Below are 71130 nucleotides of genomic sequence, written 5' to 3'. Positions count from 1 at the left end.
GCCCCTGGCCCCGGCCCCGCCCCCCGACGACGGCCCGTCCACGTCCATCGCCTGGGCGCTCTTGGCCCCGCCCTCCCCGGCTCCTGACCCCGCCCCCGCAGGGCGGAGGGGGGAACGGCCGGGAGACTCATCGCCGCGGCAACCGCCGGTTTGGGAAAGCTCGGACCGCCAGTGGTGCCAGAGGAAGAAGACGTGTCGTCTGTCACGGGAGGAAAAAAAAAAACAACAAAAATTACATTTCGAAAAAAAAATGGGGGGGCGGAGTCAAAATGTCACCGTGGTAACCTCACTCATGACAACCCCACAGAAATCACAACTTCCACCCCGGGTTTGCCCCTTTTCTGAACTGTGACAGAGGGGAGATTTTAAAACAGCAGGGGAGAATTTAAATGGCTATAGATCAATGGAAGGATGAAAAAGCAACAGAAAGCCCTCAGCTGGCCTCTGTCCTCGCCCGTCCCGGAGCTGACTCACCGGTGACACCACAGCGTCTCGTGTCCCGGGTACGACTCTATCAGGTCGGTGCAGAGCTCGATCTCCTCCTCGAACAGCTTCTGCACGTCGGCCCTCTGCCGGTCCTCGGCGGCGGTCCCGCTGCCGGTCCCGTTGCCGTTGGGCGCGGCGACCTCGCCGTTGGGCTGGTGGGCGCGGCGCGGGTCGGCGGAGGGGCGGGGCGACGCCCAGTCCGCCGCCTGGCTCAGCTCCCCCACCAGGGCCTTGAGCAGGAACTGGCGGTAGTGGAAGCCGCTGTGGTCCGACACGTGCATGGACACCCAGAGCTTCATGGAGGACAGCTCGTCATGCAGGACCTGCGGGGGGGGGGGGGGGGGGGGGGGGGGATCCCGCGTTTACACCTCAAACAACTCCATGCGTCGGTGTACATACTCTAAAGTGCGTGTGTCTGTGTGCACACGTGTACGTGTGTGTGTGTCTGTGTGCGAGTACGTGTGTACTGGCGCGTGTGTGTATACATGTGTATTGTGTGTGTGTGGGATCATGCATGTACATAAATATACATGTGTTTGTGTGTGAGAGCATGTGTGTATGAGCATGTGCATGTGTATATTATGTTACATTTATTTGGCAGACGCTTTTATCCAAAGTGACGTGCAATAAGTGCATACCAAAGGTCATTGGAACAACTACAAAACACAGGTCTGATAAAAAAAATGTACATATGTGTTTGTGTACGTGTGTGAGCCTGTGTATATGAGAGTGTGTGTGTGCGTGTATGAGTGAGCATGCGTGTGTGTGTGTGTGTGTGTGTATGTATGAGTGAGTGAGCATGCGTGTGTGTGTGTGTGTATGTATGAGTGAGTGAGCATGCGTGTGTGTGTGTGTGTGTGTGTGTGTATGTATGAGTGAGTGAGCATGCGTGTGTGTGTGTGTGTATGTGTGAGTGTGAGCCTCTGTACACGTGTGTGTATTCAGCAGCAGTACCTTCAGGTTGCCCTGGGCCATGTTCTGCAGGACCCATATGCGGTGGGACCAGGCGTTGTAGTTGCTGGGGTAACGGCCGGCGGCCTCCCCGCAGACCTTCATCTCCTCCTGCAGCGCCCTCTGCAGGCGCTCCGCCCGGGGCGTGGCCTCGGCCTCCGCCCCGCCCCCAGCCTCGCCCAGCCCCTTCCTGGCCCCGCCCTGAGGAAAGCACTCACGCAGGACCTGCTGCAGGACCCAGCGCCTGGAGAGACAGCACCCCCGGCCCTGTTAGAGCGCCCACTGGTGGAGGACGCAGGTATGGCATACATCCATTATGGATTTAACTACTGTGGCAACATTAAAAGTTATTTTTCCCAAATAAGAAAAAGAATAATAATAAGTCACAACATGACACTGACAAGCAAATAGTTTAAATGTATGATTCAGCACTACTGTGGTCAGAATTTTGTCATGTTCACTTATTCGCTACAAAGTCTAAGGTAATGAACCATGACACACTTCTTTTTTTAAAACTTATGGTCAAAACTGCAGTGCATTCTCGTACAATCTGATATCTATGGTTAGAACTGCAGGGCATTCCGTTTTTCTAGCATGACATCTATGATCAAAATTTCAGCAATGGCATCTTGTGCATTCTAACATCAGGACCACAGCACATTGTCTTGTGCAGTACTTATTTATTTATTCAGTCATTTCAACTCGCAAAACAAGCAGCAAGTTCATCGGGTGGGTTTCACGGTGGGACTTGTCCAGAACCTGTCCGCGCCAGAGCGTTAATGACAGCAGAAAACCAGGGTGTGAAGACCCGGCGCGTTAAATGGGGCAAATGAAAGAGAACGGTTTAAAAACAACACAATAAAACTGGACATGATGATGGTGATGACTGCAGTTCCAGCAGGAGACAGGAGGGGGCAGTAACGCGGAAAAAGCATTTTAAAAAAACGGCTTCAGGGCACGGAAAGGAGGGAAGAAGATAAATATAAATAACAACATGAATGAATAAGTTATGAAAAGGGGTTTTCATGAATAACCAATGAGCAGTTAACAGAGAAAAAGAAAAAAAAATGCTGAGTGGCAAGTCTGCCTACCCAGCTCAGCACCCCCACCCCCCCCGCCACGAACCCCCCTGCTCCTGAGAAGGGAAACTAAAGCCTGTTTAAAAAACAATTACTTCAGCCAACAGAGCAGGATTCACAAACAGGCCGGCAACACCATGCCCACGCCAGAGAGAGAGCGAGAGGGAGGGAAAACGAGAGCGAGAGCGAGAGAGAGAGAGAGAGAGACAGAGAGAGGGAGCGAGAGAGAGAGAAAGAGAGTGAGGGAGAGAAGGAGACAGAAAGAGACAGACAGAGAGCGAGAGAGACAGAGAGAGAGCGAGAAGGAAGGAAAACGAGAGAGAGAGTGAGAGAGAGAGACAGAGAGAGAGCGAGCGAGAGAGACAGAGAGAGCGAGGGAGAGAAGGAGACAGAAAGAGACAGACAGAGAGCGAGAGACAGAGAGAGAGCAAGAGGGAAGGGAAACGAGAGAGAGAATGAGAGAGAGAGACAGACAGAGAGAGAGAGACAGAGAGAGACAGAGAGAGCGAGGGAGAGAAGGAGACAGAAAGAGACAGACAGAGAGCGAGAGACAGAGAGAGAGCAAGAGGGAAGGGAAACGAGAGAGAGAATGAGAGAGAGAGACAGACAGAGAGAGAGAGCGAGAGAGAGACAGAGAGAGCGAGGGAGAGAAGGAGACAGAAAGAGAGAGATCCACGTCACCCACTTCAACCAAAAATGGAACGACGCCACCCTCGAACATCCTCTGAAGGGCGAAAGAGGGAGAGGAGGAGAAAAAAAAAAAAAACTCTCCCAACTCCACTCCACCTAGTTAATCTTCAAATCACCCAACTTCATTTCATCATGAATATTTCAGGCGCACTTCCAGCCGGCCTGAATGTAAATGCCAGTGCACTGGCACACAAAGCCGTGGCGGAGAGCACTTTAGAGAGCGTTTACAGCAGCAGCTGAGCTGAAGGCTCCGTTTCACCCGCCCGTACAGGACAGCCCGCAGCCAGGAGGCAGCGGCAACACGGCGCTGCTCTTCCGCATTTAAATCACGTTTCTGGGTGCGTTAGGGCTTTCCGACAAGCGGGTGAAAAATGACCTAGCAGCGGCAGGAAATGGTGAAAGGGTGACAACCTCAAACATCTCTCTTTCAGCACACACTCACACTCACACTTGCGCACATGCACACGCACACACAGAGACACACCTGTGGATCCACGTCTCCGGGCTTTTGGGAAACTTGGTGAGGGCAAGCTTTCCCAAATACAAATCCCTCTCTGGGTTCAGCACTCCGCATTGGACCAGCTCTTTCCTAACGGGAGACACGAAAAGAGGAAACTACAGTTTATTCCCATACTTCAGACAGAAGACGCCAGTTTATCCCACACTTTGAGAAACAGACAGACAGGAGGCCGCAATTTATCCCACACATCCCAAACAGACAGACAGAAGGACCAACTGCATCACTCCCAGACAGACCGACAGGCAGACAGACAGACAGACAGACAGACAGACAGACAGAAACAGACAGACAGACAGACAGACAGACACACACACACACAGACAGACAGACAGACATACAGGCAGGCAGGCAGACAGACATACAGACACACACACAGACAGACAGACATACAGGCAGACACAGACAGACAGGCAGGCAGACAGACAGGTCCAAGCGAGCTCTACAGCCAGGTCACTATCTGCCCTACAGAGACCCCGCTGCAGTCTCATGTTTTGGTCCAGGGACCCAGTGTCAGGCACAGACTGTGGGAATACGACCCCCATCAACGGCCGGCATACACGTGTACCATGGTAACCGGAAAACACTCGATACTTGTTTGTACAAAACAGGCCCAGCCTGCATCAAAGGGAACAGCGTTACATCAGCTAGACCCGAACTAGAAACACCACAACACTGTCAGGCACTTCCTCTACTTAACATCCAAGCCTGCTTTAAACACAAGTAACTTTCACAGCCCACAGTAATGACTGATGATCTACGGACTAGAGGAACAGGACCATAAAAGATGGCTATTAAACAAAGCCCTCCAGGAAAATGTGAAAGCGAACGAAAGGGGAAGTCACGTTTTCTCCCGGAACATCACCTTTAATACACGTGAAACGGCGCTCAGGTGGAGGAGCAGGAGCAGGTTTATAATACCCTACCGCTACGCAGACGACACAAGAGCGTCGGGAAAAGGGGGCGAAGTGGAATTATATTTAGCTTCCGTTTATTAGACCAAAGAGAAAATGTGCAGTGACAATCTGACGACGCTCTGCGTGCGGCACGCGGACGCAGATCGAGCCGCGGCGGCGCGCTAAAGATAGCATCAAAAAAGCCCTCTCACGAAAAGCAAGACAAAAGCGATCACGTCTCATCACCCATTTCGGCTAGGTGTTAAGATATCGGAGAAATAAAACCCTAAAATACACACGTGCCTACACGTGTATGTGCGAGCACGCAACGCAAACTACACGCAATACCGTTAGCTTTTTGGCAGGCTTTGTGGACAGCCGTGTCGTACCTAATGAACTGTGACTGCGGCACGTGTAACTGTGTGTAACTGTTAGCGCCCGAGGCGGACGTAGCCGCGGTTTCGCGCCGATGTCAGGAAGCCATTTTGTTTTACAGTCGCGTGTGCGTGTGTGGAACAGCCTGCCAGGACGAGCGGCAGAGGGAGGAACCCCAGGGGAATTCAAGCCCAGGCTTGATGCAGTGCGGGGGACTCTGTAGAGTATAGGTAACTGATGAGCCTGGATGGGCTGAATGTTCAGTTTGTGTCACTATGTGCACACTTCACGCTCAGCTTTAACACTGCACTACCGTCCTTCGCGTCCAGATCTTCCATTGATGATAGCCCCGTAAGAATTCTCACATTTCCCCAAGTTTCCACACGGCCTTTTGGACGTTTGCTACAGTTCCGAAAATTGTTAGAACATTCATATAGTTCCCATGTGGTAATTATTGCTTTTAATCAAACACCTCTTTTATGCAAAACTTAAATGGTTCCAGTAACGTTTTCCAGAAGCAGAACGCTTCCCTCCAGTGTGAATGGTTCTGTCTCGTACCTGACGTTCCAAGCGGTGGTGAAGTCCGGGTTCAACAGGAGCAGAGTGCAGGTGATATCCACCAGAGCTGAGAGACGGAGAGAGGCATCAATACAGACTGATTAACATCCCATTTCATATACTATATCAGCATTTACCAACACGGAAAATGGCTGAACATATATATCATAAAGGATTCGGTTACAACCCTGTGTTGAAGGGAACTGTAATTCTTCATCTTTGTGGGCAAACTTCTCTGTGATTCTAATAGGATCTGAGATCCCTTCTCTGTAAAGTTTGCCCACTTGGGCTGGACTCCAATCAGATTCACGCACAGCACAGAAACCCTCCTTAAATGCTAGATTTCGTTCCCCTCCTCCCCCCTCAATCCCACCATCATCGCTGAGAATTAGAGACAACCGAATGACTGTGAGATGACCCACTTTCACACGCTGCTATTAAACCACCGTCACAGAAACGGAAAAAGGAACGAAAGAGACGGGCACCGTGGCGGAAGACGAGGAACAAGGGCCTAAATCCCAGAAGCCCTTGGGGGGGGGGGGGTCTTGAGGACTGAAGCCGGGCTAACTCATCCAGTTCCCCAGGAGAGCAGTACAGGAACATAACTGCCCATAAAGCGCCGCTCTGCCTCCCCGGTCATCTCGTCTCGTCCCTCGTTCCCTGGCAGCCGTCCCGCCCCGGGCTGCGCCTCCTCAGACTGGAGTTATAAAAACACAGAGCGGCGGCTTCCTGTACGGCAGTAACGCGACACGAAAAGCACCGAGGGGCAGCGCCAGCACGGTGATATTTAGCCTGGCTTTGCTTCCCCAAGTCACAGGACATGGCCCTTTTACTTTAAAATCAGAGCCCGTGGCACCGCTGTAGTACGTCTTGAAGGGTGGAACGCTGACAGGTTCCCGCCCTTTCACACTGTCCACCAGTAGAATCGCGCATCCTCGCCCCGTCGACCAATAGAATCGCACTGGGTCATTCTCAGTGTCAAACACACTGCAGAAAAGGAAATAACAGGGCTGTTTATGATTGTGGCCATTTGCTGACAGCAAGAATGCTAGAAAGCAGCGTCGCCACGGAGACGTTGCTGGGACGTCTCCACGTGGACCAGAGGGAGCACAGTTCAGTGCTCTGCTCTCTGAGCTCAAACCCTCGTCTTCTCCTGACACAGGTGCATGCTCTTTTTGGTGGCTGTGGATTTCAGCTGATCGCTGTGACCTCTGTGGCGGCCTCTTCTGTCTGAAACGAGCATCTGCTCACACACACACACACCCACGCCGCCGCCGCCCCAGCCCCCCGCTCAGTGGCAAGCATACACTTCAGACAGCAGAAACCTGCACTGCAACAACACAACGCCACAGTATAATCTTCTGCCCATGGCAGGTCCTTGCCCTTAAAATGACAGGCTAGAGTTTACACCCGTTGGACGCCGCTCTCTCCCAACAGCGGACGAGCGGCTCGAGGACGGGCGTGGACGCGTGCGATGCGAGCGGGAGGGAACCGCCACAGAACACAGTCTGTCGTCCGTCAAAAACCCGCCTCGCTCCTCTCCTCCACAGTCCAGCCCTCCTCCGTCTATTTCTGTCTCTGCAACCACCCCCCCTCTCCTCACACCACCCCACCCCACCCCACCCATCCACGTCTCTCTTGATCTGTCCCATTTCAGTCTGTTTGTTCAGATGTAATTTTATACCCTCCAGAGCGCAGGATTAATAAGGAAAGCGGTCTCTCTCTCTCTCTCACCCTCCCTGTCCAGCCACTGCTTGCGCTGGCGGTAGAGCAGAAGCTTGTTGTGGACGTAGGGCAGCAGGAACTTCACGCACCAGCTCTCCACCCCGAGGCTGTTCTCCACCAGGACGATGGGGCTGCGGTTGTACCGGGCCTCCGGGCAGGGGATCAGCCCGATCTCGTCGCTGCGGGACACACACACACACACACACACACAGCGGGCACGGTTACGTTCGAGAACGCGTCCGGTGGACCCTCTCACCCGGGGGCCACTCGCACAGGTTACGCCAGGCGGGGTGACCTTGCTCGAGTGTACCCCACCTGAGAATTAAACCCGCAACTTCAGTCACAAGTCCATTTCCCTAATCTCTTCACTGCACATTATGCGCCACAGAAAACCGAGCAGGACTGTCCGATGGCTACTGCAGCTGCTAGCCCTAACACTTCCCCCCCTCCCCATTTAAGTAAGGCACCAAGCAAGATAGAGAACAGCACTCTTTGTGCTTCTGACATTCAAAAAAAACAAAACAAACTGAAGACATGTATAAATACCAGTGAACCACGAGACAGCACGCCTGGCTTGCTCTTGTGGTGAAAACGACACCAACTCACACCTCTGGCAAGCAGAGACCGCCAGAACTGGTTTGTGTTCATTCTGCACTCGCATAAAGTCTCATTTATTTCTCCTTGACCTCTTTGGCAGAACTGAGCACCAACAACACAAAAAGACTTTTGAGGTGCAACACTGACTCTGCAACAACCACAAGACCTCCAGGGTTAAAACTGACAGAACAAACTGAAAAGAGGGTAATAACTCATTGTGGATATATGCTGTCTCTTTGATGTCACAACGCAAAAAAATAAATAAATAAATAAAAATTGAGACTGAAAACACAGTCCCTTTCCAGAGTATAAGCAATCCCGCAAAAGGATTTCATAAGTGGGTAGGGCAGTACAGCAGGACCACCTCGGTCCCAAATTAATTATTGAACCAGACCGGCGCGTGGCTACTGCGTTATTCTGGCGCACTTGAACAGCGTTTAATGGATCGCAAGTAACAGGGGACAAGGCGGTCTGCCCGTTTCAACAAACATACAATGCCCTTATTCTCTATACCCTGGAGTACTCATCTAGACTTTCTCTCGCATCAAGGCGCAAAACACGTCTGCAACCTGAGATTAACTGAAGAATAGCAATGGCTGCGAACACCACAGTAGAACGCTGTCAAACTAGCTCGTCCAGAAGGGGGCTTGGCTAGAAAAAAATGTAGACTGCAGAAGACACTCATCAATAACGTTATAATTTTTACTGATCCAGGGTATTCTGACCAAAGATCAACACAAGAAAGTAGTTTATATCCGAATACTAAAAGCAGAAATGGGTGTAATTACCAATTCTAGTCGCAGTTAGCTTTGCCAACTAGCAAACGTTAGCTACCCATCCATGACAGAACAACCAAAGCTACACTTACCATTAAGAGTAATAATATTAAACATTCCAAACAGGACAGGACAGTCATTCTGTATCGCAACAAAGGTCAGCTAACCGGCTTACATCAATAAGCAAGTGCTCGACTAGCTGGTATTTTGAGTCCAACTAAAGAAACAGCTAGTCATCTACTTCAGATCCCTTTGGGAAACAAAATTAGTTTAGCGGCTTACAAGCACACAGGACGCGGACACTCCTGGCTACGGAGCTCACGCTAGCTAACCCGCTCACTAACGTTTAACGTTTTCCTCCAATGCCGGCAAATTTTTAATTTTTATTACATAGGTAAAGAATGAGCGGGCTGCTAAAAATCTAGCAAGCAGCCTATTCATCTTGCAAAAAGTTGTTTTAACTTTCGATTGATGCGTCCCTATAAAGATGTCTTCGCTAACGTTAGCATTAGCAAGCTATCGTTGATTTGATGTGCTCCGGCTTGTAACCAGCAAGCCCAGGTACCTATAACTCCAAAGCACCACTTATTTGGGTGATGTTCTCAATAAACATGCGTATTTGTCGGTTTAGACTGATACTTACATGTTGGGGTTTTTCTTGAACGCGTTGTTGATGTCTTTCACAACTCTCTGAACCAAGACGTCCACCTCCTCCTCCGATTCTGCCATTTTTCAGAGCGCCAATGACGTGACAACGGTGCATCACATCTGCATCCGGGTAATGTCGAGGAACCGTAACCCCGCCCATTAAAGTGAGCAAGCAGTTCTCCACCAATCAACACACTGGAGGTTGGAGGCCCGTCAAGAGGAAGGAGCCTGTTCTGGCAGAGGGCTGTTTACCCACGAGAAAGAACAGCATCATGTTCAGATCTAGCTCCGAACTGGAATAGTTAATATTGCACGTATGGATTAAATGTTGAATGAATCTGATAAAACGAATAATAGTAGCATATTTATGCATTTATTGATTTATCTTTTGATTGATTATTTTTCATTATTGTGATGGTTATATCTTTGAATTGAGAGAGAGACAGATGAAAATGAATCTCATTCACACGTGCACATTTCCACTAGGCCATTAAATAAGGGGTGGAGGGGGTGTTAATAATTATAATAAACATAACAATAAAAATATTGTTATACATTTTGTGGAAATTTTCCGTATAGACTTCTCATTTTCCCCAAAAAATATCCGTGACACCCCTTTTTATTCGGCTTAGGCCTATATTAATCAGCATGTAACCGCTAACATTACATTTAAAACGGACAGGATAAAGTGAACGGCCTTGTGTATCCTCACCATAGTAACAGTCGGGTTCCAGCAACCTAGTGCAGGTTTTAAGTGTCGCAGTTGTCAGGGCCAACGAGCAAGATGGTCAGTAGCGTTATTTAGGCTACGCAACTTCGGCTGAATAGATAAAAGAAACCTTTTATGCTTTTATAAAACTAGCATTTCAAATCCGCCATTCGCTCCGTCCATAGTTCACAAAGAGGTTTTGGTAAGTGGAGACAAGGAAAGCCAAGATCTGGAACTAAAAGAAGGTGGAGTAGGCTAGTCTAAATTAATTGCATTAAATAACGGATTAATTCACAAGCTTCCTACATGCCTTACGGAAATGCTACACTTGTTTCGGACTGGTAAGCATTTGCACTACATTTGTATAGGCTACACACAATTGTCGACATGTATTCGTCCTCTCAGTAAGCAAGAGCAATTCCCTCTGTCAAATTCACTTACATTCGCATTCTATTTGTAATTCATTCAAAAAGGCACAAATACAGAGAAGCCGAGCCGAAAGATTATGACTTCAGTGCGTTGCCGGAGGGAAAAAAATCATTACACAAGTCTACCTACAGACATTTTGGAACCAGTGGTAATACCGTGAGTCGGCTATATTGTCTTCCTTTCAAACAGATACAGAGAATAAGTAATTCACGTAGCAGCGCTGCGTGTGTGTGTGTGTGTGTGTGTGTGTATGTTTTTGTAGCGATTTAATTTTGGTTTATTGTCCAAAGTGGAACAGGAGTAATTATAAGCACATATTCATATCAAAAGGTAGTTATATATTATTGTCACCGGTGGATGCGAATCATCCAGAATCCCCTGGGGCAGTGTATGGCATAATCAGCCAATTTTCAAGAGTAAGGAACACGGACAGTCTCTGACTGCAGATTTGGACCACTACGACGGGAGAGCAGTTGTCACAGTGCCTTCTGAAAAAACAGCAAGAGGTCGAGGGCACCCGCATGTCGATGTTGCGGGCGGATCTTTTCCACTCCGCTGTCTTGGACAGGTAGGCACATAATGTCCCGACCTGGACAATACCGCGTAACTACGCGATCACGAAATGGAGAGTAGCTTCAGGCTATGCCTCTGTCTTAGTTCCCGTGTGAACACAATGTGTCTTTGTCGTTTTTGTCTTTATAATAACAATAATAATAATAATAATTATTGTAACAATTATAATAATGATGATAACTGCAATAATAACAACAATAATAATACGACTACTATAATAATAATTATAATTATAATTTTATTTTATTGTTATGATTTTTTATTGTTATACTTCCAAAGGGATTCCACATAAGTTCAGAATCAATCACATTTACATAACGTAATGCACATGGAGATATGACAGTAGTTGCAAGGCCCGCATGACAGAGAAAAGACTGACTAAGACTAAAGGGATTAGGGATGAGGCTATTTTTCAAGATCTGTCTCTCACAGAGAGCTAGCCTCATGCTAACCCATTATCCCTGACCGTCTGCAGGGAGACGAATCATCTGAAAGCAGGCCACAATGCCGTCTTGCCGCGTCACCAGCTGGGACATAACCGAATGTAAGGCATGTTCTTTTTAACCTCTGGACAGGCTTAGCGCAGATGTCAGTGCCTGCAGTTTATTAAACCGCTGTTATCGCAAAAGAGTGTTATCTCTCTCTCTCTTCCTCTCTCTCTCTCTCTCTCTCTCTCAAAGACACACATACAGACTCACGATTGTTTAGCGGCAGCACTGAATCGAATGTAAACTGATGGTCTCATCTAATGTCAGCATGTTATTTTTTTTTGGATTAATACCACGCACTGTAATGATGATTGTCGGGTGAATGGCTCATCCCTCTGGTCTGTCCTGAATATGGTCTGTTATAGATTAAAGACCACAAAGAGAGAGAGAAATGTCTCATGAACATGCAGGCCACACCTTAGAAAAAAAACTCATCTGATACTGACAAGTAGGCCTGCAGTTCTCTGTCCCTACCTCAGAGACTGGTACCCCGGGCTTATGACCTCCCCCCCTGTTCATGTTGACCATAGAGTGCCTGTGGTGTGAAATTACAGCTGGCCAATCATTTTCCCCTGACCTTGTGTGCCAGGGGCTGAAGCCAGAAATGGCCCGTCGCTTCAATTATAGCCGGAATCCCACAGAGCCGCCCCGCAGTAGTAATGGGCCTGCAGAGTTCACTCCTCCGACCCCAGGACAGAGAGAGAGAGAGAGAGAGAGAGAGGGAGAGAGAGAGGGGGAGGGAGGAAGAGAGAGAAAGAGGGAGGGAGGAAGAGAGAGAGAGGGAGAGACATATTGCACATACTGTAAACACATACTGTACTGTATTTTAATTTAGAGTATTCTATAAGAGCTGATTTTTCAGTGAGCATTATGCTTTGACTATAGTCATTTTCCAAATTTTTCATTTTCTGTGATTTGCACAAACTCATTTTTTTTAATGAGTATTGCCCCCATAAATATGCAAATATAAATGATTCATGTGCAGCCTTTGTGAGTCACTGTACATAAAGACACTTAGGGAATTAATAAATACAACCTACAGCAACATTTCTTTGTGCAAAACATTCTTGCCTTGTTCAGGTGGCTCAGAAAAGTTATTGGTTTTCAAAATGGGTCTGACGTTGTGCAGGCAACAGTGACAAAGTGCCTAACATTAGTGGGACTGCAGTTATTTTAATAATGTAATTTTTCCTAGAAATTACATATGATGGGTTCTCTGAGTAGGTGATCTTTCAATGTATGTCCAGGTGGGGGCGCTGCTGAGTCACTGAGCACTGTCAGGCTCAGTCCTCCGTTTCTAAACCACTTTGGCCAGGAGGAGATGGTCCAGCGCTCATTTTAGTTTTATAAAGTGGCTTGATTGGTACACATTAAATATTAATTATTAATGACTGAGCATTGTTCAGCGCCCACACAGACTTGTTAAAATGATTCGATTTTTCATTCATAGTTTAAACAAACGGTCGCAAAACAGACAAGTACTTGTTCTATTATTACATCTGCTCTATTTAGTCATATGCCCATGTTTATTTTAAATGCATTACCACTGCATGATGTAGTTGTGAGAATGTACTTTATAATTCCTAGACATTGTGTAGCCTATGTGCTGCTGTAGACGAAGTTATTTAAAGTTCTATGTTATTCCATTCTGCAATCATCTGAAACCAAGTAGATTAAGTGAATAGCTGAGGTCAGTTGTGGAGACTGGCCCCAAACTTTAAGTACAGCACTTTAATTTAATTTGAGATTCTGTTAAGAGAAGCAGGCTTGGAAGCAGAATATTGCAGCATCAGACCCAAAGTGTACACCTATGAGCAATGCCCTAAACATCAACAGCTACACAGTTAGGTAAACGTCACACTGCAAGTTATATAGGATGTGAATAATAAGAAACAACAACAACAAATAATAATAAATCGAATATAGGGTCTACGCTATGGTTGATGAGAAGGGAAAACAGGCCAGGCCATTTTTGGATGTAGGCCCTATTGTTTATTTTTTTGCTCACAGACATTACGAGTTTCTTCATGAAAAGCACTGGCTTTTCTGAAGCGGCCTTAAAACCGTGGTTGCATAACATGGAGCGGCCGTGTGGAAAAAGTGAGGTGCTTTTTTCCCCCGCTGGATTTTCAGGAGCCTGTATGCGCTGCGCCGGCAGTGCGCGCGAGGCAAGCTTACCGTTTCCTGCCACAAACACCGTCTGGGTGCAGCCAGACGTCGCGGACGCTGGCAGCGCATTTTACAGCCACCTCGCATTAACCGCGTTGACCGCCGGCGTTTCACATCGTCGGTCCCAGCCCACAGCCCCCGTCTCCCCTCCTGACCTACCGGAAAAGAGCTTTGAGAGCGATAGTGAGAACTCCGCCAACCTGTCCGTGCATCGCCGGTGGTTATTCGTGCCTCACCCGCTTCCACTGATCATGCAGCGGGAAGCGCTTTGGGGTCTCTGAACAGTTTTGATTCGGTTTCCGTAGCGATTCCTTGAAGGACACTCACTCGCAGGACATATGGAAAATCGATTGCTGGAACCTCTTCCATGGTAGTGATGCTCACAGCACCATCAAAATCAATCAAACTGTACGTTCAAGTATTTTTTTATTTTGACAAAAAGTCTTTTTTTTTAATAATCCCAAAGGTTGTCAGAGAGGGCAAGTGACCACATGAATGAACCAAATTACCTACATTTTCCCCTGTGCTTGCGTTCCTATGGTTACCTCCCCTTTCCTGGCCCTTATTAGTCTGTCTCTTCCAGGGATGCCTCTGACACTGTTAGGTAATACATATGTTTGTTTTTTTTTTTTTACTTTATTATAACCCAGCCCGGACTGAATGACCTACAATTTGTGTGTAGATTTTAGCAAGGAATGCTAAAATCAACCAACTCTCACAACTGGTGCACCATGGGTAAGAACTGGGGCTCATTATATTTTTGAATTCTGTGAACTTTGTGAAGTTCTAGAATCACAGTTTTAAACTGGGGGCCCTCCAGACTCATAAGGGGCTCCATGAAGAACATGAAAGAGGTTCTGAGAAAAGAAGAAAAAATCAGTGGAAATCATATTAATCACTGTTACAGTATTTGGCCCAACTTGTCACTGAAGTCTCTGATGGTATCATATCACGAAGAGGACGAAATTGGTTAACTGTTTGTTTACGTATGTGTACTTCTGCAGTGTGTATCGTACAGTCCCAAGTTCAGCCCTGGGCCTAAAGACAAAAAAAAAACATTCCCAAGGGAGTTTGTTTTTACTGGGTATGTCTTTCATTTCAGTGACTTGAAGACCACATATGTGCAGGATTACCTGCCCCCTTACACTCACGACAAACAGGAAACTGTAAGTTACAAAATCAAGCACATTGTAATTATGAGCGCTTCTCATTATTTAGAGAACATAGAAAAGTGCAGAATTAGCTGTGCAAATATATTATTTGGATACTTGCATGACTGCTTATAGAATATGGTCATGATGTATTATGCCACAATATACAGTATATATACATACAAACGTACAAAAGTTTAACTTTTGTAAAAAAAAATGTCTTTGATACAAATTGGATCCTATATCTTGATTCTGCCTATGAACGCTGTTATTTTATAGCCAACAGAGTTGACCAAAAATAGAGAGAGATGTGTGTATACGTTCTACACAAATATATTTGGCGGGTCTGTTTTAGTAAGTGTGAATGGAGGACTCTGAAGGTAAAATATCAACTGTGTGTGCTGTCTGGCTTAGAACCATAGCCAACTGGCTGCTATTTTGGTGGGATGTTGAAACTAGAGAGGCAAATGGGCGTTTCAGGCAGATCCCTGCATCACTTCTGTTTGAATGATAAGGTTTGTTTTAGAGGACTGAGAATTTGCCTGGCAACACAGTATGTTGATATTCAGAACGCGTGAGTAATATTCGGAAGCAAGTCACGCAATGCAAGTGTGCTTTTCTCTTTTGTTAAATATCTATCCTTATTTTTTCCAATTATTCATTTTTTGCTGTTGTTGTCGTCGTTGTTGTTTTTTTTTTTTTTTCAGAAGGTGACACCTGACCAACCGGGGGATTCCAGCATGTTCAGGAAGCGGATTTCCCAGTTCACCGACGCGGCGGACTACCGTCGGTTGGGCCGGAACACTTGGCAAGACGAAAGGGTGGAATGCAGAACTGAAGCGCTCAAACCCACCGATCCCACGGGCCTGTAGATTTAACCGCCTCACTAGCACCCCCCGGTGGATCAGCGCACACCTGCAGGGAGGAGTGGAACTCTGACATCCGAACCTTGGATGTATCAACCCAGAGGATTTGTGGTTGCAGTGGGTATTTTATCATTTACACTCTCCCAGTCCTGTTTGGACTCATGCCATAAAGAATGCTATTATTCCAAATGCAATAGTCTAATTTATTGTGCAAGATTCTTTCAGCGTACTGGTCCGACTCACACCTGGATAAATGGAGCCTCCTGGTCCTGAGGAACGTTATCCATCCTGGTTTCACAGGAAGCTCAGACAATGATTCTCCCAGAGAAACCAAATCTACATTCAAAGAAAAGTTTAGCAAAAACCTCTGTGATATACGGACTGCAAGTAGCTTCATAGTACTGCCCCAGAGAGAGTTGAAATTCAACACCGCATCTTATTAGTCTTTTCCTGAAATTTCACATATTTTTTTTTCTCTCAAAGTCATGACTCTAATCACAGGTGCATTGTGGGCAGACATTAATAAGTAACAATCAAAAGGCCAGACAATCCATCATGCATGGGAATCCAAACCCATGCGTTTGTTTTTCGTCAGCAGAGCAGAGAGAGAATGAGCTCATAGAGAGGCGTCCAGGTGCAGCGAATCTGAGACCAGGAGGAAGAGCTCTGCCTTGTTAATCTTGTGCCTCAGAAAAAAACCTCACTGTTATGATGTGGGTCTTTCAGATAATTTGCTCTGGCGCTAGAAAGCCTGGCGCTGAATCTCCGCACTCTATAGGCCCGAGTCTGGGCACACACAGACTTACTCCTGTCAAGCCGGGGAAAAAAACTACACACACTGAACAAATACCGGGATTCATTTTTTTAAAACATGGTCACAGCTTTAAGTCTGCTTTAGATGAAAGTAAGTCCGATGCCTAAGAATGTTTTTAAAAAAAACATTCTAGTGTTACGGTGGGAATGTTCAAAAACCCTCCTTGCATTATAATGGTTCAAAGAAGAGTCAACGATACCAGGGCAATTTCAACCGTCTTTCCGAGTGACATAATTTTAGAGAGCCTGTTCATGGGATACATTTTTTTTTGAAGAATGTCAGCACATAGGACATGACGGCACATCTGTCCACAGCAGCTACGCATAGCTCTTAGGGCCTATTACTCTCCTAAGAAAAATGACAGGCTCCTTTCTGAAACTCTGGAAGCTATTAGCAGCGTTCAGCATCATATATCTTATTTCTTTCCCATGACCAACACTTTGTTCCATGTTTTTAGCCCTTAGTAACTGTGTAGTCCACCAGCACAGGAACTGCACTGCTCAGCAGTTTGACTGCAGAGTGACAAAGAGTTAAGAAGTACAATAAATTGTTGTATCACCCAAGGAGTGGTGATGGTCATTAGGAATATTTTCCATGTAGTTTTTGCCGTTTAAAAGCTAAAACAACAAACATTAATCACCATGTTGCAACAATGATACAAGAGAAACAAGACTCAACTTGTGCGTGTGTGTGAAAGACAAAGTATGTGGAAAGGTGTCTTTGAGATGGTCTCCACATGGGTTCATAGAAGGTTCGTGACAAAAACCAAGGAGTTAGTTGGATTAGGCTGGATTATGCCACTGCTATCCGTCAGAAGAAGAACATTCTGGAAGATAAAACCAAACACTTAATTGATATCCGCAACATGAAACTGAATGAAACGTAAAGACTTCAAAGCATCTTAATGCACATCTTCGACAGTGATTTGCAGTGTGGTAACACAAGGGGGAGGGCTACCATCCAACATCCAGCGACTGACCCCTGCCCCCCCCCCCCCCAAGACAGAAATACCAAAACACCAACAGCCTGCCACTCCAGCCGCAGTGAAGACCACACCCTTCAAAAGCGCGCGGAGCGAAACAGCTGTGCCGCCGCCGCCGCCACCGACAGCCTCCCGCCGCTAGCGAAACGGAGACAGAAGGAACAGGAGGAGAAGTGAGATGGCGGGCCGCTGCTGTTTAATCCATCATGCGATGTGTGGCGGAGCTCCGGGGGAACCGGCAGGGCTGTGCACACGCGATTCGGGGGCCCACAGGAACGGCAGAACGGCCTGTGACTGGACCCGCTCTTGCTTTGGGAAGTGATCCCCCAGCCTAACAGCCCCGTATCAGTGGAGCTCGGAAAGACAATAAATCATCCCTCTGTCTTTCTCTCTCTCTCGCTCGCTCACTCTCTCCCCCTCCAGATCACTTTTTCCTCTCTTTTTCCACATGAAACTGTCAGATAAGTATACATTTTTTCTCAGAAGCATTATTCCCTGTCTTCACACTCACTCAGAAACAGGAGAAGCCCCGTAGGAAACCTGTGGAGTGATCTTACAGTCGTCCAAAAAGTTGAGTGTCCCATTTAACCTCTTCCACACACGTACACACGCATATACACACACACACACACTCGTATTCAAACACAGAACACAAACGCAGGCGCACACAATGCAAAACCAAACGCATCCAAATAACATACGATGCAACACCCACACACACAGACAGAAATACAAAGATACACTTAACCACCCGCCATCCTTAGATACCTGTGCGCGCGCACACACACACACACAAGCTGTGAAAAGTGTTTCAGCAGCACTGTCTGTGAGAAATGCAGTGCTGAACCAGCTGTCAGCAGAGGGGCAAAGGACAGAAATCTCACCCTGTTCCTCTCCCTAAATCCCACAGAAAGGGGGTCTGCACTTTCCCCAAGTGTAGACCATGAGCAGACCCCCTGCCCACACACACACACACACACACGTTTGCATTACACACAATACTAAAGTCACATTACTCCGCTAACTGCGGTATAGCCAGCAAACTCGTGCGAGAAACGCCAAAAGTCTGGAGTCGTGTGTGAGCCCAGAAGGAGGTCAAATTTTATGCAGAATTCCGGTTTAAAAGGGGAAAAAGGGGACACTGAATTTCTTTCCAAACAGTTTTCGAAATAATTTTCGGAATAATTCAGCACAGAATATATTAACAGAAGAGACAAAGCTTTTCTTTAAAAGGAAGAGACAAGGCGGGGCTGGAGAAGACTTTAATGACCAAGGGAAGAGCGTTGCGTTTTTATCCAGTGTTCTATAAAGTGGATGGAGAGACTGAGAACACTAACCCCAAACTACGCTTTTAAAAGAGGAAAAACAAAAAACAGATCACCCCCCCCCCCCGCCCTCCCCAAAAAAACACCAGGTTCTCTTACTTTGTTTTTACACACTACAAAGGAACAAAGCCACTGCAGTATCTGTGTCATAATGCGAGGGTAGCGTTTAAAGCAGTACAGCTCGGGCGCTAACAGCATGTCCACGTCAAACGGGAGATTTGCTCAGTTATACTTATTCTGAGGCAGCAACAACCGCGCTGCGGTGTACACCATCACAAAGACGCGCCCGCTGGTCATGTGACGGCACGCGGCCATCCACGGCAAAGCGCAGTCCGGATTACAGCGCATTAGAGACGGTACTGTTAAAAACTCAGAACCCGGCGCTGCCTTGTAATTTCACACAAAGGAAAAATCCCATTTAAAATTACAGCACGGCACACGAGAAACACAGAGACAGACCAGTGGGAGGGGTGGAGGGAAGCCCAAAGAGAATCCAGAAGATTCTCTGACAGACTCAAGACAGAAGCGAGCTCTATGAGAGATCGTCGTGACATACTGATGCTGCCTATTTGCGTACCCCTGGAGTGAGTTGGCAGTTAGGAGTTATGCTGATGTTCCAGTGGGGGGGAAGGTTTTAGAGAGCGCACGAAGAAGAGCCGCATTGTGCTTCTACTTCTGTGCAACACTAATAAACATCGAGTTACAGATTGGCTCGTGGGTTGTTTTTTTAAAATAGTTCTACTGAAACACAAGCAGGACTGGCCGTTCCAAACTGCATTTGGAGCAGCAACAGAGCGATAATTTTCAGGTCCTCTCTTCTGAAGGGACAGTGGGGGAGGAGGAGGGTCCTCATTATGACTCACTGAGTGTCAGTTAAACCAAAAACTGACGGCAGCACCACCCCACACGGCGCCAATGCAGTTTCCTGCACACACGCATGAACACACACACACACACACACACACACACACACAGATGCTACAACCCACAGGGAGAGAGACAAACAGAGATGCCAGAAATATACCCATGCAGGGAATCAAATGGAAATGACATCACAGTGCGTGTGCTGCCACGGAAACCCTGCTGAAGCCCCCCCCCCGGTCACAGTGACCCAGAGAGGGAGATGACTAATGGGTGTGAAAGATGCAGTGGTGTGAGCGGTGGAGGAGGCAAAGGAGACTGATTTTACCAGGATTAACACCATATGTAAAAGGCCCTGACCTCATCCTCTCATCCTCTCTATCCTTTCTTGTCATCTTTTTCCTTCTTTCCCTCCTTCTCCACTCCTCTGCCGGTCCTTCGTTTTGTCGCGTACACTCCGGTGGTTTGGTTTGTTGGGCTCAAACAGCTGCTGGCCTTAATGTGGCTGTCAGGTCCTTCTTTACCATAACTGTCCCTAATACTAGTTAAAGTGCACTGTTACAGCAGAGCTAGGAAGAGTGTAACTACAGTTTACGCATAACCTGATGGTTACAGTTATAAAATCCATATCACAACATTTGGCCTAATTGGCTATAGCATCACCCAATTAGGGAGGGATATCAGGCAGTGGAATGTCCTTGTTTCATGGTATAACACTGCACCCCCCCCCCCCCCCCAGACCATGAGAAAATAGGCATGCAATCTCTTTTTAAAGTCATATCTTATAGTGTGTACCCCTCAGTATCCAAGAATCACCAGAGACCCTCTCTGTGCGTCTGTTTCCAGTGTACGTTTCTGTTTCTCCGACAGTTTGTTTCAATTTTGTTGCATTTTGCGTTGTTTGCATTTGTTTGACGCAGGTATTCCGACGTTGCTGGAAACTGACCGGACTGAACAAAAGAGGTCTTTCATTTCATTGGCTGGGCTGTGGGCCAATAAGTGCCCCTGAGCAAGGTCCCAATCACAGAGGAAGCAGATAAACAAACACCGCGACAACAGCAACAAACCACAACAGCAACTGGGCCGTCTGGGTAACTACTTTCTGTGGGTAACCACAGCAACCAGTGAAGGAAGGCTTGAAACTCACAGCCCGCTCTTCACTGTGTATAAAACCGTGCTGCAATGAATCATATAGAGAAGTGAGCCGTATGGCGTACTGTCCTTAACCATGGTGTACAGGCACGTGCCATACTGACCTACGCATTGCCGACCCATGCTTGAATATAGTGCCACGCCAAGTCACGCTAGAATGACTCATTTTGTACTGAACCATGCAGAAGAGACATAGGACACAGACTCTGCGTCCTTGTGCTAAACGTTCTGTTGTGTTTTTACACATTCACAGTTCCACCATCAATTCTGCTCTCTCTTATTGTCCCAATAAGCATTTCAAGTTTCAGCAAGAAGTGCAGGAAGGGAAGGAGAAATGGGATGTTTTAAAATATGACAAAATAATTGTTCCTTTTTTTTGGGGTGGGGCGGGGGTGGTTAATTTCAAGATTACAAAACCGTTGCCTGACACAGTTGCCAGACTAAGAACTGATTTAATTGTTTAAAACACTTAAAACCCTTCAATAACACACCCTCCTTAGGAACTGACTATATTATGGATCCTGATGAAGTAGTATAGAGTATATGGATTTGTAAATAAGACAATGCATCAAGAAAGTGTGTCTTTTGAATGTGAGACCTATTACAGTTCATATGTTAATTATCTCAAAAAAAAAATCTATATTTTTTGAACCATATATACCATGAACCATACCAAGCTACAAACACCCTCCAGCCCTGACAAAAAACAGGTTGTAGTCATTCGCAGTGCATTGTGGGATTGTCTGTGCTGGGGGCTCTCACTGAGCATGTGCAGAGAAAAGCTCAGAGGTACAGCACTTCCAGCAGGATCACCGTGTACAGCTGCCACATCTGAAAGACATTCGGTATTAAGTCACAACTGCTGCAGTTGCACCAGTATGCGCTGCATATGTGTATGTATACTGAGAAACAGCTGTGTAACCAACACGTATGATCGTCATACTTATTTTACAGCACAGTCATATGTAATATCAATAATGCTGCATTTAAATGATTAAAAAATATAAATGTTGAAAGATATCACAAACCCTACTGTCTCTCTCTTACTCAACTCAATATGTTTTATTGGCATGACATACATACAGTAAATATAGCAAATTCCGGAGCATCATATACAAACAGTCTCTCTCTCTCCCACCACATCAGAGTGAATTTTACAGACATAATAAACAGACATAACGGACAGCTCGGAGGCTTTTAGATACATGGGGTGCATTGAAGAGGTACTGAGTTCTGTCCAGGGAGACGTTTTTTTAATTCGTTTGCATGTCTCTATATGTATTTATTTACATTTTCATTTAGTATGTCTTAGGTAAGATGACCTATTTACTGCAGTGGTGGTTGTTTTTGGCTTTATTTGTGCATTTTCCTTGGGTTTTCTTGCAATGGTTTCAGTTTATTTTTTGCGATTTCATTTTATATGATTTTATTTTATTCTACTTTATTTTGTTTTTCTGGGTGTGTGAGAGTGGATAACTTAGTAAAGCTTGTGTAGGCCTCACTTTCTTAAAAAAAAAAAATCTGTGCAATAAAGGAGACCTAGTAAAACCTCTCTCTCTCTCTTAGAAACTCTCTCATATCTTTTCAAAATGTTAACACTGCTTAAGAACCCTGACAAATCTTATCTGAGTACAAAAATCCTCTATAAACTCTCTCATATGACATTCATGACATAACAGTTCTATAAACCCTTGCTAATTTCATCCGAATGTACTGCAAAACATCCTTATTGACTCTTCATAAGCCCACTCATACCTTGGCAGGTCCTTCAGTCCATCTTGTGAACCGCAGCTCCTGCAAGGTCTTACGTCAGGGCAAGAAAAGGCAAAAACGGTAAACAAGTCCAGTGGGTCTGAACATAATGGGAACATTTCGGACCGTTAGGCAGGAGTCAGCACTTTAATGGGATATGTCTGTCCAGCAAAGCCAGTGGTACAGGAAGTGAGCATGCCTCGCCACTTCCTGTGGTTTGGTTGCCATAGTGCTGTAGAGTAATGGAAAGTGACTGCTACAGTTTACATGGTAGCAAAAGGACATTTATTAACATTTCCTACTCAGACAGGCTCAAACGCTAGACTTGGCCTGGAGCTGCTTAGATGGTGAGCCTGACGCTAAGCTGCTAAACCTCCTGCAGCTGTGTTCCAGTCATGAACCTCATACACACACACACACACATCATGCTCATACTCATACACACCACAGTCATACACACCCACACAGACGCACTACACTCATACACACACACACACACACACACACACTCACAGAGAAAGAGAACCATTGGTTTTATGGTCCCCTGAGGCCAGCAAAAGCTCTGTGATCACAGCGGAGTCTATACCACAGACAGTGCAGGCATTACATCACTTCCATACTATGAGTCTGCACATGGATCAGTGAGCCTCACTGTCAGCAGTCCTCCGCGCCCCTATCACACTTCAAAGCTCTAAAACGGGCATGGGTGTGCCGTGCACTTGGAGAATCCATCAACGACACATTTGGGGGGCGGGGTGGGGGCACAGTGTGTGTAGGGCAACAAGTCCTGCAGGGCTACTCAGACCCTGGTCCTGTAGGGCAACAGGGCCTCACAGGGCTACTCAATCCTTAGTCCTGTAGGGCAACAAGTCCTGCAGGGCTACTCAAACCCTGGTCCTGTAGGGCTATAGGGCTACTCAGACCCTGGTCCTGTAGGACTATAGGCCTCGCAGAACTACTGAAACCCTGGTCCTGTAGGGCTATAGGGCTACTCAAACCCTGGTACTGTAGGGCTATAGGGCCTCACAGGGCTACTCAAAACCTGGTCCTGTAGGACTATTGGGCCCCACAGGGCTACTCAAACCCTGGTCCTCTAGGGCACAGTACCTGTGAAGCTATTCGACTGTCCTTCCTGTCCTAGAGCCTCCATGCCTCTTAGCCTCAGGTCTGGAACGTGCCATACCGCTGTTCCCCCAACCCTAACCCTAACCCCTTCAAGCCCTGCTGGTGTTTTCCGCACTGGTGTCACTGATCTGCCTCACTCTGAGGGAGGCTGAGGCGGTTGGAAAGATGGAAAGGCCGCCACACAGGGGAGATAATGAGGTCCCAGCTCATATAAACTCTGCCCCCAAGGAGGCGTGGCCACCTTGGGGCAGGATCCCCATTGGCCGGAAGCATCTATGCTGAGTTTGTTATGCCGGAGGGGGCTGGGGGCCCGGAGGGGGTAAGGCAGCAGGACTGAGGGGTCATTAGACCTGACCTTTCAAGCTCATCACATCAAAGCTGCCTGTGGCTCTTGGCCAGAGAGGGGCCCCTGCAGCACAGTTTGCATTCTGAGCTCAGCGCAGAAACACAAGGAGAGCCGTCGCCTTTAAATCCGTCCCTCCTCCCGTCCCGGGGAAGCACACGCAGTCCCAGGAAAATACAGGCGCTGCGTTTCACCTTGGCAGTGACCTCTGACCTTGAGAGTGATCTTAGCAGATGTGCATAGCTGCCCCCTCAGTGCCCCTCCCCCTCAGGTCAGGCTTCCCCAATATTCTCTCAGTGCTGGGGGGGGGGGGGGTGGTGTAGAACCCACACCCCTCCTGCACCAAGTACAGCTGCAGACACAGAATGAGAAACAGTTTTGAGAGGGAGTGTCTTCTTCACCAGGAGGCGCCTTAATTACCCAAACTCTGGCTTGGTGGCTGCAGCTTTAACGGGCTCATTAAAGGACCAGAGCCGCGAACGCCATCATTAAGACTGACTCACTCACAATCTTTCAGCCACACCTTCCCCCCTTCAGGCTGAGGAACAGCTCCATTACAATTCAGTCAATTTACCAAATGAAATCAGCTCGTGAATTTACAAATATGGCCACAAAAATTCACTGATTGAATTTTAAATTCATCTCCCAAATTTGCTGAACTGAAGTGGAATTGAGCCTCCCCCCTCCACTAAACTCTGAGTCCTGTACAGCTGAATCGCTGGAATGACACAGGGTGGAAATGGTGGGCCGAGTTCCACCAGGCACTCAAACACAGAATGGGACGTCCTCACTGTGCCACTACACTGGACAGCTGCCCCCAAAGGTGGGAGGGTAGGGGGGGAAGAACCAAATGCAGACCCCACCCCCCAGACATTTCCTAGAAATCAGAACAGTTTCCAGGGAGACGCTCATGCTGAGGCTGTGAACAGAGACAGCATAACTCTTTCCATCTAAGGTAATGTTTTCAGAGACTATCTGAGCCCATCTTTAAAAAAATAAAAAAAGAACAAAGACTCAAACCAAAAACAAAGAGCATCTCCATCTCTGCAGCTAAAGGAGAGAGAGACAGACACAGAGAGAGTGAGAGTGAGAGAGAGAGAGGGAGAGAGAGAGAGAGAGAGAGAAAGTGAGAGATTGAGAGAGAGAGAGAGAGAGAGAGAGACGGAGGGAGAGAGAGAAAGAGAGAGAGAGAAAGTGAGAGATTGAGAGAGAGAGAGAGAGAGAGAGAGAGAGGGAGGGAGAGAGAGAGAGAGAGAGAGAAAGTGAGAGATTGAGAGAGAGAGAGAGAGAGGAACAGCTCTCAGAGTCTACGGTCTGGAAGGCCGCTTCAAGAATAAATATTTACACCGGGACAAGAAAATGGGCTTTACACTTTTCAGAGGAAGAAACCAGGAAGCACTGTGTTTGGCGGGAACCAGTACCTGCCTCGATCGGCATAACCAGGTGAAAGCCGTCACCGAAGCATTTCAGTCAGCCACAGAATCTTCTGCTCTAATCCTACAGGACCTTTCCACAGCCAGATGCCTCTCTGATGGGCCTTCTTCTCTCTTCTTCTCAATGAATTGCTAGAGCCTATATTGGTGGTGACATGTCTCCCTGCCTCCCCCTAAACATACGCGTCTGTCTGAATAAGACAAAATACCAAACTGAAAAGGAGCACAAAACATTATTTTTTTTCCTGTTGTTTTCTTTCTCCCCCAGCATTTTTCTCCATTTTAGGCTTTTTTTTTTTTTTTTTAAAGCTTTGGTGTGCTTGACTAGCTGAATGATGGCCGCGGCGGGGAGCCGGCAGCCTTGAGTGCTCGTTTTATCTCAAGTGCGCTACTTCCCAAACAAGACGTCGCAATGTTTTTTTCTTCTCCGCCCAGGCCACTTGATGAACACGCTGAGCCCACCTTTCAGCAACCCTAATCCCCTCTGTCCCCGGTGACCAAGACGCTCGCTCTGCACCAATAAAACAAGACTGTTTTTTTATGCTGTTCCATGACCTCATTCACTGCTTCTCACACAGATAGACTGGGGGGGGGGGGGGGGGGGGGGGGGGGGGGGGGTATGGCAACAAAGTGGAGAGAGTGTTTAATACCACACATGCACACACACATACTCTCGTGCTGCAAACTCACACACACACTTTACGCTCACTACTGCACACAGTCTCCCTCTCAGACACATTCATACTGCACACAGGCTCACACAACACGTACTGCACACTCACAACTGCACACACCGTTGTTCTCACAAACACACACTCACACCACACACACTTTCTCTCACAAACACACAGGGACACACTCACACTTGCACTCTCCCAGACGCACACAGAGCTGGACACAGTGCTACACAGTGTTCATCTAAGAGAAAATTAGCACATCATTTATGAAATAAATGCATAAATAAATAAGCAGAGGTAAATTAATGGATGAAAATAACCAGGCCAATGGCATCATTTATTCCTGGGGAAGTACCAACGGCTCAGCGGGCAAGTCATCGGAAACATGGTTCCAGTTTAAAAACCAGAATGAGCCATTACTTGGGTAATACCTCGACTGCCCTAGCTTTAATGCTGACACAGTTGTACTGCATATTATGCACATTTAAAAGCTGTATTAGAGCAATAACCATGTTATTCACACTATTGTGGTATTTTTATTGTTTTACCCTTTTTTTTTTTTGCACGGCTTGTTATGGAAACGATCTCTGTGTATTCAGAATCCGTATCATTTATGGTTTATGGTTTGGTTAGCATAGTTAACTTGCATTTATGATGTCACATGTACACAGACCAGTCTGGGAATGTTGTTTGCCAGGTCTGGCAATGATGATCATATTGCTCGGGAGAATTCACGTGTGTTCTCTTGCTTTGCATGAGGACATCTGCTAAATGCATGCAATATGATGTAATGCAACAAAATCAAATTCAGACACTATGTACAGACATGGTATGCATGTATCAATATCAAAGGTGACATGCATCGGGCTAAAAATTGTGCATTACTAAATGTTTAATAAGAAATTCAGATCAAGCATCCTGCTTGCAGAAAACGAGGGGGGGGGGGGGGGGGGGTGTTTAAATGGCTACATGACATGTTGATTTATAGCTACACGCCTGTTCCAATAACCACTGCTGCCCACACATTCTCCTCAGCTGGAGTTTGCAGGATCAAGTCCGTGGCAAGGCGCTGTAAATATCACATAGTACAAATGGACAATATGTCAAATCCAAACTGTGTACATTGGTCTGGGAGAGGAAGACTGCCAAGAGCATAAATATAAATAATATTCGTACCCTCCTGGACTTTGCAAGAACGCATATCACTGCCTGCAGTCTTAGGCTACGCTGACAAAACACGTTGTGTTTAAAATACTAATCCTGGAGCAATGACTAACCGAGAAATACTGTTGTTGCATACACATATTTTAAATTGATATATGCACCTTTTAAAAAGTGACCTTAATGCCAATGTCCTCATACTTGTATTAATGAAATGAAGGGAAGCATATTTGAGCAGAAATCAGTATTGGCCCTCACTTATGTGAAAGTCCCCAACCAACACACACGCACAATATTGGTACATTAACCCAAATATTAAAATTTTTTACCAGCCAAGTGTTATTTATTAAACTGGGGAAAAGTGGTAAATATATATAGGCTAAAATGTGAGAAATAGGTGCTACTACAGTAGTCCCCCAACAAATCCCCCCCCCCCCCCAGCGAAATGAGTGGGCGCTTTCCACATCGCGGAGTGTCCGCTAAAAAAAATCTGGAACGCATTAGTTACCGCCTCCCCGGTCTCCTCCGCTCTCTCGCGGCGTGCAGAACGAGGCTAGCGCCTGAAATTAAACAATGTAACTTCAACGTGACAACTTGGGAGTGGAATACCATCCCTCTGAGGGCAGATAACTGACTCCGCTCGACAAACGCGTATTTTTGGCGTCTGTCTTGTCTTCGCATTCACTTTTAATTAGGAGACGCGCAAAGCTCCGGACGACCCATCCTCCTTTCACACACCGGCGGGTGCCCAGCGCGGCTTTACAATGGTACTCTGGTTTGTCATCGGTGTGCAGGGTAAGTCGTCTAAATTGACACTTTCTACATTCTAGGTATTTATTTTCTCTTTACATTATGAAAACTCACTTGCGTTTGTCATTTCTTACTAAATATCAGCGAACTTTTGCGTTGTAACTGTTAGATAAGCGTCTTTGCATGAAGTGGTTGAATTATGAGTTTTTATTTTTTGCGTTGCACAGTTTGAATGAACACTTTACGCGCTGACAAGTAGATGTTCACCACATTCTGCACGACATTAGCTGTCTTTACTTCAGCATTAATAGCGCTTTGTTCTCATCCAATTCTTTCCATTCGAGCAGTCTTGTTGACTGTCAGAGGGCAGCCTCTACTGCAAGGATCCTGCAGTTTCGAACAGAGTACATGTGGATATTCATCCGATCCTGCCTACGAAAAATGGACCATAAACGAAGAAGGTAAGGGAAATGTCCGTTTGGCCGAGTGGCAGCCGGTGATAGAGCTATTTTTGTCGGCGGAGTGGGCATAGAATTGTCTCACCTAGCACTGTTTGAATTTGGTTCATTGCATTTCTACTCGCGCGCTCAATTATGTAAGCTGCTAACTCAGCTTTCAAGAGACATGTAGCCAACGAGACATGTTTAAAAATATTCTTGAAAAATAAAGCCTATTTGTTAGAAAATAAGTCTTAAATGGATGGAAGTCCACTGTCTTTCTCGATAAAAAAAATCTGGTAGCAACTAGAGAGAATGTCAAAAGTAACGAAATAAAAGATCAGACAAAGTTTGTTCCTCCAGTGAGGAATTCTACTGTTTGAGTCCTGTGCCCAGCAGGAGTCTCGGCTCCGAAAGAAATAGCAGTTGGAACAATAGATGCTTGTGTGAGTCCCAGTCATCGTAAATGCACAACCCACTAATCCTCTAGAGCTTTGCTTCAGCTTCAGTTTTAAAAGTAAAAAAAAATAGCCTATAGGTTTGGCCTTGATTATTAGTAATATTTATGACCCATGCTAGATTAATTACAAGAAGCATCCCCCTTTGTGTAAGCTGGACATGTGGTAACGACAGGTGGTGCAGACCATACCGCTTGATACAGAAACTGAGTAACAAGAAACCGCTACGAAATCCTCCCTGCCATACGGGTAGGAGACAGACATATCCCAGGGAAGTTCCCCACAACGTCTTTATCATCCGGAAGCATAGTAATACTTCCCATAATTTAAAACAGAACTCGGCAAAGTTATGCACAGAGAGTGCAAGAGCGCAGAATGTCCATTGGCATTCAGCTGACTAAGAGGAAAGAAAAAATATATTATATAATATATTTGATTTTCATATTTAAACGTGTCAGATTAAGTTATGCACAGAGAGTGCAAGACCGCAGAATGTCCATTGGCATTCAGCTGACTAAGAGGAAAGAAAAAATATATTATATAATATATTTGATTTTCATATTTAAACGTGTCAGATTAAGTTTTAATAATGGCCAAGATCGCAGAGAATTTCCTTGCGCGTTAAGTGGGTCATGGGCACTGAAAGTTTGAGCTCCTCTGATGTGTACGCACCAAATGTGCGCCGGGAGAATGCTGGTTAAACCCACAGGAAGGGTAAAAAAAAACGTTAATTTGGAAAATGGCATCAGGGCCAATACCTCTGTCTGGCGCTCGGGGGAACGGACAAGGGAGGGCGGGGTTGCGAGCCTGTCTGGGTTACTTTTACACTGGATGACCAAGGTCAAGTGAGCCTCAGTCTCACGGGGAACTTTTACCGCCTATCCCACCACCTTTGGCATGCTTGGAATGGTTGTGGTTCTCGTCCGTGTGTAGGTTTCAGTAACAGGGATTGGGGGAGGGGCAAGGTTGCCGTTATTGGTTCTCTGAACGGTACACGGGTGGCGCTCTTGGGCCGTGGTCATGTGACAGAAGGTAAGGTAAGGACAGCGCGTCGGCCGGTGAAGACGAGAGTGGAGTTGTCATACCAACGCATACACACACATACAAAGAAAAAAAAATGGACCAGCAAGCACTGAGACTGTTCAGCAGCTGGAGCGAGGACTTCGCCAGATGTCTTCGCCTTTTTCCCGCGTATTTTATTTTGCCAGATCTGGCTACAAGGAGTGAGCGAGTGACATTCCTGTTATGGAAGAAGTGGCCAAATTTTCCCTCACAAGGCGTTTTTCCACATTTAGCCGCAGTCTCCTTTGATAAGTAACAACAAAATATACACATTTTTGCTAGCAGACTTATTGGCAAAGCTCCATAGAGAACGAGAAAGAACCAGATGGTGTTGTATGGCTTTAGCCACAGGTAATATAGATACAGACATTACATCCTGTATCTATATTAGACATAAACCTCCAGGCCAGCAGAGGTCCATAATCTATGTTCATAAAACTGTACCAGCATCACAAGCCCCTGGTGACCCTGCCTTTAGACAGCTGATTGGTGGGTTTTAGCAGAGCAGTTATGTCTCTGTGCTTTGATCTTGCTGATTGATTATTGGCTCTTGTTGATGTGACTGTTTTATACCCTACAGGCCACACACAGTACTACAGGAGAACCAGTGACTATTACCCTACAGACCGCACACAGAACTACAAAAGAGCCAGTGACTATTTTACAGCCAACAGGCCACACACAGTGCTACAGGGGTGCCAGTGACTATTTTATACTCTAGAGACCATACAGCACTACAGGCGAGACAGCGACTGTTTTACACCCTACAGGCCACACACAGTACTACAGGAGAGTCAGTAACCATTTGACATTCAGCCCATGCAGCAGTGGCACTACTCTGTTTCTGTGTATGGGTTGTGTAGTAGTGTTGCAGGGACCCGAGCACATACCCAGGAGGTTACGGGTTTGAATCTGAAATCTGAAAAAGGCGATAATAACGAGGAAAAACAAGCTAGGTAAGCCACTCAGGATGGGGCATTAGGCCAGGAAATGCATGTGCCCCACTTTACTAGAGTTTATGTACCAAACCTCCCAGCCTGCTTATTTGAGGTAATCCTTCAGCTAGCGTTTGACATTAGCCGCAGCCGAACCAATAACAGAGATGTGTTTCATCATCAGCCTCTGGAGTTTATATTATCCTCTAAAAATAAGTGTGGCTATTGTAAAGACTCTCTACTGAGGGAAATGTGCCAAACTCTGCAACTAACAGCACAGTAGCTCTATCTAACATCATCCCTGTTGGTCGAAACAAAGAACCAGAGAAGAAAAAGGAAGATTTGAAAAACTTTGGAAAAGTAGAAGTGCCAGCACAGCAGCCCCTATGACACAACTTTGCGGGTGTAAAAAGATTAGTTGTACAAGCCTTGACGAGCTGCTGATAAATCAAGTATTTTGAGAGAAAAAAAACAGGACAGAACCCAGACGGTGTTTTCTTTTTAGTTTCCCGGGCAACGCAGGGTTGTTTAGGCACAAAAAGAACTTTGCGGTGGAGACACAGATGACAACCTAAGCTAACGGTTATTTTAGTGAGAGAAAGACATGGAAGCACCAGCAAAAAAAAAAAAAAAATAGTGGGTAGCTTTTTTAAATAAAAAAAAGAAGAAGTCTCTTGTATCCTGTGGTCCAGAGCCTGCTAAAGATGTGCCGTTTCTTGTTGAAGATTGCGCTCGTATACCTCCCTGGGCTGGCTTTTGCATGCTAAAGCCTGGATTGTTCACATTGAGACAGATATTCTCCTCGGGGCTGTCGCTGGACAGTTTCAGCCTTGTCACACATACTGCGGACAGCCAGGCCTGGGGAGGGTCAGGATGGGGGAGTTCACATTGTCAGGGATTCTTTTTCACAAAAGGCGTCTTGGGTCATGTCCCCCCCACCCCCCCAGATTCTGTGTGTCCTTTTCAGAGGAGCTGCAGAAATGGCTGGCGAGCATTTCCTGGACATAAACCTGTCCTCCTGCTCTCTGTCCTTAGGAGGGAGCTGAGAGAAGCACTTATTTTTGTCAGCTTGGCTTAATAAAGGAGGGCTATGCCGGAGGCCTCTGTAGCTGCTCCAAATCTCCAAGTCATTTCTAAACGTGCCTCTCAAATTAGCACCATGGCCGCCACGCCCAGGTGCATAGGATCCTCCCCTGCAACCCACTGAATTTAAGGAGAATAGTATTACTCGCTAATGTACTACAGGAGCTACCGCCAATTAGAGGAGGGCTGCATCATTCGCTAATGTGCTACAGCAGCTAGCGCTGATTAGAGGAGAGGTGTGTCACTCACCAATCACACAGTGCTACCAGTGGGCACCTGAGGAAATTGGCAGGGGACCCTGTGCAGTGTTACCTGGAGGAACCCAGGCTCACCGAGACCTACTCCACACCTGGTGGACCAAAGCCAGCTGCCCTCCTGCTCCTGCAGACTCCTGAAAACACACAGTAGCAGAGGCTCAGACTCAGTGACCGTGTGTTAAACTGGAACATTAGCATGCACACAGACACACCCGCCGAGGGTATACGCAATGTAAGGCTTATAAACCGCGGAATCCGAGGAGGCAACAAATCCTGCCTGGCTAATTGAGTAAGTGGTCCCTTGGGGGCAGGTTTTAATGAAATTTGGAGTCCTCTTTGAGCTGTGACTGAGGCCTCTGATCCCCCGTGGCATTGGGACCGGGGGAGGAGGGGGGGGGGGGGGGGGGGGGGGGGGGGGGGGGCAGCTGTCTGTGACCAGCGCGGCTGTATGTACCCCGTTCATCCCACTCAGGACAGCAAAGGATCATGGTCTTACACATCCCCATTAGGCTGGCATGGCTGGCAAGTCGCCATCAGAGGGGGGAGAGAGAGAGAGAGAGACCTTTTTTATTTTTTTTTATTGTACTTTTAACCAGTCCTTTATCGGCACAGCCTTTGCAGTTATAAATCTAAATATCCAAGACATTTAAAAAAATAGATGAAACGACAACCCCCACTGTACGTGCAGTATATGCAAGCCTCACCCTGCCAAACACACACATTCTTTCCCATTCAGTGTACCTGTCATGCATGTGCTGTCGACTGACAGAGAGAGAAGGAGAGAGAGGGAGGGGGAGAGAGAGAGAGAGAGAGGGAGAGGGAGAGAGAGAGGGAGGGAGAGGGGGTGAAACCAGATGTGTGACTATTCTGCCCTGTGGTGGAAGAGGCTCTGCTGACCCGTGTGAAACACAAATAAATACGCACTAATAAACAGGCACTTCCCACTGAGTCAGCGCTGGATAAACAAGCGGGCCTCAGGTTCAGCTGGGCCTCCGCTCCTCCCTGTGATGGTTTCCTACATCTCAGGGTTCGGCAGTAAAGTCCAGAAATTTGACCACAAATAAACAAATTAAACGAAACCGAAAACAAAGCGGTTTTTTTTGTGAATCGCATGATGCCACTGTCACTCTGTACCATGTTGGCAGTATTAGGACTGCTCACATTTCAATTTATTAATGAAAAATTCACATTGATTCTGCAATGACGTTGATTGTGTGACATCATCACATTAATGCCTGTGCTGAGGATTATTTTAGTGTCCACTGTAAAATGATGAATCTTTAATCAGTCCCATTGTCCTGCTGTACAATGGCATCATCATTTCAATGGCACCTAAGGAATACTTATTGACAAATGATCAATACTGGACCCAACCACCAGCCACATAACCAGTGGCACATGTCTGCCGAAATATTAAGTAAAGCAACAGAAAACTCGCTTTTTAGGATTTAACCATGACACAGAGCAGCTTAAACGTAAAACAAATCCTCAGGGGAATTACTCTACCGAGAAAGGAAATGTTTTCAGGATTTAATTCATAATGATTCATGAATTTCGTAGGCTCAGTTATGAAACCTGTTGTTCAGGGTCACGCAGTTAGAAGGCGGATGAAACATTTATCAAGGCTGTCCTTTGAAGACAAACATTTTAACGGCAGGGAGGTTTTTTTTAACGGCAGGGAGGTTTCGCACGCCAGAGTTCCGGGTTTTTGAAACCTTTTTTTGCATCCGGTTCTTTCGTCTGAAAACTGGACGGCGGCCTGTCGTGTGTGACGGGGGCTTTTCCCGTGGTGAGGAAGCATTCGCTCTTTAGCGGGATCCAGGTCTAACGAGCCCAGAAAGAGTAGCGCTAACCGCAGCGGCTGCAGGGATTTGTTATTGTTTCAAGAAGAAGAAGAAGAAGAAGAAGAAGAGGAGGGAAAAGGTCCAAAAAGGTGGCATCTGGAATGAATGATTTTACACAATCGGGCTTCGTCTGCAGGAGGCGAAGAGGTCGCTGAAGTGAAGAGTGATGAAATTAAATGACTATACGCTTACAAAATGAAAACAACGGCAGCGCTGGCGTTTCTTCGTCGGTTATCACACAGCTCTGTTTAATCTAACCCCATTAAGCAATGTCAGACGCATTAACGGTCTCTTAAACAGTGAACTCTGGAAGGGCTCTTCTCATTTTTTCCACTGTTTTTTTTTTTTTTTTTTCTGCCACGGCCAGGGTCAGGAGGGAAGAAGGGAGGGAGATGGATTTTTCTCTCCTGCAGTCGCCAGTCGCTCGTTCCCTCCAGAAACGTCGCTGCCCGTGGAGACCGCGAGAAAGTAGGCCGGGCCTACCTGCGCCTGTAGCACAGAATCTGGGTTTTTAGAACCCTCTACTTCAGGGGGAGCAAACTTGACTGGACTGAAAGGTGTAAGGGGGTCCGTTCTGGCATTCCGTCCTGTCCCGTCCCATCCCACTGATGGTTACCAGGCCGGTTTTTTCGGGCGCTAAAGGGGCCCAGATTCGTGAGCCCTTGCAAACACCAGGCGCCAGTCCACCGTTGGCGATGCTAATAGAGGCCGGAGCTCTTCGCCTTTTGAAGTTGACTGTGATGTTATTTCAGGTTCAGCACAGCGGCAAGGGGCTCACTGCATGAAGGTCCCAGCTCTGCAGATGCTGGGGCCTGGAGAACTGACTCACTCTTTAACTGCAGGGTTGTGCATCTACCACCTCCCGCACTGATGCAGGAAAGAACACACGGCCTGCTGTTCCCTGGTGCCTGCTGCAGTTATAACGGTCTGCTGTGGTTATGACTGTCCGCTGTGGTTATGACTGTCCGCTGTGGTTATGACTGTCTGCTGCGATTATAACTGTCTGCTCGTTTAATGATGATGTATTGTATGTTGTCATGGTGACATGGGCTGTGCCAAGGCATGGTCCACTGGGCAAGGTACTTCAGAATTTCTCCTGTATATAGATACCCTAATGTTCCCCTCCCCCCCCCCCCCCCCCCCCCCCCCAGGTCGCTTTATCGCAGTGGACTCGGGACGGGCGGTTCTGGTGAGCCCGGACCTGGAGCTGCTGGACTGGAGCTGCCTGCGGCTGGTGTACCAGATCACCGGGTCGGGGTCCGTGAGCCTGCACCTGCGGCCCGAGGACGAGAACTTCGACTACGCCCTGTGGAGCTCCAGCACGCCCTCCGACAGCTGGGTCATCGCCAGCGTGGACCTGCGCAACACGTCCACCTCTTATAAGGCACGTATCCCCAAAACTGTCGGTCGCCTCCCACTTCCACCCCCTTACAACTCCTCTGCCTCATACAAGGTCCCTAAGGACTGTCAACACCCCCCTCTCCTACATTCCCCCCTGCCTCACTCCCTCCCCAACCCAACTTCCTGCCACAAAAACTGTCAGAACACATCATGCAACACTTCCACTTCAAATAGATATACCATCCTGAACACAGGAAAATACCCCCCAGCCCAAGACCTCCACTCCCCGCGTTGTACCTGTCCCTAAAATTTTAAACACCTGCACTTCCTACAAGGTAATGAAACTGCCAAACAAAAAACCTCTTCCTAGCAGTGATGCCTAGGTTGGATCTATAGTTCAGGCAAACTCCCAAGTACACATCCAGCATCAGCATTTTCCTTCAGAAACAGGCAGCATGCCCACGGACTTCATGGTTCCTCCAGCCTAAGCCTGTGGTTGGCGGATCTAAGCCGCGGGGTTTCAGACGGGCCGTTGGACTTGGCACAGGGAAACTCAGCCATACCGGGGTCTTAAAAAAGCTGCTCCCAAAGCAGCACGTGTGAGTCATGGAGCCGGCATGACGGCACGGAGCGGTCAAGTCCCGACAAGACTCAACACGACGCTCATTAATACCCAACAACACGTGTGTACTATCAAACTGGCACAGTAAATTAGGGCGTGTTTCAATGTGCCGCAATGTGCGCCTAAATTATATCGTAATGGATGCTCAGGCACCCCCCCCCCCCCCCGGGAGCGTTTTGAGAGACGCGGCAGGTGTTGAGACGCCAGATGTTGGCAAGGGCTGAAGAAGACAGAGACCTGGGCTCCATGGAAACCTGGCCTGCAGGAGAGTTTGGATGCTGCTGTCAGCCTTTCGGACCGTGATCCAAAAGAGGCTCAGCCGAAGGAGGCCTGCGGTCGGGTTGCCGACCGGGAAAGCGATTAGTGCTTTCTAAGAACGGCCCGGCCCGACCGGAATGACAAGCACAGAATTAACGTTAACGTCGATAAACACCTCTCCCGGCCGAAAGGAAACCTTCGCCGACGCGCGCCGCGACATCGTCCGCGCCGTGACCCGCCGTTAGCGTGGAGTTCTGGCGGGGAACGCGCGGCGGGGCTGTCGTTTTCGGGACGGGGAACAGGAGGAGGCGGGTCTCCAGGGCCCGTCGCTCCCGCCTAAGCGCTGTAGCACACAGACTTTACATAACGCTCCTCAGACGAAGGGAAACGCAGAAAGTGCAGTAAATAACGACGGGGTATGACAGTATCAAAGGGGGGGGGGGGGTAGGAACAGTGGGGTGGAAGAAAGAAAGTGTATTACACACGATAAATCTGAGCGTGACGGGAAATTTTTATTGATTTTGACAAGTCCAGTGAGCTACGGATGGAAAGGAACGAAAAAAAAACAAAACTCTGCCGTTAATCAAGATAAACGCGATTAACTGCGTGACAGAAGCGGCTGAAGTATAGAGGGTTTACCTCAATGCAAGGCTGAAAAATCGGCACCGACGCATCGCGATATTTATTACGCTTTAAAAGACAGCCGTGGTAACAGAACTACTGCACAGCGGCGGGGGAAACAGGAACTTCTCCTCGGCACATATTTTCTGCGTGATTCATGTGCCGAACATTCATGGGCCCCAATTATACATGCTATTAGTTCAGAGAGGTAATGAATGGCATGATTGTGGGGGCAATTGTTCCAAGGGTTCCGGACTCTGAGAACCCTTCACTGGCAGGTTGACCCGAGAGGTCGAGGAGGTTTTCTAAAGACAGACCCACATGCGATTTCTTCTCTCTTTCTCTCCTGGGAACTTCTAGGATTTCCACATCTCAGATTTTACAGCTTTTTTCCCCTCTCTTATTTTCTTTAGGCTCTTTATGTATTTATTTATTTTTCACCCCACCAGGTCTTAATGGAAGGCAGACCAGGAAAAGGAGAAGGCAAGAGCGTGGCCATATTTGAAATACACATCGTGCCCGGATACTGCATAGGTTGGTTTCCTCCCCGGGGTCAGCGGGTCAAGATCTACGCGATTTACGGCGGCTTTGATTCATTTAGCAGACGGCGTAGTCCTGAGAGACTTAAAACGGGGCATGACGTGCTACATGAAAGGCTCGTAAGTCACAGACGGCTATGGTGAGCATAAACAATAAAGCCATCTACGGTGAAGCAGTTCCGAAAGAATGTTCAGGGGACATTCGCTTCCAGACGTTATTGCAGACGGCCATATAGTCAGGTCTGATGTTCTGATTCATGTTTGTCGTTTTATTAGGAACCCTGTTAGCTGACGCCATGGCGACTGCTAGTCTTCCTGGGGTCCGCATAAAAATCATTCACCACAACAATAAAAGCAAAATTGACAATGCACAAACACAGAGACTAAACAAAAGAAAATAGAACGTGACCGTGTATCTCATTTACGTTGATGGTGGTATGCGAGCACGTGACTGACGCAGTAGCCTGTGGTGTGTTTGTCAGATTGTAACTTTGAGGAGCACCACCTCTGTGGGTACAGCAATCAGTGGAACCCCAACGTGAACTGGTACGTGGGGGGAAGCATCGCCAGAGACCCCCAGTCCAACCTGCCCGATGACCACACCATGAACAACGAGAGAGGTTAGCTGCGTTACCCTCCTTTTCTCCCTCCATCTCTCCATCGCTGTTTTGTCTTCCCATTTTCCCACCCTCTGTCCTCCATTGCCTTCTACCTCAATTCCTTCAACCTTTCATTTCCTCCTTCTCTCCCCTGTCACTACCACTCCATTCTGTTTCCTTTCACATAATGCGTGTGTAATGTCTACCAGTCATATTTTTCCCCCCATTTTGGACTGAATGATAATTACGATGAGTTCTTTCGTTCCTCTCCCCTGCCCAAAATCAGGCCACTACATGTACGTGAACTCGGTTTACGCCAAGAAGTTCCAGGAAGTGGCCAAGCTGTCGTCGCCCATGACGACCACGCCGATGGCGGGGTGCTTGACCTTCTACTATCAGCGGGACCAGGAGCGAGGGAACATCTTCTCCGTTTACACCAAGGACCAGCTGGGCCACTACGAGGAGATCTGGAGGCCAGAGGTGTACGCCACCTCTCACTGGAAACTGGTCCAGGTGGACATTAAAGCCCCCCACCCCCTGGAGGTGAGTAGGGCATCGTTTCCAAAGGGGGGGGGAGGTATCAGTTGATTTAGATGTGGGGGACGTTGTGTGTGGCCTGACACCAATACACCACCATTTTACAGGACGTTTATTTATTTTACGTTGCTGACGTCACCTTGACAATGGAGTGAATTTGTCAAGATGATGCCTAACCCGACCAGTGCCAACACTACAGTTAAAGATCCAATTGTTGATGTTCAATAAACTATTAATAATAGTGTTGTAGTTAAAATACATTATTTTCAAGCTATATTTACATTATTTTTGTAGAAACTTGCACATATGATAGATTAAGAAATTCCTCACAATGTTACGTCTCCTGTTGCTGTATTATACTCTAGTTTCCCCACACGGCATATTATAAATGACTGAGTACCCTTTCATCAATCTGCCAACCCTGGTCCCATCACAGTACCAATATATTAAAACTGTATAACATCATCTTTCCACCTGCCAAATGGTTGTCATTTTTTAATGAAGATACAATGTAGTGATTAATTATTGAAGAAATGTTTACAGCTATGCCATAATGAGATGTGTTTAAAAAAACAGGACTGGACAGTTAGAGCTGCCAAAGAACTGTATTATATTTCCTAATGAATCAAAGTTCTACCTCTCCTTAGCGATGACTCCTCCCCAACCCACAAACCCGAACCCACAATGTAGACCACATTCAAAGGCTTTTTGTTTTTCTTCTATGGTACCTTCTTAAATGGCTTGTGCAGATTGATATTTCAGGCTAACGTTACTCTTGCTTTCATCTGAAATTGGATTAGAGAGTGGAATCTTTCGGCCGTTGGAAGGAGAGCAGTTTTTCTTCGCGCGAGCTTCCCTTCTCGGTGACCGAGCCGATTTCATGCCGAAATCCTGAGGGCGCGTGAGATGCAATCTGGGGCGCGGGGGGAGAGCCCAGCGCCAGGAGAGCTCTGACATAAGAGGAAGCACATTTTTAAGTGTTGGTGGCCGGCACAAAGCGGGCCTTTGTAGCTCCCAGCTGGAACCGAGGGCTGGCTGCTGCAGCAATGACTCCAACACATTTACGCTCCCTGCGGGGTTAGACTCTACCACACTGTCTGCAGGGTTAGACTCTACCACACTGTCTGCAGAGTTAGACTCTACCACACTGTCTGCAGAGTTAGACTCTACCACACTGTCTGCAGAGTTAGACTCTACCACACTGTCTGCAGAGTTAGACTCTACCACACTGTCTGCAGGGTTAGACTCTACCACACTGTCTGCAGAGTTAGACTCTACCACACTGTCTGCAGGGTTAGACTCTACCACACTGTCTGCAGAGTTAGACTCTACCACACTGTCTGCAGGGTTAGACTCTACCACACTGTCTGCAGGGTTAGACTCTACCACACTGTCTGCAGGGTTAGAGTCTACCACTGTTACACTGACTGCAGGGTTAGACTCTACCACACTGTCTGCAGAGTTAGACTCTACCACACTGTCTGCAGGGTTAGACTCTACCACACTGTCTGCAGAGTTAGACTCAGACACACTGTCTGCAGAGTTAGACTCTACCACACTGTCTGCAGAGTTAGACTCTACCACACTGTCTGCAGAGTTAGACTCTACCACACTGTCTGCAGAGTTAGACTCTACCACACTGTCTGCAGGGTTAGGCTCTACCACACTGTCTGCAGGGTTAGACTCTACCACACTGTCTGCAGAGTTAGACTCTACCACACTGTCTGCAGAGTTAGACTCTACCACACTGTCTGCAGAGTTAGACTCTACCACACTGTCTGCAGGGTAAGATTCTAACACTGTTACATTGTCTGTGTGGTAAGGCCCTAAGATTGTTACACTATAGGGTTAGGCTGTTAAACAGTGTATAACAGTGTAGAAAACAGACTCTGAAACACTGCCATACTCTGCTGGGCCAGACTGTTGAAGAGTGTGGAGATGAAAACAAACACACGTGAAGTATCTTCTTGCGTGGTGTGCATTTTATTCCACGGCACGCGAATCAGCACATCGGCTAAATATTGGCTAAACATGCCCTACTTTTTTCGGGATGAAAGAGCTGGGTGGAAGAGGCCCAGACTGAAAGGCCGCAGGCGGAATTCGGGGCCCAATCCGTGGCAGCTCGCATTCTTCCTGCATCTGTTCCCGAAAAGAGGACACAGATACTGACAGGGAGACCGCGGCCGGACACGCGGCTCTTAAATGCCATCTACGCACGACGAGGCCAAAAGGCGCAGCGGGTCGTATATTTAGCCAGGGGCGGAACCCAGCTTCCATGCTAATTGCACACCGACCCACGATGTCGCGCACACGTGCGCGCGGCGAGAGCCTAATTCGGATACCCGCCGGAGAGCGGCCGCCCTGGGCTCTAATAAGCTCTAAATCGGGCGCGCTCAGACGTTCGCGCGGTGACTATAAATACTGATTTTTCTGATGCCGGCTAGCGGAAACTTGCGGCGTGTGTGTGCGGTATCAGTCAGCCATCGGATGACTTTGAAAAGCATCTGTTTATGCCCCTACTGGCTGTGTGAGGTTACACAGCCCGCTGACTATTTATGGGATTTCAGGCGGGGCGTTGAACTGGAGAGAGAGCTGTGGCTTCAGTGCTCGAATGGGACGGTGGTGATACCTCTGAGTTCACTGCAATTAGCCCTACTAAAGTACTGGTGTATAAATGGGTTAGCATAATATGCACGTTTTATTTTTGTACTGAGTTTCAAAATAGCAACTGCTCAGTCCGCGATGGGACCTTAATGATAATAATTATTCATCGTTCATTTTTCCTGGTGATGGCCTTTCGAGAGCTAACTGCTGAGGATTTTTCGTTTGCACGTCATACATTTACACAGCTGCGTGCTTTGATGACTGGGTTCAAACGAAGGACCTTTGCTCAAGGGCACCACGAGATGTGAACTTGTGACCCCTTGAGGTAGAAGCTGGGTTCCGGAAGCGCTGCACAGCCATAGTTGCAGAGCAGTGCACTGCACTGAGAGCACCGGAGTGCTGAACTTGAATCAGGGAGTATTTCGGGGTACAAACGGACCTGACAGTGAACACTCCCACCTCCTCACAGCATTCCTGTGATACTGTGGCCACACAATAGCGGACGGAGTCAAAGCGAGAGGAGAGCCTTTGTTTCTTTTGCGGGGGAACATCTGTAGTACTAATATTAGCCTGGCGGTGGGGGCGAGGACGACATGGCAGGTTATTGATGGTGGTTGACACGCGGCCAGAATACAGAGATCCAGAGATTTTGGCCGCGCACGCACGTACACTCGTTCGCTCTCTCTCTCTCTCTTTCTCGCTCGCACACGTGCGGGTACGCGCAAACATGAAGCCTGGAACATGTCTGTCTGTCTGTCTGTCTGTCTGGTCAGGTGGTGTTCGAGGTGGCTTTCAACAGCCCCAGAGGAGGGTACGTGGCCTTGGATGACATCTCCTTCTCGCCGGAGTTCTGTAACACGGAGACAGGTGAGGGCACCTGGACGCACACACACCTGCGCCTCGTCAGGGTGGGATGAAAGGAGGACGGGGGGGTGGGGCTGACGTGTGAATCTGTGCGTTACAGAGCCGCCTTTTGACCCGTCCATCGCCAGCTGCGACTTTGAGGAGGGGTTTTGCCGGTACTACCAGGAGCTGGCGGAGGGCTCCGTGTGGAGTAGGGTTTCGGTGAAACCCAACGTCTACAGGATAGGGGACCACACCACGGGCACAGGTGAGCTTACCGACTCTTCCAGCGCCAGGTTACACTCCTACACTGCTCTGCTGTACTGGGCGAGGGAGTGGTAATCTGCCAACGCCCAGGTACCAGCAAAATTTACCCTTATTTTCTCCCATCATGGAATATCCACTTATATTAGTAAGTCAGGCTCATTGCTGCAAGCCCCATTGTCAGTTCTTTTCCGGAACTTTCTTAACCTTTAACTTTCTTAAAGGTGTGGGATCACAAATATGTGATTAGAATCTTCTTCATTGAACATCCTAATGCTGATGTAACAATCGCCACTGGTAATTGAAAGCAATGGTGTTCTGGAACACTGAGTTTATTTTCCTTGAAGAGCCTGGCAGGACCAGTGAACTCAGCCAGAGTGTTTTGTAAGCAAGTTGCTAGGCAACCCAGAATCTTCTGGACAGAAGTGGTGACAAAGATGTGTGACCTGCAATCATCCCTCATTGGAAAGTTGTTTTGGAACTAAAACTGCAGCCTTAGTGGGGAACAGGGGAGGTGTTTTGGGGTGGGACACTGTGCAGTAGGTATTGTATGTAATGCTTCAGATATTAGATAGATTAATTATTCTGGAGATATGGACCAACATATTACATCATGATTTGTGACTGGAGTTCCCCTTTAAAGCCACTTTCAGTGAACCTGAGCTGCTGTTGCAGTAAAAAGTGGTGACGTGCGTCTCCCCCCCACCTCCTCTTCCTCCTCCGCACAGGGTTCTTCCTCCTGGCGAACACGCGGTTCACGTCGCGGCCCGGGTACGTGGGGCGCCTCCACGGGCCCGTCCTGCCGGAGAACCTCCGGTACTGTCTGCGCTTCCACTACGCCCTCCACGGCTTCCGGAAGGTGGACAACGCCCTGGCCGTCTACGTCTACGATGACCACAACGTGGCGCAGGAGAAGGTGTGGTCGCTGTCCGACGCGTCCCGGGACGTCTGGATCGAGGTGGACATCACGTTCCAGAAACCCATGCCCACAAAGGTAAGCCCTGCACCTGTGTGTGCAAGGCACGCCCCCTCACTCCAGGCCCAAAGCCCCACCCTGCCCCGCCCTAGAAAACTAAATTAAATGAATTTAGGCCAATTAATTCAATTTTGGAATTGAGAAATGCCCATGGCCCATTCCACAAGGATTTTCTTTCCCCAATCACAGTTGAAATGATCCAGAACAGTTCATTTCCAAAATCGACTGGAATTGACCCCAAGTCTGGATGCTCTGCCAGTTGGACTCTTTTGGATTTCTGACCATGTGCTGGTCTCTTCCCCCTTTGAGACTTTGAGTATTCACAATATCTGTGAAATAGTGCACAGTGAAAATCTCAAAGTGTTTTACATGGGAAATGTGTTCAGTAAAACTGCAACTCTGGCTACTGTGCATGCGTGTAACTACAGTGCCACCACAAAATGGGTCCAGCTAAGGGGCGCTCCAGCTAAGGGGTGCTGTAATTGAGTTATTGTGATTCAAAGAATAAAGCCTGCATTCATTTTCAAAGCGGATAAAAACTGTAATCATTTCAAACCATAATTGCATACGCATCACGCGCAGTATTTAAGGAGTCGGCAAATGAATTTGAAATGCCTCTACCGCTAATTAACGAAAATGGAAAGATTGTCTGCTACCCTCGCTTGCAGCTGCGGTTTGGATTTGGCATTTGGGTAAAGGTTTTTTTATTTTATTCAGGTAAGCCAGGTTGAGGCAGTAAGAGGAGGTTGTTTTGGTCCGGACTGGGGCCGGAGTACAGCTCGTGTGAACCTATGGAAGGGAGTTTGGATATCCCAGGGCGAAAAACTCAGGACTCAGAGACGCTGGATGGGACAGGAATTAGAGAGCAGCTCCAATTTCCTGTTTGGATCCAGGAAAATGAGTGAAAATAGTCCGCTGCAGGGGTTTTGTGAGTAACAGGCTTGCCCCCTGTATAGCCATGAGAAGATACAGCTCCTTTATATTGAGAGTGGCCAGGGAGGATTTGGGGGGAGGGGGGATTGAACTACAGTTTCTATAGAAGCCAGACATTACCATCAGTCGCAGCGATCCGGTCATGGGTAAACTGAAGAAATTTGCAGAAGGACCCAGGGGAGAGTGAGATCGTGGGCCCCAGGGGCGTGGGATTGAGATCGCAGACCGGGGGGGAACCTCCGATCAAAGGGTGTACCGATCAAAAACTGGGTTTGTCTAGGATGGCCAAGGTACAGCGTGCCTCCGCCAGTGTTTATCATTGAACCATAAATCAGAGAGAGTAGGAAAGAGGAAGAAACAGGCCGCCATTTTCACCGTGCCCTTCTCCAGATGCTGTATCAGGGTCAGGAGAACAGAGGACCGCGGTATGGGGGGCAGGTTCATATAGGTCATGTCATGTGACCGCATGCCAAGGTAGCTGGGCATGAGCCATTGGTGGTGGCCATATTCAATTTCCCGCCAAGCCCATCGAAGGGAACATCAGGTGGATGGATGAGTGTCACAGAGAAAGGAAGGAACAGTCTGGAAGGAAGCTAGGACCAGAGTAAGCTCGCGGTTAATCCAGCCGTGACTCTCCGAGCCTCGCCCAGCGTTCTGCCCAAAATCCCGCCAGCCGCCGGGGCGCCACGCGCCCGTGGAGCGGCTTCCTGACCGCCAAACCCGCCGCGGGCAGCGCAGCTCCAGCTGGCTCGCGTCCTCTCGTGATTGGGCTCAGGCGCGCGCTTTGAAGTTTACTGCACGCCGATAATTAGTCTCAGGCCGCCCCTGGATCTTAGAGGGCCCTTACAGACTGGCCCCCCCTCCCATCTGCCAAACCCCCCCCCCGCCCCTCTTCTGATACTGCCCTGGAAAAAAACGTTCCTGTCAGAGAACTGGAGGAAAATCGCTTCTGTAAAATGGGTCAGCATGGATTTACATGGCTGGGCATGATTATCAAGTGAAGAAATGCCAGGACTGGTAATTAGCTGCAAATCCCTCACGGTCTCTACCCACTTTGACCTCCAGAGTTTCAGGTTGACCGACCTGATTAAATAAAGTAAAAGTTAAAATAAGTTTTGATTGGGAATTCAAGCACTGGTTTTCTCTACAGGTGGTGGTGTTTGCCAGTACAGGCCTGTTCTACAGGTGGAGTTTGTCTGTACCAATCTGCTATACAGGCTGAGTTTGTCTGTACTGATCTGTTCTACAGGTGGTGTTTGTCAGCATATGCAAGAACTTCTGGGACTGTGGACTGGTGGCCCTCGATGACATCATCGTCAGTCTCGGGGACTGCCGTGTAACTGCAGGTAGGGAACCTCAGACCCCGCCGCCCCCTCCCCCCTCGCTGTGGCCAGAAACCAGATTTTGGAAGGAATCTCAGGCAGCTCATCTTGCAAAAGTGCTCCTTCTCAGTGCAGTACTGTGTACCCTGGTCTGTTAATGAATCCTGACCATTGAGAGTGGCTAATAGATTACAATGGGGCTATTCAACAGCCAACACATGCAGGGGTCAAACACAGCCTGACATAGGCATGCTTTTGGCCCTTTTGCTCAAGTCAGCAAATCTCCCACTTTTACAGACACTGTTATCCAGAGCGACTTACACAACTTTTTACAGATAAGATGACAATCAGTGCAGCGATCACTCAGTGGGTACTTTTATGAATGACCCAGATACAGTTTTTTTTTTTTTTTTTTTTTTTTTGCTGTGTAGACCTAATGTAATTTAATTGGTTGAAATACAATGTGATTGACAGCGCACGGTAGCCATGGTGATTAGGGGGCTGAGAACCCTCGCTCTCGCGTTAAAAGCGGTGTCCCGGGGCCGCGACGCAGACCAGGGCCGAGGCCTCGTTCTCCCGCCAGCTCGAGGGTCGCGGCGTCCCGATTACGTCGCCGTTAACGGCACCGCCACCGCGGAGCACGGAGGAGAACCGGGTCAAAGAAGCCTGTCATTACGCATAAGTACAGAGCCCTTCCTGGCGGTGCGCGAGACTGAGGCTTCCCTTGGCCTCTCTCTGTGGGTTATGAGGAGACCGGGTGGGGCGTCTGTACGGGGGGGGGGGGGGGGGGTTACCATAGCTACCCTTCACTACCATTCCTCCGGAGCTGTGGAAAACATCCGCTTAGCGGCTTTTTCCGCGCGGCGCTCCGTCTCCGGTTTCTGGGACAGATGCGGCAGCTGTGGCCCCGTTGCCCTCTGTGGTCTCCTGACCCATTTCTAGCACACCGGCGCCTGAGCTTAGCGCACAAAACAGTCTTAAATTATTCTTACTTTTGTTCTTAAAAATGTTCCTATGAAAAACCGATGTGGGATTTATGACGCACGTGCAGACCTTTGTCTTTTGTGCGTATCCCAGGTGCATGAGGTGATGAATGTTCACTGTTCCTAAATTTTATGCGCAATCCTGTTCACTTGATTAGCATAAGGAAACAGCCAGAAACAAATACAGATTTTTTTTAAAAATGATGAATGCGGAAATGTTCTTGCACGCAGTTTACGATCAAATGCGATCGTACGGTTTTGTGAACGAGGCCCCAGGACTCTACTACGACCTGTAAGTGATGTCACGTTGCCACAGCGCCGAAGGAACGTTGTAACAAAGTTCCGCGGTCGCCATGGGACCCAGGATCTCAGCGGAAAGTGGCGATGAGAGGTTCTGTCTGGGTGCTGTTGAGTGATCTGTACCAAATTTATGGGAGACGTGGGGGTCGGCATTTACTTAACAGGAAGAAAATTGTTGAGCTGTAACGGACTTGTTTTCCCTTGTGTAGGAAGACGTTTGTGTGTTAAAAATGAGCGCAGTCATAAAATGTGGACTCATATACGGCATTAATAATACCTTGAGCCATTGTGCCGACAGAAAGACCTGTTTTGCTCATTAAGAGTCCCACTTGACGTTTGTGATATACTGTAGTTTAGCATTAAGCTGGAGTTGGCTAGCGTGTTATTGAATCATTAGAGTCCTTATAACAACATTTATATGAACTGCGGACACAAAATCAATCAGCGGTCTCTAGTGGAGATCTCTGTTTACACAGAGTCAGACCTGGCAGAGCCAAAATTCACAAGGGAGCAAAGGTCACAGTGATGTCACAGTGGCTCACCAGGTCAGCTGATCTGGCTTCCCAACAGTAGAATGGCAATATTCAATACTGTGCTTGGAGAGGTTTATATACATAGTGCATACGCTGTAATACAGTTCTCACAAACAATGTAGTGATTAATGGAGTCTGTCTTACTTGGCCATGGTGGAAAAGGTTCTTAAAAGTGAATGGGAATTCTAATTAGATCTAATTAGCAGCCTCGTCCCATCTATTTCTTTGGATCTCTAGGGATAAAGCAGTCCCTCCTTTGGCAGTGCAACCACAGAGTCTATAAATCCAGCACTGTATTTCTGGTCTTTAAAGTGCTGCTGCCTTTACTGCTGAAGCCAAAACATTCCATTTTGGCACATCATCTGAAAGTTTATTAAGGGGCTTGAGCAAGGACTGGGGAAATGGAAGCTCTGTACTACAGTGTAGCACTGCGAAACTGCTGTGACCAACCAGAACCTCCCGTAGTCGAGCAGAGAGGATGGAAGGAACACAGTAGCCGGATATCCGGTTGGTGTGAAGAATCTGTGCTGTGATAGTGGTGTGACCTGTGCGGAGGGCAAAGGTCACAGCGATGTCACAGCGGCTAACGGGGTCAGCTGCTCTGTTTCCCCAGGGATGGCGCGCTCCCTCCCCGGGCAGTGCGACTTCGAGTTCGGAAACTGCGGCTACACCCAGGACAAGAAGGGCGACATGGGCGACTGGGTGCGCATGAGGGGCCACACCCCCACCTCCTACACCGGCCCGAAGGGGGACCACACCACAGGGGTAGGTGAGTCACCGACCAATCCCATCATGCTTCGCTCTGGTCTGCTCCTTGCCATCATTTCTGTATTTGCCATTCAGGCCACGAACCCTCATAACCCGCGGAAAGTGTTACATTATGGGATGCGAGTCAAGGAAATCAGAAAGGTTTTCCAGACTGTTCTATTATCATTCATGGTCATGTTGGAGAGGCTGAGGGGGACACTTTCACCATTTGCTAATGTTGGACGCCCATCTGTGATGTAATGAGGGAAGATGTTTCAGTAGTGCAGCGCTGGACAGCTTAGTGAGAGCCAGCTGGAATCTCTCCTTGCTGGCACAGAATGATTGGTTTTCTTAAGAAACAAGCATTTTTTTCTTTTGAATAATGCATCTGAGTTTTCCAGATAAAAAAAAAAAAAAAAAGAGAGGGTATGACTTTTACTGAAATGGTGTGTGTATTACCAAAAGGGTATGTATGTATTTTACTGAAAGGGTATGTCTTTTACTGAAATGGTGTGTGTATTACCAAAAGGGTATGTATGTATTTTACTGAAAGGGCATGTATGTATTTTACTGAAATGGTGTGTGTGTTTCACTGAAATGGTGTGTGTATCACTGAAAGGGTATGTACGTATTTTACTGAAAGGGCGTGAAAGTGTGTGTTTTACTGAAAGGTGTATATTACTGAAAGGGCATGTATGTATTTTACTGAAATGGTGTGTGTGTTTCACTGAAATGGTGTGTGTATCACTGAAAGGGTATGTACGTATTTTACTGAAAGGGCGTGAAAGCGTGTGTTTTACTGAAAGGTGTTTATTACTGAAAGGGCATGTATGTATTTTACTGAAATGGTGTGTGTATCACTGAAAGGGTATGTATGTATTTTACTGAAATGGTGTGTGTATCACTGAAAGGGTACTTCATGTACACCGAGGCGTCCCACATGTTGCCGGGCCACAGCGCGCGGTTGCTAAGCGCTGAGCTGCGGGGGTCGGCGGTGCCCCAGTGCCTCCTGTTCTACTACCACATGTACGGCTCCGGGACGGGGCAGCTGAGCCTGTACCTGCGGCGGGAGGGGGGCCGCCAGCACGCCCGCGAGGCCCTGCTCTGGAGGCGGCGCGGGGAGCAGAGCGTCTCCTGGATGCTGGGCGCGGTGGACTACACCTGCGAGGACCGCCACCAGGTGAGCGCCGCTAACGCCACTAACACCCGCGGCTGACCCCAGATCGGCCCAGACGCACTGCTTACCCATTAGTACCCCTGCAAATGTCTGACCTCAGATCAGTGCAGACGCACTGCTTACCCATTAGTACCCCTGCAAATGTCTGACCTCGGGTGAGCAAGCCCAGAATTCATAACTCTACATGGCTGACTTGAGGACAGTATAAAAGAGCACCACACAATTATTACCACTCTACACGGCTGACCTCAGGTCAGTGCAAAAGAGCACCGCACAGTTAATACCACTACATGGCTGACCTCAGGTCAGTGCCCACACCATTAATAATCTGTATGTTCAAGCCCTGCTAATCACAGTATTACAGTGCTGTTGGAGTTACACCCCAAAAAAAAACCTCCTAAAAATGCAGATTTCCCCCGCTGACTCTGCGTTTGCTCTTTCAGATTGTATTCGAAGCTATCCGGGGGCCGTCGATAAGAAGCGATATTGCAGTCGATGACATCGTGTTTAAAAAGGGACCGTGTACAGGTATTTATTTTATTTTAGTTTATTTTTTTGGGGGGTGGGGGGTGGGGTAACCCCTAAAAAAGGCAAACCCACAGGAAAGCATGTGGTGCAGTCCGTAGGCTGGCCGACTGTCAACCCTTCTGAGAAAAGTCAGTTTGTCTTCAGAGCCTTCATTAGCTCTACAGATGGAAGCCATTAAAATAAGAACACGTCAGGCCTTGAACCCTGAGCTTGCAAAAATTCGACATCTGCTTTTTTACTCTCTTTGACCTGAAGTCTTTTTTTTGTTTTTACTAGACATACATTGTCAGATTTTATTTTTTTTGTTTCGGAATTTCCCAAAAAAAAAAAAAAGTTTTGGGAGGAGGGTGGGATGTGGGACTAGGGGTTGTGCATGTGCGTGTGTGTGTGTGTGTGTGTGTGTGGGTGAGTAACACAGGTGCAGCTTCTGCAACTTCACAGTTTCTGTTGATACGGTTTGATTTGTGCTGGCTCAGGAGAAGTGTACTAAACAAAAAAACAGCGGAGGATGAGAGTCAGGAAGTGAGGTGTGTCAGACACAGTGCGTGCACCTCCTGAGTATTATCAGTCCCAGCACTGCCATGCATCCAGCCCAGCGTGACGGTCAGGAACAGTCCGTTCCCTCCACGCTCCACACAGTGTGTGTGTTCTGGGTTCAGTGCTCCAGAAACTACAGCGTCCTTTCACAGAGAGCCGTGAGCCCCTCACACTGACCTCAGGTCAGGCCAGTGGGCCAGTGCAGTAGTGGGCTGCGGTAGCGTGCTGCAGTTGGGCTGCAGAAGCGTACAGAACTGTCTGTAGTACAGAGTCTTGTGTGGTCCCACCTAAGGTATACATTACAGGGCCTTGTGTGGTCCCAGTAAAATCTGTAGTACAGGGTCTTGTGTGGTCCCCATCAGGTCATGTAGTGCTGATTCAGCCACCTGATTATCCAATCCTCTGGAGCTCAGGTGTGTGTGAGGTGCAGCTAGGTCTCCATGTTCATCTTGGGTTTTCCTTTTGGTTACACACACTCATTGTTCACATACTGTCCAATCATCACACACACACACACACACAGAGTCTGACCTGTTACACTTTACAGATCTAAGTGTGGTCCTGTCTACAGTAGTTTTTCCTTCATTACTTTTTTAAGTGAAGACTGTACCAGTACCTGTCTCACCACTTGTTTTTGCCTTTTGAAACAATGTTAAAGAATGATACAGATAGTAGCATTTTGATGTGGTTACACATCCTGTTCGGATACTGATGTTAATTTTTTTTCTGTGCACAGATCCTGGGGACAGCATTCCATACTCCGGCTTTTCAGAAAACTTCAACGAAATCGACTATTGAGTGCGGCACTTGAGTGAGCGTGCGTTGGTCTGTGTGTGTGTGTACGTGTGTGGTGTATGTTTGGGGGAAGGGGTGGGTCGGGGGTCGGGGGCCGGGGGGGGGGCGTTGCAGAAGAGAAAGACAAATTGTACATAGACTAGCTAAAGTAAAAGCCAACAGCAATTATAACCACAGGGGAGGAGAAGACAGCAGACATGAAGACTCACCATGTCCTCTTTATGAAGTTGCCTCACGGAAGACTATCCAGACCAGAAGTTCAAACGGTTCAAGGATTTCAAGGAAAATGCACAGGAGAAAAAAAAACTGGTTTGGTGTTTTCGGAACATTCTCAGTGGGGACAGAGCCATCGACATACATGACACGCGCCATCCTCCTCTCCTTCATATTGGCGGCCATCTTTAATCTGCTGACGATGAGCAGCCAGTAGAGCAGAAGCAAAAGGCACCTGCACGCATGAAATGAGGAAAGCATTCAGCATATATTCAAGCTGGAAAACTTTCTACTTTTGGTGAGGCTTTGAGCAGTGAATGTACCAATGATGTATTTTTAAGCACTGTGATTGTGAGACCCCCATCTAGTGGTCAGTGTTTGACATTGCAGACACCGAATCTGGAGGATAAAAATGGCAGACAACTTTGAGAGGGTAGTAAGTAACACACTGATCCCCTTTGTTATTTTGATTTTTTTTTTTTTTTAACAATGCATCAATGTTTTCTTATGCAACACCTCGCATTGCATCTTCAAAGACTGAATACAGACCCCTCACTGTGGCTTGGGATTGGCGTCCGCTTTCGGGGCAAATTCCTAGCCAATCGGTGAGCAGAGCGATTTCAAAGACGACTGGGGAGCACATATCACTGTGGGGCTGATGGGGAAAAAAAAAACCTCACAAGGACAACTTTGGACATTGGGACCAAGCTATATTGTTCACCAGCTGACCAGCTGCCGATTACTTCCCTGATATATGATGTCACTGCTTCGGTTTCTATGACGACGCATGTAGGCACCCAACGCTCCCCGTATTTAACTTTCAATTTACTTTGCCTCAGAAAGTACCCTCAGCTGGGTTACGGTCAAAAAAGTAACAAACTGTGCCAATTTCTTTCATGCAAGTGTTTATTCCACATAACTGCTTGAGCAGTAGCCCAAGCCAAAGGGCTTCAGACTATGAGTAATACTTTTTTTGGGGGGTTGGCAAAAACAAATATTAAATTAAGACATGTTATCTGGACTTTGTTTGTTCAGCTGCAGCTATTAGCCTGAGTAGTGTGTTTGAAAGTTTGAGGTTGACATTTGTTTAAGGGAAACACCTTCTAATTTTGATTTCAGTATATTTGATTCTTGTTCCCGTGGAAACCCCCAAGCCAAATTCTCATCAGTTTTATTTTAAATCACCTGATATTAATTTTTTCAAATCTGAAAATGTCTCCTGCTTCTATTTAGAACACAATATTAAAACAATACTAATAATGAAATTAAAGTTTAAAAAATTTGTTTGAAATCAGAGATACTGGTTTGATTTTATACTTCAGCAGTCTTAAGATATACTTCACCAGCACTTACGATTGAATTTCTATTTTTGTACCTGAAGCTGGTCTTTCTTAAGTTATAAATGACAATAGTATACACCTAGTACAAAAAACCTGGATTCAGGATTTTCAGAATATTGGCAATCAGCATAGAAATTCCACACAGACAATCAACAAGGACAGCAGGTTTTCCCATTTGTCCACATATTGTTCATGTAGAATATATCAGGGATAGCTATTTGTGGGGAAAAGCATGCATAATCGAACCCATACCTCTGTAAAGACTAGTGGAATAACACCAGTCTGTTGGACAGGATTATGGTGTCCATAATGCAAGTGAATAATGCTGCTGTCTGCAGGTAAATGTACGATTTTTTAAATGCAGGAACATTTCATGTCTTCATATGCAGTGGGTCCTATTTCCGGAAGACTATTGAGGTAATAAACCAGTGTATATTTTTATTCTTTTGTTTTATCCCTCTGTTTCAGCTGTGTCAAAACCATACATCAGTGAACCTGTGCTCTTTCCCCTTTCTGTTAAGAATTTTCACCCAAATCTTGGTTTCATCAGCTACATTCTGCAATGTGTAGAAGGGTTTTTTTTAATCTTCCAATAAATAATTCTTGAGTCTTTTTTTCTGCCCAAAGTGTGTTTCATTTTGACTGCTGTGGCTTTTCGGTGGGATTTTAAAAGGAAAATAAAATTGATGGTGATGACATTGCTCACTCAGCATATAATGAATGTCTTAACAGGGCAGAACAGTGCCTGGCTGCTCACCTTACCCATGACTCTCCTGACCTCTGACCATTCCCAGACTCCTTTGCACACAGTCTGAGAAAGGCTTCCGTTTAGTTGTTCTTGTATATATCGATGAATATATTTGCATGTGGGGTGACCAAATACAGCTAGCCTTTTGGGAATTTGGCCTGGACACCCTGAGCCAATACAACTCCTTTTTCAAAAAGTGTCATTGGCCCTTTAATGACCACGGTGAGTTAGTACCTTGGTTTAAGGTTTCATCGGAAGGACAGCACGGTCCCTCCTGTGTCGTTGGATTACTGTTTCTCTTCCATCAGTAACTTAATTTTCGCAAGGAGACCCCCATCCAACTACAAACCAAGCTCGTAACTGCTTAGCTTCAAGCAGTTTGAGAAAACGCGTACTGGACATGACAGCACTGCCCTCTAGCGGAAGAGTAATGCAAATAACATTATCACGTGCAATGGCAGGGATAATAGTGGACGGACTTTCTTGAAAAAACAATACACAGGAAACATAATTCTGAGAGCCGTTTGACTTCAAGGTTATAATGTAATTTGATTTGATCCTCATTTATAATGTTTTTCTGTTCCTGTTAAACCTGACGTTGATACAATATCATGGTACCCAAAAAGCTAACCCCTGCCCTGGATGCAAAACACGATAAATGAATCCACAGATTTGGCACGTGTACCAGATAGAAATCACTTGAAGACAAAAATATTTTGGCGAGTTTGGCCTTTTTAAACGTAGACGCCAGTATTATTTTTTTCTTACGGTATAGAATAATAAGCCTACCCTATCATTTACTCTTAATAAATCGTCGTCATAAAACTTGTTTTCTTGTTCTGTCGAAGGTATTTTGTCCATGGTAGGCTATGTGAATAGGCTGGAGCCTTGTTACTGCAGCCTAGCACGCCTGCAATAACAGCGGAAATACTGCTGTTTCCCGGGGACTATCAGGTGTTAGTCACCGCGGAGGTGTGTCTGCTGCACCTGTGAGGGTGTAGCATGTTCTTTGTTCACTGTTCTAACTTCGTGACGAATTCCACCTCCCCAGAGTTTGTGTGACGACTGCATGAAGGACGTCGCGGCAAACAGAACACTGTTATTTGCTCAAATGGCCTTCCATAACTATAAACACCTGACAAAGCTGCAATAAGAGCGGCGCCCTTCCGTACCTGGAGACGTGCACGCGGACGGACAGGAGACCGCCTACTCCCAGAACACCGCTGAGTGGCTCAGGAGCATTTTCCAGGCGCTGCGTTTACGTCAGGTTGACTCACGTGTTACGAGAGCCGCGGACCAGCATTTGCCGGGTGTACTAATTGCCTGACAGAGGAGGATTGTGGGAAGGGTCTGACCACCTCGTTGGCTTATCCTGACACCATTTCTTTCAGAAAATGATCGACATCTGTATATTAAAGTGTGTTAACAGTTAACAGTGTGACCACTGAGCCTGACCGTGTTTGTGTAGATGTGACGTGTCCCATACCTGTATATATAGTTTCGAGTGTATGTTCTGCTTTTTGCTTACTTGGTGATTCTACTCAAATTAAACCACATCCTTAGTCTGCATGAAAAGGACACCAAACACGCATATATGTACAAAAGCTGTGGCTTTTAATGTTTAAAGTCATTGGATAAAACCCAGTTTAAACCAGTCAAACAGTTATGTACATTACCTTATACATTATAAACATGGAACATATAATGATCATAAAAAAAACCCGAAACAAAGGCAAGAGGATCTCTTCAGGTACACTGAAAAGCATTGCACTGAAATTGTGTTTGTCCAACAGGACTAAATACAGAACGTGGCAATTATTTAGGGTGTGCCTGTTGCAGGGTAACATTGAGAGAAAACCACATCATTCTGACTGTCATGGCTACATACTACATAACACATTTTAATGAAGAAAACAACCATTTTATAATTTGAGATTTGGGGAGTGCAGTCTGCTATAAATGGATATAAAAAGTATAATCTGCGACACCAGTTATCCACCAACAGGTAAAATGTTGATGAAACATTTGTCCTTGAAAAGAGTCCTTTCCCACAATATTGCAGAGGGTGTTGTTTCTGATGAGGTCATTGACACCATCTCAGCTGATTGGCTATCAGCTAGGAGATTTCTGGGTATTGTGGAAGAGAAGGGGGTGGGAGAGGTGATATTTCAGCCAAGGGGAAGGCAATCCTGGACCTGGAGCTTCAGTCCTATCTGGTTTTTGTTCCATCCAAACTAGCACATACACTTTGGCCGAGATATTAAGAGTCTGAGCATGAATATTCAGAGTCTGAATGGTGGAACATGGAGAACCTCCAGGACATAGTCACCTACATTCACGATGCCTAATAATTAATCTGATTATGTAGTGAGGTGTTCGGATGGAGCAAAAACCAGGAACATCTCTGCCACTGCACAACCACGGTTGCCCACCCCTGTTTCAGTCACCTCAGAATCCCATGTTTAATTCGGTTGAATCACTCCCGTCTCCACCTTATGCGACGTGTTGGTCAGCATTATGCAACAAAATGGCTTCCGTGCACCCACCAAGGTGAACGCTACAAAATGGTGGCGGCTGATATGAGCCACCCTCCCACTGAGAAGTGCTTCCAGATCACTGAAATTCCCAATTACTGTGGTAGGAACCATTTTCCATGTCCCCATTCATAGGCCTCTGTCCAAAACCCAGTTAATGAATGTCATTTTATCTCCATTGACAGCATATATCCCAAACCATGACACCGCTAAAGGATGGCAATAAAACAAATCATTACAACTATTTATATTACATAAATGCATACACATGCAAAAAAAAAAAAAAAAAAAAATTGAAAAACACTCTATTAAGGTACATTCTTTCTGATGAAATGACATTCATTTTGGCTCCTAGGGGGCACTAGTGATGACACCAAAGAATGAAAAACAATTTTGTCGCACAACGTCCATCAACTGGTAGAGGTAGACCACACATCTGTTTATTATTATTATTATGAATAATAATAATAATAATAATAATAATGGAATAGGTACCATTGCCAATTTGGGTTTTCTTACCTTTAGCTACAGTAAAAAGACCTGATGTAAAATGACCTTGTCCCAAATGAAATGTAATAATCTTAACATTTAGGGGAGATTATTATTGATCTTAGCGTAACCAAGCAGAGAAAAATCAAAAAGTGTCACACACACAGATCTTTCGTTATTCCTTAAAAAATGACTCAAATGCACAAATAAACTAGCACAGAATACAGAAACCACAGTGAGCGATGCCAGGCCGGCTTTTCAGCCAGATGAATGAGTCTGATCATATCCTCAGTGAGATCGAGTAGCAAACCGACGTCGCGAGCCAGATCCGCCCAGTACCCCCGAGACACAAACGGAGCACGTGGGGGAACGACATCGCCGATTGTCCTCTTAAATTCTGTAGAATTCTGCGACTGCTAACGGGGGAGACACCTGGCTGGCAGGGCAAACGGTCAATCGTAATTGTCCTTGTTATAACACCGGCCGTTATCCGTGTTTACAGGATCATAAAGAGCAAGGCTTCCTCTTCCGCCGAGAGCAAAGTCGTGTGTCTGACGCTTGCACGTGCGCGAACTCACAGGCTTCCTAAGAACGCCTTCCGGTTAAACATTAATAAAGAAATTACATGTTTCTTTTTATCGACAGGGGAATCGCAGAGACGGACAAGAAAGTCCTCCATCTCTATTTGTCCTGTGCATCTCTTTCTCGCTGTTGCTAGTCTCTATATCATTTTGGTTAACATGTTTTCAGTGTATCGCCAGTACAAGTAGTGGTTAAAAAGCACTGAAATGTAAGCATTCTTAATTACTATCTAACACCAAATACACAACTTCCAGGTAAAAAAAGGCAGCGTATAGAAGTCCTGAACACTTGACAAATGTACAATGGAGTTTAATGCATCTTCCCCTTCAGTGTGTTTTTGAGTAAAAAGAAAGTCAAATAAAAGCGAATATAAGTTAACCTGATTGTTAGAAAAGATTTACAAAATATTTAAATTATCAGTTTTGCATTATTCATGATACGATTTGACACCAAGACTTAGTCAGGCTCAAGTGTAATCATATCACATCTTAATGCTTTATACAGAACAAAAAACATTTTTTGCTTAATTAAAAAAATGACTGAGAAACATAGATAACTGAGCAGCTCTACAAACGGGACCCTCAGTTTGCCTCTCGATTAAGGTCTGCAAAACTACCGGTAGCCTACTGATCCTCAAAAGACTCTGAATGCCATCTGCACTTCATTTCATACCAAAAAATAACCCTTATATTTTCCCTTATGAATTCTGTTCCTGTACATTTATATTTACATACTCAATACATTCATCTTTGCTGTTTTAGCGTTTGACAGGGGCGGTGTTCTGAAAGATGTTTGTATAATATTTTGTTGTGGTGGGGGTGGGGCGGGGGTAAATAAAAAAAATCTGAAAAATTCAACTTTGTGCAACTGTACGAGTAAGAATACCCCCCAGTAAACACACTGAAATCTTTCTCTGTGAGTCTGAATGGGAGCAAAAACAGCAGCGAAGACATGCCAATCCAGACATGCCAGTCTCCAATCCGGGCAGTGCCAGCCAACATCGGTGTTACTCTTCTTGAACGTTCCACAGCGAGCAGTCTATGTGTAAGTCATAGTGGTGGCTGGGAGGGTCAAAGGTCAGGGACCACATGGTGTGGTGAAAGGGCGTGGTATTGCTGGAGTTGGGGGGGGGGGGGTTGTGAAAGGGTGGGGGCGGGTTCTGGGGAGTAGCTGGGGACCACCAGACCTCACATGCTCGCGGACGTCTGGTCCCCGGAATCGGATGACGAGGACACGGAGGATGAAGAGCGCTTCCTCCACCCGGACATCCTCTGGATCATGCTGGGGTGGAAGTTGGCATGGCGACGAGCATGCTTGGTCAGGTGGTCGCTGCGCATGAAGCACTTGTCGCACAGTGGGCAGGTGAAGCGCTTCTCGCCGGTGTGCGTGCGGTAGTGCCGAGTCAGCTCGTCGGATCGGGAGAACTTCTTGGCGCAGTCAGGCCAGGTGCACTGAAAGGGCCGTTCACCTGCAAGACAAGAAAGAGCCACCAGGAGGCAGCACTGAGTCATTCAAACTCTCTTAAAACACCGCACATCCCAGATAACCCTGAGATGTGCAAAAAAGGGTTGAATTTGCCCACTTCACAAAATAGCCAGCTTTTCCAATAGTAAATAATAATAAGAATAATGAAGGTGGAGATGGTGATTATGATTACTATTATTAATACAATGAATAATGTAATGTAACAATTGTATTTTAATTATTTACACTGAGTGTTAATTGATGCTCTTGAGAGTACATTGTCAGTCCATAGATGTCATGCCCATAGATATCTCATTTAAACTTTACACTGAGAGCAAGCAGAAACAATTTCATACGCTAGATAAGCGCGTATGGTAATTTTACATTTAGCGCATGCTACCTCACAAAATCTACCAGTAGATGGAAACATGTCCCGTCATCAAGTAAAAGATGGGCGAGTCATGGTATAGCTATGACGTATTGAAAAAAAAAATGGCGCAGAGTTATATGAGGACAACATAGTGCTGTGCAATGCATCGGGAAACGCGCCAGGCAACATATGTAGATATACACTTGCTACTTTTAAAGTGCAGCAAGACCTATATACAGTTGAAGAGCTCGAGATGTATATCTCTTCTATCTTTACAGGAATATGAATGTCAAAAAAATAAAAACCCCACAGACAGTGACACACGGAGCCTTAATATATGGTGGCAGTGGTGTTTCAGGTTATGCATTAAGAAAAAAAAAATTCATTGCAGAACTGCGCAATGACCCAGCACATGCTGTTCTCAGCCTGGGGAGTCACACTCCCTCCTGTCAACAGGGCGTCACGGTACCGCCCCCTCAGCGCGCGCACACCAATCTCGGTCCCTCTGGCAGTCTCACACCTCCGCGTGCTGGGGGGGGGGGGGGGGCGATTCTTGTGATTCCTCTTTTTTCGGAACACGGCGTGCTGTAGCGAGACCAGTTGACCGCGGCACACTTGAGTCGTGCGTAGTGTTTACTCATCAAGAGCATGATGGTTTCTTCGGAAAGCCTATTTCGCAACCTCGTGTGCTCAGGGCGGATTCGTTTTACCACCAGACTTGGCAGGCCATATGTACCGAGAGCTGATTCAGGGAGTTTGGCTGTTGTCATTAGTTTCACCCAACAAATTTTTACTAGGTCACGGTCTATTGTAATTACTGGCTTTATTCGGAATAATAACTGAATCATAGCCTGCGATCCGTTCCAAGCAGACCCAATATCTGCACGCCACAGCGACTGCGTACATTTTATTCCAAGAAGGTTTATAAGGCATGTATATAGTAATAAAACAGTAGTTGCGCATTTCACACTTACCGGTGTGTACCCTGAAGTGCGCTTTGAGATGAGACGATTTTCCATACACTTTGCCACAACCGGAAAAGGGACACCAGTGTCTCTTCTCGGGGGGCGCGCGCAGTCTCCCAGTTCTCCTTTCACGCGTCTGCATCGCTGCCACTCCGCTCGGTTTCCGCTCTGGCTCCCCGCTCACCCGGCTCCCACGGACACCCTGCTGGTTACCCGCATCACTCTCGCCCAAACATTTCGTTCCGCTGCCACTACGGTTGGCCGGGTTACATTTATTCAGGTCGAGCAGAATCATTGCGACCATGTGCAACGTCCTGTTCTCTTGACTATCCTTCGAGACATCTTCCGCCTGGATCATTTCAGGACAGCGGTCCCTCACCGCCTGGTTAGAAATCGAGACCAAACATTCTGCTGCAAAGTCGACATCCGACATAGCTAGTCCCACTGAATGAGAAAACGAAATATACGAACCCCAAAGATATACGTGCGGAATTTAGCAAGAGCTTTTTGAGAAATTGGACGACATTATTCCCTTTGAAAGATCAGACGTTAATGAACGCAAAACACACTCAAAGATAACCGAATTTAAAAAAAAATCGTTCCCAAAACATGTGGTTTGACCACCGCACACACGTGTCCACCACAACGTGACTTTTGATAATATTACCGGTTAAAAAAAATTATATATTCCAACTTATCCAAAGACAGTTGGTTCAAATATAGTAACCCTCGCTGCCTGCTAAAAGAATTCAGAAATATTTATATATAGAATCCAGGAAGTCTTCAAACAGCACAGCACATGCTTTGCTAGCCACTCTTGACCAGATCTCACATGCGTCAACTCGTATTCCTGTACGGCTTTTCAGTGTCCTCTTCTCTGAGTAACAATTTCGCGGAATCCCAGGGTGTCATAATAAAGACGGGCTCTGATTGGCTAAAAGTAACAGTGACGCAACTTTTGTATACACTGTGCTGAATCATCGCAGACCGGTTGTATTGACAGTGCTGAGACCCAATAGCTTGAAGGAGACAAAAAAACTGGGCGTCAACAAAAGAGAAACCAGGAACTAATATAAGATATTGTTTACTGGGGTATGCTGCACGTGTTTTTTTTTTTTTTTCCGAAGAAACGTAACCATTTGTCCTACTTGAGAGAACACTGGTATATGTTTATGCTTTAGCTCAATTTTGATCTACTTCCAAAGACTTCCCAGAAACTTATTTTCAGCTAGTTCGAATAACAATGTCAGAGTGGCTAAACAAGGTGAACTACAGCGAAGTTTGCCAAACGAAAACTGATTTATCGTGTTATGTGCTTTATCTGGCAAAACAAACACAGGACAAAGGCAGCCAGTTTGAACGAGGGAAATGCGGCGTTGTTTTCTTGTATATTTCTTTCTCATTAGAAAACTCGGATGTTGCGAACGTGACGCTTATTAATGTATTGTCCTTTGACGTCCACTGTGCTTAACTTCGAGGTGCTTGTTTGCTTGTATGGGGGAGTGTGATGGCTCTGCCACAGCAACAAAATATAAGACCTCCATACCTTTTAATTCAGTAATGTTATTTGCATATCAAGTTTGGTCAAGGAACCCTTTACAGTACCTTCAAGTACCCCCAGAGGTCTGCAGACACCCCTGTTGAAAACCCAGGCTTCACTATTTCTTCCAGAAGAATAAAGAAACCTGTGACAAAGCAACAGTAATCCTGACCTGAAATCAGTGATGCCAATCAACAGAGCAGGTCCTTTGGCAGTTTCTTCCTGGGAGGCAGATTCTTCTTAAAAATGCAGCATGTGAGCCAAATATTTGTCATGTCATAACGAATGAACAAGTTGTACTGTACATGTATAAAACAAAGCAGGTAACTTATGTGTAAAACAAAGCAGATGCCTTATTAAAATATAGCTATGTCTTATATTGTTCAGTTACTGCTGCGATGGATGTTCTCAGACACTGTACAGACACGGGCGTAGACAGTCACAAGTTTTGATACACCTGTAGAATAAAAATATTTACTTTCCCAGTTCCCTGACCATTATGCGACTCTGCCAGTGAACCTGAAAACGCAAATGGGAACTGAACCAAGCTTACGATACTTGTCCCACCCTTCCCCAGCCTTCAAAAGGATGTTTTTTTTCCTGTCCAGAGGAACCCTCCCAGGAGGAAAGGTTCAAATACTAAACATATGAACGTTGCCATGCTGAATGTCAACATACAATTAAGACAATGTGGGAAAATATGAAGATGTGGTCGAGGATGAAGTTTCCATGGCAACTTTTTTTTAACTTTTATGTGTGTTGGGAAAGTGGTTTCACGCTACCTGGGCCCAGTTTCATTACACTGGGGGGGATCTTAGTTTAGTCATATTCTACACAAAATGATGGGGAATGAAAAACAGGTTTAACCGCAGTGCGTAGTATGCAGCACTCATCCCTGCCAAAGAGTATCGCCCTACCAATGTTACTCACCCACAGGTGATGCACCCTTTTCATTAATTTAATGCATCTAAAACCTGTCATTTTATAACCTTTCATATTATTTTAACCAAAAAATGTTGTAATGTGCACCTGTCAGAACACAATTCTGTAATTGCTGAGTAATGAAATTGCAAAAAACGATTAATAAGTAACTTGTCTGTCCCCAGTTTGCCTCGCTGAAATGAGTTTAGACCTTTAGCTGTGGGCGGTGTCTTCCAGCTGTTCCCGCTGCTTCACTGCAGTCCTGCACGGTGAAAAATCCAGGGAGTCACAGTTTTGGTTTTCATGAAGGATTTGAACGTTAAAATACACGACAGGCGAAGCACATATTGTTTTAATGCAGTCACGCTTCGTATTGCTCATCGTACTGTAAAAAAAGACATATAACAACCCCGCAGACCGAAAAACATTGCGGGGTGCCATCGTACTGCGAAATGAGACAGGCGGGGTGAGCGCATATACATTTCTATGGGTGCGCGCGCTTTTCAGGACAGACCCGCGGCGCGCTGCAGTTCATTCCAGGACACGATTCGAGGAAAATGTTTGAGCGCGCGCGGAGCATTTCCTGTTGTTCTGCGCCAGCATATAAGGAGAAGACACATCAAAATGATTATCCGCATTAAACCTCTATGTTTTTCCCAAAAAGTTACGCATAATACAACCCACACCCATCATTATAATATGTATATTATAGATAATTGTTCTCGGGGACGGTAAAATACGCAGCAAAAATTAACTGCGCAATACCCTTATTGCAAACATCACATGCTCTACAGTGGTGTCTTGACTCATAATAACAAGGTATTATTGCCGTAACTCACAGATGGCTTAGAATCAATTCTGTCACGCCCCTCCACAACGTGTCTCAAAGACCACAAGTGGGTATTCCACTGATACGGGGGAACGGATGCTAATGTTATTTATTTCGGAGAGATAGAGGCATGTAGGCAGCCTACAGGGTTGATGCTGACAACGTATTCCGTTTCACAGGTAGGTTGACCTAAACTGTGTGGGACGAACCGTGCGACCACACACAGACGCGCACACACACACGTTTTGAGTTTTAGGAGTTCATATTAGTTGCCCCCTGTTCCTTTTAACATCCCTCTGGCTAATTGTCGAATGAATACATCTCACGCTCATTTCGCCACTTCATTTCACACGTCGCAGACAAAGAAGAACGCCACTTGTTGAGGATGCTCTAATCAGTCACATCGCGTTGTTCAACTCGCTGTTGACATGCTGTTCTAAAAACCCGTATTCCCCCCACCCCCACCTCCACCCACCCCCTACGCCTACCCCATCCTCCTCTTGTGCGAAGAACAGAATGTTCTCGTCCGTGAACTGAAAGTGAACTCGAGAACAGCAGCACAACACATTTCCAGGGACAGCTTATGCCGTATCCAAAACTTTATATCTTATTTAAAAGATCGTCTTATCATTTTGAGGAACATGTCTACCGGCGCAATTGTGTGTCCCAGTCAGTGGGCGGTTCCACGCTAATCACGTTAGAAATGACAGCACAAAGCGTATCGAAGTCAAACGCATCTTAACAGCTTGGCAAGCATTTAGGTAACGTCTGTTGTCGCCTGGTAACGAACGGTTATTGATGATTTTGGTCTTAGTCCTGGTCCAAAGTGGGCTATCCGCTGTGACAGCAGATTCATTTCCAGGAAAAACGTACCTCATTAAATTCATAGGGTAATTCGAGGATCCTGAAAATGCGACTCAATATTTACTGAAATGTGCTTGTTTCTAACTATCGTATGGTTCATTGAGTGACGTCACTAAAATGCTGCGATTTTACCATGACGTCATCAATGCAATAATGTAGTCCCATCCGTTTTTAGAACAGGGACATTATGTTCGTTAGGGAACCACACTGGATAGGCAGGATGTAGCCTTCTGTGCTCTTCAGCAAGGTACTTAACCTGAATTGCTTCAGGTAAAACCCAGCTGCGAATATCAGTGCCTTCCCATCAACCCTTCCATCTCTTCCTACCTCATTTGTTTAGCAGATAACTAGAACGCCATGGTTGCTTTCTATCGAGCCATTCATGCAGATGCAGAGAGTGCTAGGAGATCATACTGAGAAATCAGCCCCACAGGTATAAAGTCGGAAGCCTGTCTGCTCATCCATCGCATCATGCTGCTTTTCCTCATGTGATATGTGCCTTTATTCATTCATTCGGCCTTTTAAATTGTTTAATTTTATCCTGTCTTCGATATAAAGCTCGTAGTAATTCAGGCAGGCGAAGCACCACAGACATTTCATTTTGGCTGTCAAAGTCTAGAAAGCCAAAGCTGGCAGGAATGACTACGCGTGTGCTATAGCTCCAAAAGCAATGCATTGAACCTCACACCAGATCACTGCACATCTTGTGCAGTCTGCAATCTCACCTCTTTAAACTGCACCTAGACTCAGTGAACCTTGAACTCGTGTGAGCACTTGTCCTGGGTCAGACTCCTCCAGAACATATCAGGAGCCACGCTGCACATAAGATTATATCCTCAAATCCACTTGCTACTTATAGCACTGCGCCTGACCTCAGTCTCCCTCCTGTGCTCACCATGGCACCTAATGTTCTGTTACAGACTTATGTAATGACTCCTGAAAACTCGTGTGTCCTCTTTTTTTTTTTTTTTTGCTTTGCCTAACCATTTAGTATGCAGCACAAATAAGGGTGTTCTTTTAATAACCGAGTGTAATGTAATGTAAACTGCCTCGCTCGCAGGGTTGGGCAGGAGCCAGCGGGCTGCCAACGCTGCCAACATTTTAAAATGCGTGAAGGATTTTACGGTTCGAGCCCAACGAGTCAAAACTCACGTTTGCTGCTGAACCTACCCCCAGCCTGACAATATGAAGCTGTCGGTGCGGGACACTTTCTTTTTTGTTTCTTTTTTTTCTCTTTCGTAGTGAAATATCACACTCAGGTCCTGGCTTGCCATCGCTTCCTGTGTCAGTCACTCTTTTCAGGGGAAACATAGCTGTGAACGTACAAGGAGAGGAATGAACGGCCAATCGCCTTGTTTTAAAAGATCAGCCCACGGGCAGAGCCCTTTAAAAAAAACAAAAAAACAAAACAACAACAAAAAAAAAACGCTTATCGGAAGGATAGTCTGACATTTTCCAGTCTTGGCGTGGCCCTCACAATATGGGCATTCATCCAGAATGAAAGAGAAGAATGGGCAGCGCTCACGAGAATATTATAAACCATTGTTTTATGTATGAAGGCATGACATGCACAAACGTTTCAGCCTACATGGGTGCAATAAAACAATAGTTTGTAATCATCTGGTGAGGGTTGTCTGTTTTTATCTTTCATTAATAGTTTGCGGGATTGAACACCAAATTATTGATTAATAAGGTTGAGCCGAGCACATTTATCCCTTTCATTCATCTGGAATACCATGCTTTTTTAAATGAATGGCATTCACTGCTTATTGCAGTGTTGATGCATGTGGTGAAGGGTGGCACAGCCAGGAAGAACATTGTGCCAAGGGAAATGTGGCAGGGGCTGGAAAAATGGACTGAGAAAATGCAAAAGCATCAGCCTGTAGTCTAATGCTATGGCCAGAGTAGACCAATTTTCACCTATAATAATGTTATGGTGCAAAGCATAGTATATCTTCCCCTCTGTTCACTCAAATATATGCCTGACTGCCTTTTTCCCTCTGCCCCCCCCCCCCCCCCCAAGTCTGTCTGTCTGCTTTCCCATATCAAAGGGGCAGAGTATCAGTGGTCAGCTATGCCACAAAGGGCCTGTATCTTTTTAACAATCATTAATTATCATATCGTGAAAATGATTAATGCATCATAGTGCTAATGTAGTGTACTGTTGGCCAAGCAGCTCATTTTCTACATGCAACACTAAAGCATCAACCTGAATGTCCTGAAGTAATACCCATAATTCTTCATGAAAGATCACAAAGAACATCGATTTCCACGGATATGGGTTGCCTCCAATGCAAAGCTAAGTTCATTGAATAAACAAATATTCCATTATGCAGAATTTGACTCCTATGAAAAGCTACTGTCTAGAATTTTCTGTCCAAATCCACCTGCGGATTAGTTCACTGTAGCCACCCAGCGGTTCACTGGGGTATTGCTGGTAGGTGTCACATGCTGCTGTTACACAACAACCCAGAACCGTCAACAGGATATCATTTATAATTCGTAGCAGAGTTGTGAACGATTCTTATTCAGTAAATAGTAATGCACAAAAGAGTTCTACGTAATGCATCGGTGAGCTAATTATCTTCTCCTTTGTTTAAAAGAAAAAATGAGATACTACATAAAGAATATACAATAAAATAAGAATACACGTTAAAAATAATACATTGACTGTAAAAAAATGTAACCGTGTTATACAGCTGGTATAATAACGTAAGTTGGCAGAATTGAATTAGTCAATCCCGCGAACCTATATTTTATTTATTTAATTTTTTTACGGTGTCTGTCTACTTTCTGTTGTCCGTTCTGACGTGTAAAAAATAAATACTATGAAAAGCACAAGAGCACCCGTTTTCACCATCAATACTAGCGTTCGATTTCTAGACTAGGAAAGATTGTTCATCAGACGTTTCCATGGCACCAGTAGACTAAATTTCAGAGATCTTTCATAGTTTTGTTGCAGTGGGCCCACGATTTCATTTCAACCATCCTCAGCTAAAAACAATGTAAAAGAAGTGATTCTGCGAAAGCACATTTTTCATGCAATGGCCAGGATCACGTCACGTAGAAGATCTGATAGGAAGAGTGCACCCTCTACTGGTAAAATAATGTTCGGACGTTCAAATGTACCTCAGTGAAAAAATGTAATTGAATAGAACATGTAATTTATAGGAAAGACTGACGTCAAATCGACTCATACATTAACAACAACAACAATAATAATGTATCATCATCGTGTTCTTTTTTACAGTCGTGTCACATGCAGTGTGAATCTCACCTAACCACACACTAAGACCCCCTATTTTTAGTGCATTTGATTTTAAATCAAGTCCTTTGCATTCATGGTCTGCAGTATGAAACGTCTTCAGTGCCTTCTGCCAGGCATTTGCAGGAAAACGCAGCTGTTTGGGCAACGTGGAAGATGAAGAGATGGAAACACTGTGCACTTATTCATGTACTTATGTATTTATTTAAAAATGCATGCCAAAACAATAGCCTATTCACATTAAGGAATACATATTTGCATTTGTCTCCAAATACTACCATGATCATTTTGGAATTAACCATTTTGTCCTCCCATCTTTCTATCGATCTCATCCTCTCGTTCTCTCTCTCTCTCACTCTCACTCTCTCTCTCCTTGCATTATTGTACAGAATGCATTACAACTCAGATGGAAGAACTGCATGCATTAATAGACATTAAAAACTTCCGGGACCTCTGGAAGATAATTTGTTTTAAGGTTAACTACACTATTATTATTGCAAAAAATGTGTGCTTCAACTCCTTGGTAGCATACAAGTGCTCACTGACAAAAGAGACAATAGTGGTATAATAATTCACAAACCTTTATACTACAGTATAGGAAAATATTTATAAAATACTGTACAGTAAGTATCATCAAGTGTATTGGCACACAGTTCTACAGGTGATTGGTCAGTACTAGGGATCTGAAGATGACAGCTGAACCAAATGTGACCTGAAAAAAAGTCTGCTCACCTGCTGTTCCTTCTCACACACAAACACACACACGCACGCACGCACACACACACAAACTTTTAAAATCTTCTATGATAGAAACGGCCTTTGTTTATGTACAGGTTACAGATGAGGAAGACCTCTTGCAAAAACGGTGTCATACTCCTTTCTAACCGAGCCAGCGACAGAAAGAGCCAAACTAACATCTGCCAGGCGAAAGAAAATACATGGATTTTTATCTGTGGATTAATTGTAAAAAAAAAAAAAACAAAGGTCACTGGCCAACAACACGACTTCAGAAGAAAGTCACGGTCAGTGTGAATTATGAAGTTAAATAACATCTACTGATGGCTCTGCTGTAGCCTCGTCTCCAAGATTCAAAAACATCAAATCCCGAATTCAGAGTGTAAAGATGGATGCCCTCAGCAAACGTGTAGCTTGCTGTTTAATTTGAATTAATAGCCATTTAAATCACATCTGTGGTGGTTTTGAGCTGAGCTGGGCTTAACCAGTTACCACCTGCACCTGGAGCTACCGGGAGCTAAAACACACCTGAATAAATGATAAAGAATTCCTGTGGCTGGTTCCCCAGCTGTTAGGTTATCTTGACCTCTGACCGCCATTGCCCTGATCTCCTACTTACATGTAATATTTTTGTCTGCAAAAAATGTATATATATATATTTTACTTATTTAATTTTCATGGGGATTACACACAGGCTACACTAGTGGTATTCACCATAAGCAAATTATATCCTTCTTTTATTTATTTATTTTCTTTCCTCACTATTAAAACACCTCTAAGTACAGGCCTCTAAAACACAGGAACAACATTAGATTAGACCTGGCAAGTTGACAGGAAGGGGCAGCAGGTAAAAATGCATTAAAACCACTCTGTGGCGGTCCCCAGAAGGCCTATTGCACATCAACAATTCAAACGAAACATTCCAGCACCGACCGTGGGAGGAAGGCATAGCTAGAACGTGTGCACCAGTACGGAGGGGTGAATGTGGAAGGGTAACCAGTTATAACCGGATGATAAAATAGGAGATGGATAGCACACAGTCATATTTACACGAGACATGTTTCCCTTTAATGTTTTTTTTTTTTTTTTTGGAAGCAGCCCTCTTTTGTGCAACCATAAAATGTACAGAACTGCCGCTCGTCATCCTGACTGGTTCAGTTCAGTGAATCGGGGGCTAATCAATCAAAGTGCAGTTGGCCAACCAATCGAATTGCAGTGTGGGATGACAAATCAACTGGGATAATTACTGCTTAGAGATGTCCACATTTGGGAATGCTCCATACTGTCATTAACTGTCAAAATGCTACGAGGTTGCATGTTGATGAATGAAAACAGGCGACTTTTTAAAGACTATCTCAGAAGAAAATGCTGAATGACAGGACAGAAGACAGAAATCAAAGTTCCCCGCAAAACTCTGGTCTTCACTTTCAACACTTAATTTTGACACTACCTTCAATCTTGAAAATTAAGGCATGCCAGCTTTGCGCTTTGATTGAACAGCTCCATCTTTGTGGATAATGCATGCAGAACAGCTATGTATTGCAGAGTGAATGTTATTCTAGAAGTGCATAAAGCAACTCAACAATAATTAGCATATAATTTATATACGTTATAATTTACTACTCAATTTAGGAAATATAATAAATACTGTTTGTGTGATTCAAATATACAATATATTTCTGCAATAAAATATATAATACATAGATATGTGTTTTAAATGTTTATAATTGCCACATTTTATTTACCTTTAAAACCTCTCATCATAAATAATTTCTAAAATGCTCCTAAATAAATAAAATGGCATATATTACAAAATTAAAATATGAATCACTCTTCAAAAAAGTAAAAACAGCTGATTAAGGTAATGATTTACAACCCAGAAAAGCTATTGGTCTTACATATATCTAATCAATCATAGCATTTATATGTTGGAAATAATCCATTTATGAAAACAAATTTAAGAAGAAATTTTTAATCAATATATTTAAAAAATAAATTCAAAAATAAGCAAGGCCTCAAAATAGAGGCTTCCCACATTATAATAAATGATCCCCGATACTATCTATAAAGCACAGGGTTCCATCCAACAATTTTTTTTTCTCAAATTAATATTTTCATCTTGGTTAAATCAAGCAATGTCCACTAGATGCTCATCTAAAATTAATGTGATGTAAATAAATAATAAGCTCTCAGTACAAGCTTTTGGTGTCTTTGCCAGGCCTACAACATAATCAAAATGTTGATCCATCTCTAGAGCAGAGAATTCAAGACTGTACTGCTGGTTGCTGGTTGCTCTGTGATTGGTTAAAAGCTGACCCCTGCTTCCTTAAACTCCCGTGTCACTGGCTGATGCTAATGAGATAAAGATGTGGGTTTTTTTTGGCCTTTGAACTCCCCTTGACTCGCTATAACTACCGTGTGACTGCAGGTAGGTGTCGGGATGACCAAAAACCATTAATACGCGAGAGAGATCCAATCGCAGCCCAGAGGATGGCGTGTTCCAAACATTCGACCGCACCTGTGCGGTCCTGCTGGTGTCGTGGTTACAACGCAAACCTGGCTGACCGAGTTGCACACCTTTCCAACGGCCAGTAGGCTAACACTGGAAAACGCATTTCACAGAGGTGGTCTTTGGAACTGAAATTTGACGCCATGCTAAACTCTTTTCCGCGAACCCCAAGAGGTCTGAAGAAAGAGGCAACGCCTTGCCGACCGAAACTCAACCTGGTCTCAGGTTCCCCCTCCAGTGACACAAATCTCACGATCGCATTAACACGCCCCCTGGAGGCCACACCCACAAACTCCCTGAAAATGAGTCTGTGACACAATCAACTAACCCTTGACATGAAATGTGCATATTTAAAGCATTCCTTGTTTTAAAGTGCATGATTCCTCATATTCAACGTTTCCCCCCTCTCCCTAAAACTTGCATAGCAAGTATTATAATTTTTTATAGATTTTTTTTTACACAATATGCACAGCCTCTGATGGAATCATTTGCACAACTGTGAGCAACTTGAAATAAACCCACTCTCTGTGATTAAAAAAAAAAAAAAATCCTTCCTTTTCACAGGTAAC

The 71130-nt window shown here is 46.0% G+C and overlaps 5 protein-coding genes across 18 annotated transcripts in view; 2 read left to right on the top strand and 3 right to left on the bottom strand.

Annotated features, from left to right (window-relative positions):
- The window catches only part of ptar1 (protein prenyltransferase alpha subunit repeat containing 1), a 10339-nt gene extending 905 nt beyond the window's left edge, over window positions 1-9434 (bottom strand). Inside the window, exons 1-7 of the mRNA XM_035379652.1 lie at window positions 9294-9434; window positions 7287-7456; window positions 5553-5619; window positions 3691-3795; window positions 1441-1681; window positions 475-809; window positions 1-199 (exon numbers count right to left, since the gene is read on the bottom strand). The exon at window positions 1-199 is cut by the window's left edge and continues 905 nt beyond it. Coding sequence (XP_035235543.1) covers window positions 1-199; window positions 475-809; window positions 1441-1681; window positions 3691-3795; window positions 5553-5619; window positions 7287-7456; window positions 9294-9379 — 1203 coding nt within the window. The 5' untranslated portion in view covers window positions 9380-9434. The remainder of the gene's footprint in view (window positions 200-474; window positions 810-1440; window positions 1682-3690; window positions 3796-5552; window positions 5620-7286; window positions 7457-9293) is intronic.
- A 527-nt stretch (window positions 9435-9961) lies between these two features.
- On the top strand, window positions 9962-15872 carry LOC118206683 (protein C9orf135-like). Its single transcript, XM_035379653.1, has 6 exons — window positions 9962-10348; window positions 10481-10592; window positions 10883-11004; window positions 11485-11553; window positions 14769-14832; window positions 15525-15872. The coding sequence occupies exons 1-6, from the start codon at window positions 10314-10316 to the stop codon at window positions 15687-15689; spliced, it is 567 nt and encodes a 188-aa protein (XP_035235544.1). The 5' UTR covers window positions 9962-10313; the 3' UTR covers window positions 15690-15872.
- An 11948-nt stretch (window positions 15873-27820) lies between these two features.
- Window positions 27821-51261, top strand: mamdc2a (MAM domain containing 2a). Its single transcript, XM_035436032.1, has 14 exons — window positions 27821-28103; window positions 28406-28519; window positions 35286-35518; window positions 37426-37510; window positions 37998-38135; window positions 38401-38657; window positions 42029-42122; window positions 42220-42366; window positions 43091-43356; window positions 45521-45617; window positions 48023-48178; window positions 49068-49336; window positions 49777-49861; window positions 51135-51261. Exons 1-14 carry the CDS (start codon window positions 28073-28075, stop codon window positions 51194-51196), a joined length of 2034 nt encoding a protein of 677 aa, XP_035291923.1. The 5' UTR covers window positions 27821-28072; the 3' UTR covers window positions 51197-51261.
- A 3826-nt stretch (window positions 51262-55087) lies between these two features.
- On the bottom strand, window positions 55088-60792 carry klf9 (Kruppel-like factor 9). Its single transcript, XM_035379346.1, has 2 exons — window positions 59908-60792; window positions 55088-58567 (listed from the first exon to the last, which is right to left on the bottom strand). The coding sequence occupies exons 1-2, from the start codon at window positions 60329-60331 to the stop codon at window positions 58287-58289; spliced, it is 705 nt and encodes a 234-aa protein (XP_035235237.1). The 5' UTR covers window positions 60332-60792; the 3' UTR covers window positions 55088-58286.
- Window positions 60793-67495: 6703 nt separating this feature from the next.
- The window catches only part of trpm3 (transient receptor potential cation channel, subfamily M, member 3), a 191831-nt gene continuing 188196 nt past the window's right edge, over window positions 67496-71130 (bottom strand). For all 14 annotated transcript variants that reach the window (XM_035378693.1, XM_035378699.1, XM_035378694.1 and 11 more), the window contains one exon: window positions 67496-71130. This exon is cut by the window's right edge and continues 4408 nt beyond it. The gene's annotated coding sequence lies outside the window, so the exon portion shown is untranslated.

Source organism: Anguilla anguilla, chromosome 10 (assembly GCF_013347855.1).
Source record: "Anguilla anguilla isolate fAngAng1 chromosome 10, fAngAng1.pri, whole genome shotgun sequence".
NCBI lineage: Eukaryota > Metazoa > Chordata > Actinopteri > Anguilliformes > Anguillidae > Anguilla > Anguilla anguilla.
This window is presented reverse-complemented; position numbering and strand designations above follow the sequence as displayed.

Coding starts and splice junctions, on each gene's coding strand:
- LOC118206683 (XM_035379653.1), top strand. CDS start 10,314: ATGCCTTACGGAAATGCTACACTTGTTTCGGACTG. Junction 11,005..11,484: donor CACTCCGCTGTCTTGGACAG/GTAGGCACATAA, acceptor GACCGTCTGCAG/GGAGACGAATCATCTGAAAG. Junction 11,554..14,768: donor CAGCTGGGACATAACCGAAT/GTAAGGCATGTT, acceptor CTTTCATTTCAG/TGACTTGAAGACCACATATG.
- mamdc2a (XM_035436032.1), top strand. CDS start 28,073: ATGGTACTCTGGTTTGTCATCGGTGTGCAGG. Junction 42,123..42,219: donor GTTCTGTAACACGGAGACAG/GTGAGGGCACCT, acceptor TGTGCGTTACAG/AGCCGCCTTTTGACCCGTCC. Junction 49,337..49,776: donor CCTGCGAGGACCGCCACCAG/GTGAGCGCCGCT, acceptor TTGCTCTTTCAG/ATTGTATTCGAAGCTATCCG.
- klf9 (XM_035379346.1), bottom strand. CDS start 60,331: ATGTCGGATGTCGACTTTGCAGCAGAATGTTTGGTCTCGATTTCTAAC. Junction 58,568..59,907: donor GCACTTCAGGGTACACACCG/GTAAGTGTGAAA, acceptor CTTGTCTTGCAG/GTGAACGGCCCTTTCAGTGC.